The sequence below is a fragment of the Mchenga conophoros genome, linkage group LG15 (assembly GCF_057382185.1).
Source record: "Mchenga conophoros isolate Kocher_MC1m ecotype Shallow Benthic linkage group LG15, M_conophoros_male_GT1.1, whole genome shotgun sequence".
NCBI classification, from domain to species: Eukaryota; Metazoa; Chordata; class Actinopteri; order Cichliformes; family Cichlidae; genus Mchenga; species Mchenga conophoros.
In genome coordinates, this window is record NC_140540.1 from 2,479,779 (window position 1) to 2,551,462 (window position 71,684).

The 71,684-nt window shown below is 42.8% G+C and overlaps 3 protein-coding genes across 4 annotated transcripts; all 3 read right to left on the reverse strand.

Annotated features, from left to right (window-relative positions):
• Positions 1–6,901: 6,901 nt before the first annotated feature.
• Positions 6,902–19,300, reverse strand: LOC146557482 (calmodulin-1). Of its 2 annotated transcripts, XM_085248090.1 has the most exons (6): positions 19,158–19,300; positions 14,478–14,508; positions 13,592–13,735; positions 9,739–9,845; positions 8,716–8,851; positions 6,902–7,999 (listed from the first exon to the last, which is right to left on the reverse strand). In XM_085248090.1, the coding sequence occupies exons 1-6, from the start codon at positions 19,158–19,160 to the stop codon at positions 7,971–7,973; spliced, it is 450 nt and encodes a 149-aa protein (XP_085104216.1). In that variant the 5' UTR covers positions 19,161–19,300; the 3' UTR covers positions 6,902–7,970. The 2 variants fall into 2 exon arrangements, with proteins under 2 accessions (XP_085104216.1, XP_085104217.1); XM_085248091.1 differs by lacking the exon at positions 19,158–19,300.
• Positions 19,301–22,950: 3,650 nt separating this feature from the next.
• On the reverse strand, positions 22,951–33,693 carry LOC146557483 (26S proteasome regulatory subunit 4). Its single transcript, XM_085246279.1, has 11 exons — positions 33,611–33,693; positions 33,043–33,096; positions 32,339–32,435; positions 31,922–32,046; positions 31,303–31,488; positions 29,408–29,536; positions 29,215–29,311; positions 26,334–26,523; positions 25,330–25,481; positions 24,733–24,887; positions 22,951–23,277 (listed from the first exon to the last, which is right to left on the reverse strand). Exons 1-11 carry the CDS (start codon positions 33,611–33,613, stop codon positions 23,143–23,145), a joined length of 1,323 nt encoding a protein of 440 aa, XP_085102405.1. The 5' UTR covers positions 33,614–33,693; the 3' UTR covers positions 22,951–23,142.
• Positions 33,694–37,946: 4,253 nt separating this feature from the next.
• Positions 37,947–49,775, reverse strand: LOC146557484 (potassium channel, subfamily K, member 13-like). The gene is made up of 3 exons (XM_085246843.1): positions 49,149–49,775; positions 44,123–44,889; positions 37,947–40,099 (listed from the first exon to the last, which is right to left on the reverse strand). Exons 1-3 carry the CDS (start codon positions 49,483–49,485, stop codon positions 39,944–39,946), a joined length of 1,260 nt encoding a protein of 419 aa, XP_085102969.1. The 5' UTR covers positions 49,486–49,775; the 3' UTR covers positions 37,947–39,943.
• Positions 49,776–71,684: the final 21,909 nt, after the last annotated feature.

Here is a 71,684-nt window from a genome sequence, read left to right on the forward strand (position 1 = left end):
TGTGTCGAGGTACATTTGAGCTGTTTGTGTTTTGCTCAGACTGAGCGTATATTGGTAATGAATAATTGAAGAGTCGGGCATGAGTACGTGGATCGTTATTAGAGCGCACGTACGAGTTGATGAATGTTTAAGCGTGCACTGGGAGGGGGGAGGGCTGGAATTTGGATTTGATGCCGTGTCAAACAAATCTGGCGTCTGGGATGGAGGGGACAATGTCTGGCTGCTCTCGCTTTCGTCTGCGTCTGCTGTCACGCGTTTCCATTGCGTACTAGTATGTAATTCACAAAGTATATGTATCAAGGTCAAGGGTGCATTGCAAAGATCATTGCTAGCACTGGCGGGGCCTTCAGCAGCAGCAGACGTCTCTTGGACGCCCTTGCCCCGTCTCATCTGCAGTGCCTCCCCCCAGCACCACTGCATTATGTTGCATTTGCATCGTATTGCCTCTGCATTGCCTCTGCAAGACTGGCCCCCTTTTCATTCTCTCATCTCCCCTTGCCCTTTTTATGTCTCCTTTTCTTTCCCTCCAACCCCTCACCATCATTAACATCATCATCACTGTCTCCAGCGTCGGGGTAGTGCCTGTCTGCAGAGACTTGGCAGTGAGTTGCTCTGCATACAGGCCGGGTATTGCTGGGAATAAGCAGCAAACTTCAGAAAAATTACGGCAGGAAAAAAGGGGGGAAAACAAAAAGGACAAGGTCTGGGTGGGGGTACATCAGAGGAAGGAAATCCCTGGCTGGAGGATTCCAGCTCAGCGCTTTCTCCCTGACACCTCTCTCCTCCTCCCTCCATTTTTCTGCATCATTTTCCCTTCCCTCCCATCTTTTCCTTATTCCCGCTGGTGCGTCTCTTTGCTGCGTGCTTGGATAGGTGCCTCTGCATTGATCTGCGCATTTGGGACAAGGAACGAGGAACGAGGGTTATCCCTGCTGTTGACGCAATGCACTGCCACTAAGCCAACCCCTCCCTTTTGATCATACACTTAACGTGTGTGTGTGTGTGTGTGTGTGTGTGTGTGTGTGTGTGTGTGTGTGTGTGTGACACTGTTAGAACTGCTGTCGCCATCGACCTCGTATTTAATTGAAGATAGTAAAATGTTGACACAGACAATTTACTGCATGTTGAATTTGATGCCTGCAGCATGTTGAAACAAAATTGGGGTAGTGCAGAAAAAGGACAGGAAAAGTTGTCCAGTGCTAAAAAACATAGACACTGGTAGAACATCACACCTGAAGCTGAATCCTAATGCAAGTGGGAATAAAGGGAGCGACTCTGCGAGGCTTTCAGGGAAGTGGATCACCGCTCAGTGGACGTCTGCATGGGCCAGTGATTTCACTGTTTGAGAAGATTTCTCAGTGTCAAACTGCAGAAAACGAGTTGATGTGCCAAATTTCTTTGACATGATCGTGAAAAACAGCCACCGTCTCTGTTCCAGGGCTCGTTTAGGACGTACTGAGGCGGAGTGGAAAACTATCTTGTGGTCACAATTTGAAATTCATTCACTGACCAACACCACTGATACTGAACAATATGTAAATATAGTTTCTGGAACGACATGTGCGTCCATCGTTTGATAAAACAGACATCTTGATGCTACCAGATCTCGTTTTGTGGCGCCATCCAATAAATAAACAGATTATTTATTTCTACGTAATAAATAACTCTTACTTATTAAGTATATTTCTGTAATAAATAAGCAAAATGCGGTCTGGCATATTTGAAGTAATGCTGAACCCCGTACTACACAATTCTACACAACACAAGGATACACGCTCCAGGCCTGTCACTCCTTCACATTTTTCAGTCATGTGACCGGCGTGATACACCTGCAGGATCTTGAAATGCCGTTCCAACACACCGACTGTGATCTTATCATCTCGTTTCAAGCCCCAAATACTTGTAAAGGAAAAACAGAGATATCCTGAAAGACTGAAGCTCTTGGACACTTGTATGCTGTGTGTAGCTGCAGTACTACAGAAAAAATCCTTTCTGCAGCGCCACTTTGGCAAGGTCTATCTGTCTCCTTTATACTGCTGCTCGGATTAAAGTTTAAAAAAGTAACGAGTTTTATTTCAGCTTGATGTGCTGCAGCGCTGCCGCTCTGGAGGCGAAGGATGAGATATTTTTTGTTGGTGAAGCAAAGGTGAGAGTTAATCAGCTGGTTAGTTTCAGAGTGGCTAGAGTTCTGGCGCAGTAGTGTTGAGTCGGTAACACAGTATGTAATGGCGTTGATCTAAGTTTGAAATCACTCTCCATCGACAGCCTGAGTTGCTATGGAGATTTAGGAGCAGGTGGACTGGTGCAATTTAGCGTGACAGGGTTAGAAAAGTGGATCAACATGCAGGCTTTACTTTAGGCTTTGCTGGAGTGGAGCGTCCCAAACAAACTGCAGATCATTACAAGCTCTCCTCTAACGATCTGAGAAACATGGAGGAATATTTTAATATGACAAGTAGCTACATATGTTTCTTTTTTATATACATGTTAAACAGTATTTTGCATGCATTTGTTCTAGATATGTCCATGGTACTAATGAAGTGGGGTTTTTAGAGCAAACGGGTGCTGGGTGCTGGTGCCTCCACCCTAGGGGCCTAGCACTGATATACAGGGTCTCTCACTCTGTCTCTGTGTCTCAGACAACTCCTGAGCTCAACAGGGAGCCTGCTGTTCTGCCGGGCCGTTATTAAAGGGCTGTTTGTATTGCCTGCTGTTTTTTTCATTAGCAGGAATCTTATATCATCGCCTCTGAATATTGCATGAGGTTCGGGGAGGCTTGGTTGTCGTGACACCGCCATAATATTTCACAACAATCAAAGATGGATGAGCCTATTCTTCTAGGTAAATAGAGGGAGGCCTGGCACCAATGAGGAGGAACCCAGAGATGGTGACGGTGACACTGACGTGCTATAAAGTGGGGTGGGGGTGGGTGGGGAGCTTGGAAGAGGAAGGGACCAGAAAAAATGCTAGAAGAGTGATTGAGTCCATAAAAATACACTGTAAGACAAATGGAGCAGGCAGAGATGAGGGAGCAAGGTAAATGAGGGGGAAAGAGGGAGGGAGAGGACAAGAGAGGGAGACAGTAAGAAAAGACAAGACGTGAGAAGGCGGAGGATTAAAAAAATGAGAGTGATGGAGCTATTAGACGTTGAGAGAAAGAGTTAGAGTTGGAGAGACGGAGACCGACGCTGGCCCAGTAATTGAAAAGGCAGCGGGACTGATTTACAGAGGAAGCTTAGCTGGGTTTGGTGGGATGGTGCTGGTGGAGAGCTCGCTGCATTGCAGAGTCCAGGACACAAGAACAGCCGAACCCCCCCTCACTCTTTGCTCCGGCACCTCTGTAGTCGTCATTAGTGCAGCACGGTGAAAATGACCCTCAAATAAGCAGTGAGGCTGCAATAGCATCATTTTACTCTCTTTCCTTTTTACCATGAATACAGCAAAAGGAAGTGAAATAAGTAAAGACGGCTCTAAAGGCAAAACATAAAACACAGCTGGGGAAGGTCCTTGTGTTGCTGCAGGTAACGTCTCCACACAAAACACAAGTTTCCAAGTGATTAGCGTGTTCGCGTGTGTGTACGTACACAGCGTGAGCGCGAGGGGTAAAGATCAAACCGCTCTGAAAGGTCGTGCCTGCCTTTCTTTATTACAGTCCTCGTGGCTTTGTGCCGTTCACTCTGGAGACAGGTGGGCCTTTAAAACGTTGCCACCTTTCCAGCCACCACAAAGGCAAATATGCTTGTTTAGGTCGATATAGCAAAGTCCGAAGCACGTTACGCTGGTGCAAATGGACCTGTGTTACTGTGTGTGTGCGCGTGTGTACTTGTTTAAATGTCTTTGTGAGGACTGTACTCGTGGAATTTTGAGGCTCAAAATGTGGTTTCAGGGAAGGCCTGATTAAGATGTGAAAACGTGTGTGTGTGTGTGTGTGTGTGTGTGTGTGTGTGTGTGTGTGTGTGTGTGTGTGTGTGTGTAGGGGTACTTATAGAAAGTACTAGAAGCTTTCTCATGTTGATTGCACGTCTCCGTCAGCTCCACTCATCCACTTCCTTGACTTGCTACTACAGCTGGACGTTACACCAACCAGCAGAGCTCCATGCCCTGCCCTCCAACACACACACACACACACACACACACACACACACACACACACACACACACACACACACATTACTAAATACAGGATACACACTCATCCTGTATGTCATAGGTCTGTCTTAAAAGCGTGCCCGTTCTTTCCAGCAGCATTGATACTTGATATCCGTGCCCGGTCAGTCCCTCTCACATTACCGCCTCTGCAGTGAGCTGCTTCATTTACACGTGAAATATTGATGTTCTTAATTTAACCCCCGGGGTGCTCAGGTGTCCCTTCCTCTCCCAAAGAGCCGGGGGAGAGGCCTTTTCCAGAGAACCTGCAGCCTCCACACTGAAACCACACCCCTGTTCTTCTGGGATTGGTTGAGAGGATGTGCTTGCTTTTTCTTTATTGGTTGGTTAGTGCTTACAGGCAAACAAGCCAGTGTGGCTGTTTGTTGTCAGTCTGCTAGCGTTTAAGTGTTGATTGATGCTGGGGGGGGAACAGGCACCTGCAGGCACACCTTTACAGCTTACAGTCACCAAGCTACTGGCTCCAAGACTGTGTTACTTCCTAGTATTCACTATTTTTAAGAAAATAAATCTATTATACACTCACCAACCACTTCATTGGGTACGCCTTGCTACTATCATTCAACAGAGATTTTGGGCCATACTGACATGGTAGTATCACAGTTGCTGCAGATTTGTCAGCTGCACATCCAGGATGTGACTTTCCCTTTCCACCACGTCCCAAAGGTGCTGTGTTGGATTGAGAGCTGGTGACTGTGTAGGCCATTAGGCCCAGTCGGTGATGAGGGGCTCCAAAGTGTGCCAAGAAAAGATCCCCCACACATTACACCCCCAGCAGTAGCCCAAACCGTTCCATGTTAGTAAACAACATGAAAGCAGGGTGGCTCTGCTCTTTCATGTTGTTGACACTAAACTCTGATCGCTGCATCTAAATGTCGCAGCAAAAATTGAGACCACGGTTTTCCGTAGAGGCACCTGGTGCGGTCTTCTGCTGCTGTAGCCTGTCTGCTTCAATATTTGCTGTGTTGTGCATTCAGATGTGCCCTTCTGCTCATCTAAGGAGTGGTTATTCCTGTTACAGGAATGGCCTGTCTGGCCATTATCCTCTGACATCAGGCTGATTAAACCAGGTTAACAGGAGCCTGGATTTTTTTTCTGGGCATCAAACTGTAGAGCTCATGTTAGAAGCAGCAGTTATCTGGCTGTATGTTTTTGGCACAAAGAGTCTCCTTAAAGCAGACACAGTAACATAGTTTCAAAATTAGATTTATTTATTTATTAATTCCAGGAGAAAATTATTAGTTTCTCCAAGAACAGTAACTAGACGAAGTTAAATAATACAATATATTTTAAATGTACTAAATGTAACAAAATAGCTCTAATTATAAATATTACACAAAACTGAATATCTATGTATATCTATGTGTGTGTGTATATATATACACATATATATACACACACATATACATGTGTATATAGTTGAAATTGATAATAGTAGCAAACAGGAGCTCCACATCCAAGGATGTCATGTTGAAATAAAAAGACTACGGCTCAGTTAAAGAAAAAAAAAAATTTGTAACAGAAGTGAGACTAATGCTAAAGTTTTAATGTTATAGCAGCAGGATGACTTTCACAAAAGCGCATTGTTTTCATTATTTTATCCCACCATTCATGATTTTATTGGTCTATGGGCTTCATGAAGACCTCTTTTATCTTCCTTTCAAAGTAAAATCACAGATGGAGCATCAGACTAACCGAGGTACGGTCCCAGCTGTCAATCAGCTGAGCAGCAGTTGCTATTAGCTCATCTGATACTGCAGGGAGGGGCAAAGCAGGAAAGCCGAGTTTATGTCTTCTTCCAAATAAAAGATCATGACTGTAATTAGATAGGCTTCCCAGTTCCTGGCAGTAGTCGGGTGGCGCTGTTTCTTGTTACCCACCCTTTCCTTTTTTATCTGATTAACGTGTGCAAGGCAAGTCCACAGAAGCTAAATACCACCTAATTTAGACCAGATCAGCAGAGATAATGATGACGTGAGGTATGCAGAGAATATTCTGTGTTTTGTCTTTTGAAAGCAGATTCCAACCCCTCTGTGTTCTTTCTTCAACGTATATGTCTAAGGCAAGTCTTCACATCAAGCTCGAGCTTGCCAGACATGCATGCTGGTGGGAGGAGAGCGGCCACATCTTTTCCTCTTTCCAAACACGGTGACGTTACAGTCCAAATATAGTAAAACAGTTTAGGTCTGGCTTTACTTTCAGACCTTTAGGTAGCACTGAGGCATGGCAGAGCTTGCTCCCTGTTACGTTGCCTCTGTCCGTGCGTGTTGTGTAAAAAGCTGTGGCCCGGTTTGCCTTACTAGGACAAGCCAACATGGAGTCGTTGGCAGAAAGCAGGAGGGTTTATTCAAACTCCCACTTGCCTTTTCAAAAACCCCCAACATCCCAGTTACAGCATGCTCCTGTTGCCTAGCAACCAGCTGGGTCTCGAGAGGGAAGAGGCGTCACGGATGTGTATGTATATCCACGGCTGAGCGGGAAAGCAAACACATCCTGCTGCCTCTCCCTCCCCTGCGAGCGCTCGCTCTCCGTAAACCTCACCGCCATGTAAAGGAGTATCACACACCACCCGGTCCTTCTCAGCACCACCCAAAGACACGGCACATGGAGAGGATGATCAGAATTATTTATTGTTGACACATTTGTCTACTCGGTAAACAACATACAGACTCATTATGCTGTCTTTATAGATCATTTTCACAATCAAGCATAAGAAAAATGACATAAGACACGATAAAGTTCATGGTCTTTTATTTGAAAAAAAGAAATAAAGACTAGCATGTACAACTTGGAATGAATGTAAACTGAACTCAGAAGAACATCTGCAAAGACCGGTGTGCCGACACTCCTAACAGCATGCGCTGCGAACACAGTACACCCCTCACTATGCTCACGTCTGAGTCGAGAAACAGAAGAAGAAAAGTGAAGGCCAGTGATTCTCTCTTGCAAGAAAAGAGGACAGACACTGCATCTCAGCGAGAAAAAAGAAAGATAAGAAAAAAGAAATGAGAAAGCTCACCGTAAGACTCTTTAAGTCCCCCCTCCTTTCAAAGGGCGGGACGCACAACTACTAAGATGGCCGTCCAAATAACATAACAAAAACAAAAGAACATGCCAAACATTTGAAAATGTTTTTTGTACATTGTGGGGTTTTGTTTTTTCCACTTTTTATCTAGCATACATTAAGTCCCGTTCCACTTTAACGCTTGAGTTAGAACCTGTTATATTCTCTCATCTTAACAGTACAGAGTTCCTCTCCAAATACAAAAAACTGTACCAAACCAACAAGAGGACAGCTCATAGTGGAATCAGCACGCTCTGGTAGCCCGGAGGAGGGGCGGAGGTGAGGGAGGGGTCGGAGGGTTAGGTTAGTGCTCCGGTCTCAAGCTGCATGCATGAAGAACAGAAAACAGAGAGAAAGAAGAGATGGCCAGCCCAGACTTTACCACTAGCAAATGGAACTGGAAGGAGTTCACCAAATGCTGCTGCTTTAGTCTGAAGGGAGTTACAGGGTTTGTCGTTATTATTTTTACTTGTTAAGTACTGATGCTAAACTGATCTCCGGGGGGGAGGGGACAGGATCACTAACCATTTTCATGCAGATATTTTTTGTATGTTTTTATATTTTTCCTGTGTGGACAGAAGGATATTTTATTTCAACATTCAATTATTTTCTATACAGAAACAGTATGAATAAATGAACATTTTTTCCAAGAGGTAAGTAAAACATTTTGATTTTTTTTTTTTTATCCTTTTTTTGTTTGTTTTTCTTCTAAGAGGGGGCAGGACGGGGCAGGCAAGCTTCACTTTGCAGTCATCATCTGTACAAACTCTGCAAACAGAGAGAGAGGGGACAAGAGACAATGAGGACATTGGGTGTGCGGCTTTGGCACAGCCAGTAAGAGCAGTCACCTGCTAAATTGTTCAATGCTTTATTAATTTTTTAATCAACTTGAGCAGGTTCAGAACACACATACTAATTAGTGTCCCCTTTCCAAACAGCTTCCGTGTTCATCTCATTAAACCCGTTTGATTAAAAAGCTCGAGCGTTGTGCTTACAGCTGGGGAGAAATGTGATGGTGAAATTGACAAGAGTGAACAAATAAAAGGAGGTTTTCGTGTATCCGGTCGGAGTGTAGAAGTAGGGCACTTTGCAGCCAGGACTTATGGACTGTTCATAATATATCAACAGCCTTCTAGAAAATGAGCGCAGTCTCTCGTGTAATGTGCCAGGGGACCAACAGTGGGAGGAAGGGAGGACGAGGGAGAAAGAGTGAAAAGGCTCCTGGCGCACTGATGATAATTCAGGAGGATGGCTTTCTCCTATCTCTGTTTCAGCAGGCTCCATCTATACCCCCCATCTAATAACTAATATAATGTGCGGCTGGCTTGTCTTGCGGTCGCCCTCAGAGAAATACAGTTTGGCAAATGAAGCGCTCCGTTCTCCCTGTTTAATAAAAGCTCGCACCCTGGCCTAGAAACTAAAGCTATTTGTGTAGCGTGACATTTTAGCATGCACTTTCCTTCGCGCTCGTCACAGTCCTTTACCTTCGTAGTTGACCTGTCCGTCTCCGTCGATGTCTGCTTCTCTGATCATCTCGTCCACCTCCTCGTCCGTTAGCTTCTCTCCCAGGTTCGTCATGACGTGACGCAGCTCTGCGGCGCTAATGTAGCCATTTCCGTCCTAGAAACGGAGCACGGGAACAATCGCATCAAGCGGTAAAACAAATACCCTGCAGGCTGACAACTGCTCAGGTAAAAATGGAGTAAGTAAGTAAGGAGAAGGTGTTACGCAAGCAGGAAGTAAACAAACAGACGACTTTTCTTTGCATCAGGTCTATTTTCTGTCACATACAGGCTACTGTTACAACGGGAGATGCTCGTCTTCAATTCTTGGATCTTCATGTCAAAGAAATAGGATATTCCCAATATGGTCATCTCAAAAAAGTTTGACCCACCTGCTGTTCAAACTCTGTTTAGGAAGGGCAGCCAATCAGAAGAAGGCTGACATAAAGGAGGAAGAAAGGCAGCTTGTTCCACACAGAGGAGAAACTGAGGGGCTTCACAACGGCCAAGAACGAGACAACTAAGGATTATTGTGTGGATTGTCTAACGCTACTGTAGTAGAGTCCAAAATAAAAACCACTGAGCTGGAAATGAATAGAATAGCTCTGCTTTAATTGAACATTAGCCTGGCCTGCTGTAATAAATTTACATTATCATGCAACTTAATAACCAAGAGGTTAAGGCGCATACCACATGCATCCAAATGCCATTTAGTCCCTGCGTTACCAAAGCATTTGCTGCATTTCTTCCCCCTCTAAAACTAATCTTAAAAAGGCAAAGAAAACAAAAAGCTCTCCCTGCTCTGAATTATCGGGCTTATTTGTTATTATGTGTAAAGTGCTTTGGGGTCCTTAGGGACCAAGTAAAGCGCTATACAAATACAGGCCATTTACCATTTATTTAACAATCCGTCGACCTCTTGTTCCACCAAAACCAAAACTTCAGCTTGGAAAGCACGGACGCTGTGCTGTAATTCCTTAATGATGCTCTTAAAAGCTTATTTACCTTGTCGAATACCCGGAAAGCCTCGCGGATCTCCTCCTCGCTGTCTGTGTCCTTCATTTTTCTGGCCATCATGGTCAGGAACTCTGGGAAGTCAATGGTTCCATTACCTGCAATGGGTGATCAACGGGGCGCGTTTAATCAGCAAAAAACTGCAATTACGTAAAAGCAAACACTGATAAGTAGACATAATACAACGCAGCATTTAGCTGATGAAAAGCACAAAAATACTCATTTATGTCCTTCTGCTGCTGCTGTGTATTACAGAAACATTTATATTAGCATTTAGGCCACGTCTGCTCTTCAAAGATGTTTTTGACAGTGAAGCTTGAGGCTGAACAGTTCAAAAATAATTTATCATACACCTTTACTGCTGTGCTAAACATATCTACTGAAGGCTGGGAGGAGGAGGAGGAGGAGGGGGGTATGTGTGAGGGTGACTCTGTGTATGTATGTGCTTCCTTTTCTTCCTTAGGGGAAGCCCTTGGAAAATGTTGCGTATGTTATAAGCAACGCAGCAGGATTGCAGTGAGGGGACCCATGGGCAGTCATCCATAATGCAGACATTTAGTGTACTGTGCAGCTTTGCCTTCAAGGAGCCTGCATGTATCGAAAGATCTCTTGTGGCCCCACAGTCACAAACTGAGGCTGGAGGGAGAACGAGAAAAGGTCTGGATGCTCCGTCCCTCCTATCCATCTTTGTTGCTCCTGTTCCCTGTAAAATATCTACTATTTTGTTTGCAGAAAAAGTGCAATATCTGGCACACGTGAACCAGCGATGGCTTTCCAGATGGTGCTAATGGTAGCTGCTATGCTAGTGACACATGCATGTGTGTGCAAATCGATCAATATCCATGTAGGTGTTGTCAAGACAGGATTACCAAAGGATCAGACATTCCTGACAGTGCAAGGCTCTATGGGGAGCTTAGTGGCTCACCAATAACACCATAAGAAGGAGGCTGGGAAAGCTGGTGGGGGACGTAACAGATCTCCAGATCTATTACAAGATCTGAAGAATCAGTAAGAACTATGGGAAATGTATTTTCATTAACAAGTGACAAAAAATACCCAGAAATTTATGAGGGAATTGAAATGAAGGTCAGGGACACCAAGGGCAAAGTAACCATGAGGATTAGCCCTGGGGTGGGATTGTGGGCAGATTAACCAATGGCAGAGCATGCCTTAGAGGGAGAGCTAAAGAGTGAACAAGAGGATGGACGTGTATATCAAAAAAGGAATGTCGTAATGTGATGGGGCAGATGGCGATCTCATGGCCTGCGGTAGCAGTCTAAGGACCTGTTATCTAACACAGAGACATCAAGCAGCACCGAAGGGAAAACACATGCTGCCACTGGGGGGTTGGGAGAGATGGATATTGGGGGGGGGACCACAATCCAAGGGGGAAAATAACAAGAGAGGTAGCCCTTGAGCGATATCTGTACAGCTGCACCTCAGGCCAGCTGCAACAGCAAATGAGGAAGAACGGTAGAAGCAGATGGATGAAGATAGGGAGGAAGGCAGATGGGAAGAGGAAGAGAAAAGGGTGGTAAGATAAAGAGAGAGAAAAAAAGAGAGGGAGGGAGTGAGTGGGTGGCAGAGAGGGAGCTGGAGATGAGGGAGATGTGAAGAGGAGAGAATGTAAGGAGTGAACCGAGTGGGAGATGGTGCGATTACACATAAGAGGTGCTGACGCAAACTATAGAAGGCTGAGGCATCTCGACACTTGTGTGTGGTCATTGGATTTTCCTGCATCATAAAGCCAGCGTCCATCCCAGAGCCGGGAAGGAAGGGTCGGGTTGTGTAATGATGACGAGTGATGTGCTGCAGCTAAAGCTTGTATTTTAATTCATAATTACGCTTGTTTTTTATCCTGTCTTAAACATGATGTGATCTTCTTTTAGGCTGAGGAATATAATAGCTCCCGGGTGTTTTACAGCATGTGTGGTTATGCTTTCGTGCTCAACTCTGTGCGGTGGCGAATTAAAAACCAGCATTTCTATCTGATACCACACCGACACAGTGCCGTCTCTAGCTAAAGCCTTCCATCCTGTCTCCATTTGTTGTAATTCTTTACCCCAGCCTCCTTGTTTGGTAAATAAAGCTGATTTTCAATGGGCCAGCTGACATCCCATGGCTGCTGATGTGGGTACTGGATGTGCAAAGCGCAGAGAGGCCTTATGTAACCACTTTTATTTTCCATTACTAGCTTCACTGCTGTCTGACCTAGATTGCATCAGCCAAGGGAGGCAGAGGCAGAACAAGGGGATGTTCGTGTGTGTGTGTGTGTGTGTGTGTGTGTGTGTGTGTGTGTGTGTGTGTTCGTTCTTGGGTGTAAGAGAAGGGGAGGGCATCAAGGATTGTGGGAGGACGTTTCAATAAAGGGGCAGCCAAGCTGCGACGCAATTGATTTCTCCTGATCAATGTGCTCCCATTTACGAAATCCTATAAGCTGACAGAGCAGCACTGAGGTAAAGGCCCCACTGAAAGCTAACATCCTGTGCAGCTCAAGGACGGCCAACTTTTGAGCTACTAGCCAACAACTTGGATTCCTGTCCTCTAACTCAGTTTGCTGTCTCACTATGTCTGTTTCACACTGCAGCGCAGGGACGGATGCACAGGAGAAGAGAATTATGTCAGCCGACGGTGGTTCAACATGGGCTCGGTAACGCTGAGCCTTCGACACACAGCACTCACCAGCACTGAACACTCCTCGTGCACATCCATATGCGTGACACTGACAACTGTGATGGAGCTGAACGCATGGTGACTAAACTGCTGACACAGAGAGGATACGTCATCTAAAGATAAGGCTGGCCGGACAGTTGGCTTGGACAGTTGGTTGACAGTTGGCAGAAAAGGGAGGGACGTGGGCAACAGCACCGCTGATGTGTTTCGAGAAAGGGCCGTAATGGATGGTCGAACTAATCCCTCGTCCATTTGTAACAGAGGTTTTATCGCTAAAGTCACGCAATGAAATGTTAACTAGAAATTAAAGTCCCACCCACCCCATTAGACCATCCAATCAAATTAACAGACAAATCTCCAAACAGTTAGTCCTCTTTTCCCTAGCTGGGACCACATCCTCATTTAGGTTTGATAGTGTTTCTAGTACAGAATGGCAGATGGCGTGAACATGAATTGAGGCTGCAGTCTGGGGACTGGATGCAGATCCCCATGTACTGACAAGAAGTGAATGAATTGAAAAACAGAGGGTGGGTGTGTGGGTGGGCCACCAAAACAACAACGAACAGCGTGCAGCGTGGGGGTGGGGTCCACATATAGACAGAACCAGAAGGGGTCTGCATGGAGGTGAAGTCCCACTCCTGAAAATCAGTTAAATTATGTCCAACTGTATTTAGGCAAATGAGTCGCAGTTGTGTAATTTTTGCTGCTTCTCTGTTGGGAATGACAGCTACCGGTCATTTTGTTGATTAAAAGTGGGGCCGTTACAGGAAAGGATCATATTAACCCAAATGTTCAAACCCATCTCCCTGGTTTAGAACGTAAGTCTTGTTTTTGTAGCCTGGACGCACCGTACCACAAATAACATCCACGTGCATCCCTCATTCTAGTCGCCTATATTGTTTTTGGATTTGGAAAACGTTATTGTTCAATTATCACATCAAACACAAACTCTTCACCTTATGGCACAAAGACGGGGTTAAAAAAATGTTCTCAATAAAAGTGATAATCGTCAACATAAAGTTAGGGTAGTACTTTTTCAACCAATCAAGAAAACTTCACTGCCTTATATGGCACCTAGGCATGTACTGAACTGACAAATCATAATTGTAATGAGTAACTTTACACAGTTTTGTTAGTCTAATGCCAAGAAATGAAGCGTGAGTATACTGACCATCAGCATCCACCTCGTTGATCATGTCCTGCAGCTCAGCCTCTGTGGGGTTCTGGCCCAGCGACCTCATGACGGTGCCGAGCTCTTTGGTGGTGATGGTGCCGTCACCATCCTTGTCAAATAAGGAGAAAGCCTCCTTGAACTCTGTGGGGGTTGGAGGTGAGAGCGCCAGTTAGATTGCTGTTGCTGTGCAGTTAGAGAATAGGTTGTGTTGGGACGCTGCGGTCAGGTCTAGAAAGGTCAACTGATTCTCAACTAACCTGCAAAGCTAATGCACACGTGTGCCGAGCTCTGACTGCACAAAGAAGTCTTATAAGACTCAGAAGACTGGAAGTGGGAAAAAGCCAGCGTGTCTGTTTTTATCTTTTGAACGAGCAGGCTTCTTAACTACAGGCCATAAAAACCCATCCAGAGATTGAAAATAGGCAATAGTGAGCATCAGCCTTGAGGCTTAACACAAGCTAATTAGCCACAGAGGGGCTTTGAGTGAGAAGAAACTGTGCAGCTTTCACTTTTTTCCCATCATTTATTATTAAGAATATCAAGGTGCCTCAGTGATTGAGACTGTTCCTAAGCTTGGCTTTAAAACCGTCTATGTGCTGCACGGGTTTCAGCCTTGACTTATGATTGCTGCAAATAGTTCTTCCCCTTATGTCCTGTTCATTTTGAAATGATAATGATCTGCTGAGGGAGGGCGGGTGCCGAATCTTTCAATGTTCTTTCACTTCATGTTCCCTATAAGCAACATGGAAACTGCCAGAACAGCTAATGGGAGACATTTCCTTACTCAGTTCTGGAACTTTACAGCATGTAAGTGATCCACTAGTACACAGGGGACATCGCACCAAGAGAAAAGGGGAAGTAGGGAAAACCTGCTTGTTCTTACCTGCAATCTGCTCCTCTGTTAGCTGGTCAGCCTGTGTGGTTGGGGGGGGGGGGGGAGAATGGATTGTTATTGTCACAAACAAACAAGTCTTAGTCACAGGGCAAAGATTGCAAATCCCAAGTAGTTTTGTCATTACATTCCTCATCATCCCCACCGTGCAACCACCACACAGCTAAACACTGGCCACAGTGTTCTGGGGTTGGCTGGCTTCAGCTAGGAGCTCCTGTTGGGGCTGCCAAAACCTACCCACAACAATACTCCAAATGGGTTTCCTTATATTTCTTATCAAAATAGTGTTTTGTTCTCTCATATAATAGTTAACTGCCAATTACATGGCAGTAAGTCTCAAATGTAATGCTATAAAATTGACGCTAAAAGCTAGTAATCAGGTTTTGCTCACAGTGAGAGCGGAGGCTTACCGTCATACCGTCAAGGTTGTATTTGTAAGACTGGCACAGAGCTAACACATAAAAGCACTACATGAAGGTGATGTATGAAATGTAATTTCCAGCCGAAGAGTGGCTCCCTAAGACTGACGTCCTCGTGTATAAAAGTAGGCTACACCATAGCAGTGCTCACAAGGAGGACTGCTGGGTAACAAGATACTGCAATAAATTTGATTAAGTGCTGCCTCCAGACCAGGAGTCAAAGTTTAGGCGGGGTTGTTTCAGGACATATCAGTGCCGGCGTGTTTTCCATAACCGTAGTAACAAGAATAATGGCCTGGCGGGTTGGCCCGGCTTGGTTGCCCTCCCAGCCCTGCTCGCTGTGCCAGCTGGAGCTGTCTTAATAGCTCAGAGTGACTCACACATACTTTAAATGGCTTGAAACCGAGCATCCACCACCACGCCTTTTACATAGATTTATTAAGCTTGCTTGTAAAAAGAGCCAGCGATTTCAAACAAACCCCTTCAGCTGTAAAAGTGTGAATACAAAGCTACTGGTGCAGATAACTCCCACCGGTACACTCCAATCTCTGCCTTATAAAACATGATTTTGGGTTTTTTATTAGTATTGTTAACAGAACGCTCTGACATCATTGTGCTTGGCAGCAAGGAAGGAACACACACAGACAAACATGGAAGAGTAAGCTAGGGCGCACACATACACAGAGTCCCTTTTAATAGCATTCTTCCTCAACACCAATACTTTCCACCCCCATGTTTCCTGTGAATTAGTCAGAGTAGCCGGTTATGCCTCAAAGCGAATTCCTGCAGCCCATCAGTGTGTTTATGTGTTTGCACATGTAATTTTGCATTGGGTACAGACAAACACGCCCTCCAGGTCGTACCTATACGCCGTAGCTATGGCGATTTGACCCTTGTGAAGTTCACATTTGGGAGTGAGAGTATCTTGTTTTTCTCAGTTAAACCAGTAAATCAAATTTGCTTCATACATTTGCTCTGACTGGATACGATTTAGCAGATCACCACACAATGTGCTGCCAGATGACCTTTAACTTTTCACCAAAGAAAGAAGCCTCACGGCTTGAGCAGTAGCAGCAGGCTGGGGATGGATCGATTCAGTCAGCAAGGGGTTCACGAAGAACCTCGCGAGCACTCGTACAATTAGCTGACCTGACTCAATAACCTGCTCTGAACACGTTTCTTTCTTTCTTTCTTTCTGCTTTTTTCCTCCCTGCCTCTGCCCTCCTCCTGTCTCCACTTCCATCTGATGGAATAGGAAATGTCAAGAGACAAAAGCAACCTCCCCGACGCTGACGTGCCACTTGGGTCGACCGATATTCTCAGTCTCATCTTTGTATTTGAGTTCTGCTGCTGCTCTCTTCCTCTTTACATTTTTCGTCCCTTATTAACCCCTGTGTGAATTTCTCACTGTGTTCATGACTCCACCTTCCAGTCCTCCCTTAGTCACCCTCTTTGTCAAGCTGTGTTGCTTGTGCTGTCTCTTGCTGTCTCTCTAAGCGGACAGGGTGTGGGCACTGGTGACTCAGTACTATGGAACCTCTCCTGGCTTAGGCCCAAGCTGTCGGGGCCTTATGGTGCCGCAGCACCACTGGGCTCACTACTGACCCATCTCTTCCTGTCCTTCCTCCTCTCCCTGGCACTTGTACCTCTGCCAATATTTCCTCCTTCAGACCTTTTCTCCTCTGTGTGTCCCTTCTTCTCTCTCCATATGTGGCATACTGTTGAGAGGAAACTCCCAATGATTCACCATCCTCACTGTCTTATGGACAGCCATGTTTGCTGCCAGGCTTCCGGTGTTAAAAATGGCTTGTTTGGGGATGGGGTGTGCTCTGCTGGCAATAATTCACTGGCACGAGTGGGTCAACCACTCCCACTGTTGCCTGGGCAGTCAGCCCTAGCTATGCACTCCAAACAGGACTGCGGGAGGCAGGAGACAGTTCCCTGGGCCAGCGTAAAATAGCTTTTAGCTCTCACTTTCTTCCATATCAGGCTTGTACAAACACTGCATTCGCCTATGTTCATACTTGATTTAATTAGATAGGGGATGCAAAATAGCGCAAGAGAACACCATCAACTATCATCTTCTTCTTTAACAGCCTGTTATCAATGTTTAATGTGCATTTTTTTTTCTCTGCTGCTGCTCATCTGTCACCGAGGTGCCCTAACAATTCCTGAGCTAGCATCTCTGCATTCACCAAGTGAAAGGTGCAGAACCAGCTGTCAGTCTGACAGATGGGTATGACACACACACACACACACACACACACACGGTCCTGTTCTATACTAGCACTGAGCTCCACAGCGCATTTAACACCTCTTCTCTTTGAGGCTGGACAAAAAAAAGAAGAGAAAAAGAACAGCGAGGCCTCAGGGCCGAGCTGTGTCTAATGGGAGTGAGGATGGTGTAAACAACACCAGGCTCCCAACATCCTGCAATGGGGGCGCCCGTTCACCATATGGCTGGTGGTGGCAGGTGACCGGGTACTCCATTGTACTTCATTTCCGCCAAACACTGGGAACACGGGACCTGGCTAGGTGTTGTCGGCAAGCGTATAAATTATTCACTGCACTGGATAGGATGTCAACTGAGTTACTAAACATGCATCAGCAAGCAAGCGCGTAACAGGAACAGGATAGGGCCTTAGCCCGGTCCCGCTACATATTCGATATGTCCACCTCAATGGGGGAGTCTGTTTCCACTTCAGCGCATGTATTGATGCAGACAAGGGGGCTTACGGCCGTGGATTAAACTTTTCAGAGCGGCTGATACACGGGGACAACTATTCCCCTTTACACTCCAATTACTGCACTGCGCTGCAACATGAAACTGCATCACAGCTTGTTACCATATATGGGGTATTTGATTGCAGCAAAGGGGCTGGAGGAGGTCTACAGCTTCTTGACCTCCTTGAGCCATTAATGAGCTATCAAGCCCGATAATCAATGGATTAAGCTCGAAGGCCTCTTTTCCACATCCAGATCATTTCCACTTGTTAACTTCTCCTCACAGCCAGCAGAGAGGCTCTGCCTCGTTAGCTGGTTGCAGATGTCAAGAGTGTGTGTGGCTTCAGGGATCTGGTGAAAATTGTTAGTTGCCCCCCCCTCACAGAATTCAGGTTACTGCATTCTGTAGTGCAAGCCTGCCACTTCCCATAATTCGCAACATCTGGTTTTGGAAAAAGTCGACTGAACTCTCCAGCTGCTGATGCCTTTTTTTCTTTTTTTTTTTGCGGTGACCAAGCGCCACAAAGAGCTTCTTGGACAACTCACACAGGCACCACATTTGCATAACATCGAGAAAAATTTGCAAAGAGCCAAGCAAATCAGCCACCATAACACAAATAGATAACCCCGCTTACGATAAACCACCAGTAAAGGCTGCATGCATTAAAGGTGGAATTGCGTCTATTAGTGGTTGTTTACAGGCCGGGATGACACGTATAATGTAGCCATAACCTTGCAATTACATAAATATGGTCAGTTTCCGTTGCGGAACACTGACGAGATACAACAACCGTTCCCCATCATGACACGGCTCGGCTCGACCAACAAGGTGGTGCAACCTAAAAAAAAGAAAGAAAGAAAGAAAAATGGAGGGAGGGAGAAGCAAACGCAGCCGGTTCGTTTTCCTTCTAATTACCAGTGCTGCGTTCACGTTGCGAAATTTACCGCGCTTCTCTGTTCAAACACGCTTCTCCCGGCTGGGGAAACAGCGCTTTATGGCTCGGCTACGTTTCTCCGAACGATAGGTGTGCTTCTCGGTAAGGTGTGCTCCTCAGGCGGATTGTAAAAACGCACCCTAACTCACCCGTGGCTCCAGAATTATGCCGTAATAACCCAGAATAGCTTGCTAGTTACACCGTTAAACTAGTCCAAGAATTAATTCGATATGCACCGTGCAGCGGCTACTTGACCCCGTATAGCCGAATAGCCAATAATGCTGTGTGAATTGCGCAGTTATGAAGCATAAAGCAAACCCATTTGGAAGTGGACAGTATTTCCATTTAGAAAGTCACTAAAACGGACAGACAAAACACATAATAGTGTACTTCATATTGCCCCATGCACTAGCTTAAAAAATGCGCCTGGCGGGCGTTTTCCGCCTCCTCCGCGCAAACCGGATAGCTGATAAGAGGAATCAATGACTAAACAGTAAACATACACGTATGGTAGGTTTGCGCTTCTAATAAGCAGGCTTTCCCTACGTTTAAAACACATTTCCCTACTAAACGGAATGAATGACAATACATACCATGTTGGATGGGTTGTGTGCTTGTTGGTCTGTGGAGGCAGACTAGGAGTGTAGTCGTTCCTTAGATGGAGTTCCACTGGCGGGTTAGGAGTGAGTGTATTGGCCGTGGTTAGAATGGGGATTGCCTCGTGTATCCCTCCGCCACACTAGCACTGATCACTCACTTCCTTATTTTCAATTCAGGGCTGTTGCAGCAGCAACAGCGACGCGGGCCTCCAGCAGTGGACACGTCAATCACTGGGGCCAAAACGCCTGCAGTACATGGAGAGAGCGTCCCTGCACTCGTGTCAAACTACACAACTTGGGATGTGGCAGACATGCAGTTATTTTACACATTATTCTACGTTTTGTGTTGTTGTTTTTCTTTTTGATGCAGACAAACACCGCTGCCCATGTTGTTGAAATTCTGAGCCTGCTAGTAAACATGATCTGAATAAATATTTCTAGATGTTACTTTTTATTCACTTGGATGTTTGCTGACTAATGCAGACTAATATTGCTTATAGATTTACATGGTTAGTTCCCCTTGGGAGCTTTTAGGCAATAACTGAATGAAGCAGCAGTAAAGCAGCACATTAAAGTTAAGCCCAACTATTTATGGAGCCATTAAGATGCATATAAAGACCATAATTAACTTTAAGTAGAAAAGAAGGAGTGTGAAGCAAACCATTAACACCTTCATCTTTATCAAGAATAAGATGAGGCCACATTTCAGAGGATAGCATGCACTAGTAAATTGTTTGACCGAACTCCAGTGATTAATACTTATCTGGAAACACTGTAAAAACCTTTCCTACAGTTTGATAATTAGCGTTAGCCAAAAGTTTATTTTATTATTGGTAACAAGTTTAGCATTCAATGTTCAAAACTCACGATGTGGTGGTAAAAAACATACTGTGTCTTTAAATTAAAAAGAGATCGGAACAGTTGAAGTCTGGCAACTTCACTGGGTTTATAAAATGACGAGTTGTAAAGTAAAAATTACAAGAAATTTTGACGCTACCAGCTATAGCTCAGGATTTACATTGTTATTATTATTCTAGGGGCAGGTATGTTTTACTAATATGGGTACTAGTTTGCAGTCGCGGAAGGATACCGCCAGTGTAGGAAGCCCGGTTGACGCCGGAGATTTGCTGTGCCGGTGTGTGAGGTCGCTTCTGATTGGCCGCTGCAGACCTGCAATATTATACTCCATGTGTCGGCACCATCGATTGGCTACACGGGACCTGCATTGCACCAGGCAGTGGCACTTGATGGAAACAGAATAAGTACAAATACATAAAACTTAAAAACAACGCGCCTTTCAGAGCCTCGCTTTCGCTGTTTGAGGAGTTTAAGCAATTATTTATTTTGTATAATAATAAATTTGACTGGGGCGAGAGGAGAAGCGACGGCTTTTCATTGGCGAGGGGTAAACATTTAATAGGTTCGATATAGGAAGTGCGCACATTTGCTATTGGCTGCCACAAAGGTTTGGAAGGCCTGCGCGAAATTAACAGTAAAGCACGGCGGGGTTGCTAGCTGCTTGTTTTCGGTCGCAGACGAGAAAAGGGGAGTGGGTTTAAAAATGAGCCGTCCTGTGTTATTACTCTTAGTAATAACAGTGGCTGACTCCTGGGTATAACACTGTGACTTGGGCAGGTGGGAATGACGGTGCAGAATTTGGCAGAGCAGACGGCATCGCAGTGCTGTCACAAGAGTCCGCACACACACCACCAAGACCCCCGCCACAGAGTGTGAAGCGTGCCCGACAACAAAGCACCACCCAGCGGACAAAGTGGAGAAATTTTGGACGCTTGTTTACAGCAGCCAGGCGGGTAACAGGAGGACGCCACACACTTCATAAGGACAAAAAATGCCTCGTATGAAGGGTATGAATCCTTCATAAACCATTTCTAACAGTGAGATGACAGCGTGTGGGTTGCTGAAATGTTTCATCAGTCGCAGCTTTGTTTCTCAACCTTGATCTTAGAGAGAAGACCTTTGGTATCCTGAGACTAAACTGATACAAGGCCCCAAAATGTTTTAAATCACAGTCAAAGCTATTTTAACAGCAGAACTTTGAACATTACGACTCTTCTCCATACAACCCCCCCCCCCCCCAAAAAAAAATAAAAAAACATATGATGCAACAGTCATTATGACTGTATTTATAATTAGATATGATTAATATATCTACAGTTACAGAGTAGCAGTGGAACTGGTCACCAAGACAGATCATCCTTTAAATATCTTCTTAAATATCTTAGTGGAAGCTTTAGCCCGGCATAGTGCGTCTATGTGTTCCAGCCGGGCTCCTCGCAGCCCTCTCGGGTCGAGTAACTAACTCAAGTTGAGCCGTTTCATTTGTTAATCTGCTGGAACTAATCGTGACCTCTTACTGAATTTGTTCAGTGTTTCGCCCTGTTTAACGGGAGAAATGGCCATTACATAAGCAGATATACATTTTTCCTGCTATTGCTTTGCATCTCTCCGACTCTCTCACACATTTGTGTCTTTTCTTTAAATTGTTTGCTCTTTGCAGAATCAGAGGCGAAAGCATGAGCTCTGCTGGTTATTTTCCAGCACAAATGGCATATGAAACATAATATTGCTGTTTTGTATGTATGCCTTACGATCCCCTTTTCTCACCTTAAACCTTTATGTTCTTAAAAAAATTAAGGGGGGCAGGGGATATGTGGGGCTTACCTGAGACAGTATCAGAGAATGATTAGTCAGCCATTAGGAAAGACTTTGAGCTGTTTAAAATATACAAATACATTGATACAAGATTTGCAAGGCAAATAAGTATTTAAATATTCCAACCAACACAAAGACAATTAAAGGCATTTCTGATACAGCACTTTGTTCTTTTTTTTCTCTAATACGCGGGAACTTCAGGGGTTTTGTTGTTTTTTTGGGAGAGCGCATTAAATGGAAACTATCAAAGTGTGTCGACACCCAGCTGCATCAGCTCATATTGGTGCGTGTGTGTGCACGCGCTCACGGGGGCTGTTAATACCCAACCCCAGCCTTGAGCTGACAGGGCAAATGTCTCATTATAAAACACGGCACCCATCTGCCGGCACCCAAACGCGCTGCGCTTGATTTAAATGTTTTTCTTTTTTTACCCCCTTCAATTCTTCCATTTGCTGAATGAGCTGCAGTTGAAATGCGTGACTGATTTAATAAGGCGAGAGAGCTTGCGAGGAGGGGGCTGCAGAACAGCAGCAGCAGCTCGGTCCTCACTGGAGCCCGGTGAGTGGTTTGATGCCCGTGCTGCATGGGGCCACTTTCTGCTGAGCAGCGAGTTGCACATGGCTCCACATCAAGAGGAATTAAATCAACGCTGCCGCTCTCCGTGTGTCACACTGCAGCAAGGGCAGCTTAGCTGGATTTACTTAACTTGGAGGCTGATTTAAATAGGGGAGGGGGTTGTGCGCACAAACATAAACATGTACCAAAACCCACTCTGCATTCTCTAAACACTTAAAAAGTTGGGCATTAGTGCAGTGACATTATGCAGCTCCTGGAGGTGACGGCTGAGTGAAACATCACAATCAGGGCGTTTCATCCCAAACATTCTGAGAATCTCTAAATAGCCAGTGTGCTGTGCTGCGTACGGGGAACACACAAAACAAGACTTTGTGTATTAACAGGACTATTTATGACACTCGGGTCAACGGGAGAAGTCTCATAATTCATGTGAATATCTCAAAATGTTGTAGCCAACCAATGAAGACTACAGGAAGTGAAAAGGAAGCAGATGCTGCTGCAGCAAAGTGAAAGAAAAAGTGATGAGAACACGCAGTGATTAGATATTATATTTTGTCATTTATTGTTTTAACACGTAACGGTTAAAGGAGAGCGGGATAAGCCAGACATGACATGCACAAAATATATCAAACTCTCTGAGGAGGCGACTCAGCTGCTGCCTCCTCTCTTTCACACAGCGATAGATAGTGATGGGGTGGGGAGGATGAGAGAAAACAAAAATGTTTCAAGGTTAGAGGTAAAGCCCCTCTGGCGTGCCCTCCTGCTTCTTGTACAGAACGTTCTCCTTGGACTTTTTGAAGTCTTCGTTGGTGACTTTCATTCGGCGCTCTCGCAAAGCCATGAGGCCTGCTTCTGTGCAGATGGCCTGGAGGATGAAAGGAGGAAACACAGGGAGAGCAACAAGAGTCAAACTGGAGGAAAAACAAGCACGTTACACAGTCTAAAAATAACGTAGACTGGTTGTGATAACAGCTCTGATTTGTGCTGTTATTTAGATTCTTAAGTTTATCTTCCTGGATAAATGCTTCATTGAATAATCTCAGGCAAAACCTACGAACATCTAAATAGAACGTGAAAACTGCTTACTTGAAGGAATTCGATACAAATATGTGACAAAGCGGTACGAGCTATAATAAATAAACAGCCGGTTGTTTGTGGCTTGACTTGATGTCAAACTGACCATGAACAGTCATGTCAGTCAGAGTCAGACAGAGCCTTAATGTTTAATGTTTGTCTGAGGAAAGAAAGGACATCCCTAATATTCAAACTCATTGTTTGCTTCCCAAACATTTCCATTTAAATGTCATCCAAGAAATCTCCATGTGTCATTCTGCCACGCTCCACACGAGGGCAGCAAAGCTGTGTGAGTGATCCGAACACTTTGGGCCAGGTCTTTTTTTAACAGGGAGCTTAATAAAGTTAATTAAGTGTTGATGTGAAAATCATTTAGAAAATCAACCCCCGCTTGCTTTCCTTCAAGCAGCCTTTTCTGCTCATTTTATTCCCCGTTTTGCTGAGCCACAGTGTGAACTGGCTCGCCGCCAAGCCCTCACACAATCAATAGATGGCTGCAGCATCAGAGCGAGGCCGGAGCAAATGAAGAAAGCAGGACACAGCTCCTCTGCTAGGATGCAAAGAGGCTGGACATGCTTCGTATTTCACTCATGTTTTAAACAGTCCAGCAGAGATCCCTACGCCAATTCAGATTACAGGTTGAGCATCTTTATCGATTTCTATTTTTCACACAAATGCACAAAAAAATTTAATGGGGTGAAACATTTAAAAACCATCTAAATGCTTTGGCAGACAATTTGAGCTTGGTGTTAGCTAATGCTAAAGCAGTAAAGTGGTTAATAGACTGGTAGCTAAAACTGTCAGGTCTACAAGTACAGCCACAGTTTCAGCTTTTGGAAGTGAACAGCAAACTTTGTGGGGTAATTTCTTAACACTGAACAAGTCATTTCATGGTAGTTTTATTTGTTTACTAATTTTTAAAGTTTAAAAAAATAGTTTTAATGTGAAAAATTATTTTCCCTGTGAATTAAAAATGGATTTCCTGTTCGGCAGAGTCTGCATGGAAGGGAAAAAATGAGCAAACTGAAGTTTGCATTGAGCAGAAAATTCAATACAGTTCGAGTTCAGCCTCACAGCATTCACTTGGTCAAACCATCACAGCTGGAGGACTGGGAGGGAAAAACTTGTGCTGAGCTAGAATGTGTCAGTTTCTGTCTTCAGTTATTGTTTTTTGTGCTTCTTTGTACTCTGAAGAAAAAGGTGTGAGTGCCAAAGAGAGAGAAAAAAGCCTGTAGTCTTCTCTTACCTTGATGTCTGCTCCCGACAGGTCATCCTTTGCCAGGATGAGGTCATCGAGGGTGACATCATCTGCTACTGTCATACGGCTGGTGTGGATCTGGAAGATCCTTCTTTTGGTCTTCTCATCGGGAAGGGGAAACTCAATCTTACGGTCGATTCTCCCTGAGGAGTACGACAGAAAACAAAACATCACAAGCTGACTGTGACTCTGTTCTGCCACGAGTCTGTTAGTCTTCAGCAGATCAATGAGTCTCACTCAAAAACCGTCTTGTTAATCAAACTCAGGTGATCAATCATACATTAATAATGCAGGGAAGATATTTATGGAGCTACTTTTCTCATGACACTCCCAACACTGTTCGTAAGCAGGACTTGGAGCAGTGTTTGCTAAAGCTTAGACAGCACTGAGTCTTTTCTGGAAAAACACTGAGGAAGAACATTTTACTGCTCGTGGCTGATTAGAACAAAATATGAACAGTCACTTCCAAAAGCAGCGCTGCAGTGACTCAACAAAATGCAGCCATGTCCTGAATGTCAGTCTAGTTTACAGTACTGTGGATGTGAATAAAGATGGAAGGCCGGTGACAGTCACACTGGTACTGACCGGGTCTGATGAGAGCTGGATCGAGCGTTTCTATCCGGTTGGTGGCCATGATAACTTTAACGTCTCCCCGCGAGTCGAAGCCGTCCAGCTGGTTGAGCAGCTCCAGCATGGTCCTCTGGATCTCCCTCTCACCGCCGGAGTTAGAGTCGTACCTACACAACACAGGCAGTGAACACACCACGTGAAAATCAAAGGCATCCCCTACATTGTCTCCCGTCATGGGCTTGCTTATGGTCCTCCATCAAACAGGCTTCATTTGTGTGGCACCTTTTATTCAGCTTAAAGTGAAGGCTGAGAATTAATCAAGATAAAAACTGGAGAATGTGCTGGACAAAATGTAGACCTTCATCGAGGAGAAAAGGAGGAGGAGGTGCACTGACTGTCGAAATCATAGTGCAGCCTAGTAACCTGCAGTCTGAGGTTCATACAACAAAGTCTGTTTGTTGCAGTGATCTCACAGCGCTCAACAAGAGCAGCACATGCAGCAAGCAAAGAAAAAGAAAACAGTTACAATAGACACATGGGCAGAGGATGGGAACAGTGACACACACTGCTCAGAATTGTTTTATCCTTTAAAGTTTTTACAAACAAATCAGGGAACTGAGCAGCTTTTAATGTCAAGTAGTGCCATATTTTCCTAGCAGCACTACACTGTGCAGCCACCACTTTGTGCAAGCTGCCTGTGGCCACAGAAACACATTTCCTATTGCAAAGACTACACCCTGAACTATTACAACCTGCAGCAGGGTGAGAGGCGAAATGAAGTGTAAAACGTGTAAGAAAGGACTGTGCAGTGTAACTGATAAACTCAGCATCCTGTACTTGAGATGACGAAAACCCTGCAGCAGCACATCACCTTGCACTGTTAATGTGCTGTGAAAGTATATAAAAAAAAACGCCGCCATTTATCACACATACTAATCAACACCTTGGCGTCCCCTTCCAGCTCCTCAGCAGCACAGGTAAAGCATCACTGTGCCGATGCTTTCAGAGCTTCTTTTTACCTCTTTGTGCCGATGGCGTCAATCTCATCGATGAAGACAATTGAAGGGGCGTGCTCCTCTGCTACCCTGAAGAGTTCTCGCACCAGCTTGGGCCCATCTCCCAGATACTTCTGGATCAGCTCTGAGCCCACCACACGCAGGAAGGTGGCTGATGTCTGATTGGCTACAGCCTTGGCAAGTAGTGTCTTACCTGGTACATGCATAACAGAGGAAAGCGTAAAACATACCTGCCACACGTCTATATAACTCCCTAAAAGAGTATAGTTTAATCCAAGTGAAACCGAGTCCAGCGTAGGACTGGACTCTGTTTCACTTGAACCTTAATCTTTCATTTCAATGCAACATGAAGAACAGTTAGTCTGTGACCATGAGCCTGCATTCAATTGCGGACATTTCCAGTAAAAATGGCGTCACAAAGAGCTCATTACACAAATGTCATTTCCTGTGGCTGCTGACAGAAAGATCACCAGCTACAGTTTCTAAGAAGGCTTAACCCTTTACCCCTATGGAAGCCTCCTAAAAGTAATGCTTTAAGCTTTGTGCAGTTTGTGTCATATTTCAGGCCTGCTTACAGAACACAACGACTGGCTTTGCATCAGAAGTTAGTGAGGGTGATCTCTGCCGACGCAGCTACCCTTGAAAAATTTTTTTTTGTAAATTTTCTATTCTAATTGTCCTCAAAGTTTTTATTGATTTATACTGAGGCGTCAGAACCCATCATTACGGGTAGACGGGAGATCATCAGATGGAATCTTTATAGGGGAAAGAGTTACACAGCTTTCCATAACATAATCACAGCTAACTCGCTTGTATTACTCACTTAGCTTTATCGCTTTCCATGCATTATGTATTTAACATTACTGGAAATGTTTTATTAGACGTTAAAAGGATTTTATGAACTCTGAAGATAAAATATTAAACACTGAGCAGCTAAATTAGGAACTCAATCATCTGCACAGTTCACAGACACGATGGCCTTCACACAAAAATACCTTCACTGAAAGAAAGTCAACTTTCTGCAGTCGCCGTACTATTATTTTTCTGTTTAAGATATTTCTCAAAATCCCCTCAAGACAACCATTTTTAGAGTGAAATTGTGAAACTATGTTGCTATGTTTGTTTGGACGCCCTTGAAAATTACAGAATAAATAGCCAAACATATGAAGTGTACCAAAATACATAGCTTTGTGTAGGGCTGGGCTATATCATACCGTTCACGGGAATACCAGTATAATTTTGGGCAATGATAGAAAAATGAAATATCGCGATAGAATATGGGTAAAACGCGCATGCGCACACGTCGGAAAAAGCATGGCGGTGAAAGCAGATCGTTAAATGAAACATGAACCAGAACTGGTTTGTAAAAATGCTGCAGCTTCACTGGTGTGGAACTGGTTCAGCTTTCGTCCGTCAGATACACAACAAAGCACTATTTCTGGTAGCGCATGCTAGCAGGCCGTCGTTATTACCGTGTTTTTGGAAAATACGGCACACTTAAAATCAATCCTTTGATTTTTCTGAAAATCGACAGAGCCCCTTATAATCCCGTGCGCCTTATGTATGAACTCTGGTTGTGTTTACTGACCTCGAAACGATTTTATGTGCACGGCGCTCGAAAATCTGTTAAAGGTTTCAGTACGACTTTGCTAAGCTACGAAGCCGCACCGCTTGATGGATTGTCGGAGCGTTACGGCTATTGTAGGCGGAGCCTCGCGGAGTGATACGTACTGTGCTTCAACATAATATTACTGTATTGTGTGTGTATAACCTCTTTTTAAGTTTTGTGGATGTTATACATGGTTATGCTGAGGATATGTCGGCCAGTTTCCACTGGAAATGTTTTTTGGTTAAACTGTCAGCGAGGAATTTGCACTGTTACATTTTTATATAACTTAAATGCACATAAAAAACAGCTGCTTGTTTAAGTGCAAATACATTGATGGGGTTTTTTTTTTTGCACTAATAAAGTTGCGGAGTTGTAAAGTATTTTGTCTAGTGTCAATTATATCGTCAATTATATCGTTATCGCAAATTTTCAAATGTATATCGTGATAAATATTTTTGGTCACATCGCCCTGCTCTAGCTTTGTGTTTTTCAACATCTCTGGTTCAATTCTAGCAGGAGAGACAAAGCCCCACTGGGGAGGTGTCAGGAGGAGCATCTGGCGTATAACTCTCCCAGATCAAATATGCAGAGCTGTCTGCTGTGGCGACCCCTCGTGGCAGGAAAGCAGCCCAAAGCATCTTTCTACGTGAAACGGCAATGACATGCAGCGCCTCATAAAAAACACCAGCGAGCTCCAGACACGACAGTGAAATTTACAGCTAAGTCAAAGCACAATGCATGTCCCAGTCATTGTGCTGGGACATGCTGCTGACATCGTCTTCAGTCAAGAACAGATTTTATGTAAACTCATAAAATGAGATATTCAAACAGTGTCGTGTGATTTCTGAGCAGACATTAAGCGATTAAAATATTATAAACACTTGTGGTGGAGTTCACTGTACAACCAATCACCACCACAACAACAACAGTAAACAGGACTATCACTTCTTTTTAAAGGCAGAAACTGATCTTTGGACACTTTATTAAAAAGAACTGATGGCAGAGTTTTTCTTTCTTTCACACTGAATATCATATTATAGTGCCTTATAGTGGAGTTTGAAAATTACAGAAAAGTATTAATATTTAAAGGTTAGATCTGAAAAGGATCTTAAAACTTCTAAGAAGTAGGATGAATGGAGAGATGACACAAAACCACTAAAATGATTTCATAGGTTATTATTTCCCTACAGCATGACTAATATCAGTGTGGACACTAATGTTTGTTGGCAGGAGAAAAAAATTTTAAGAGCCTAAACCCACAGTTCAGAGACTTACCTGTGCCAGGTGGTCCATATAAGATGACTCCTTTGGGAGGCTTAATGCCCATCTCTTCATAATACTCTGGATGTGTAAGAGGCAGCTCCACTGACTCCTGTTAGAAATTTGTTTAAAAATGCAGTTAATCTCTAAAAAGAAGCACTTCACTATAAGACGTCAGTTTGGCTTCTGGCTTCTTGTCATAGTGTACCTTAATCTCCTGGATCTGATTGTCCAGTCCTCCGATGTCAGCATAGGTTTCTTGTGGGGCTTTTTCCACCTTCATCACCGTCACCAAGGGGTCAGTGTCATCCATCAGTACCCCAATCACAGCATGAACCTACAATAATATACAAACACAAGACAACTAGTGTGAATTTTTGAGGTCAGCTAAATTCAGTTTTGGGGAATTGATTAATACTCACTGACCCAAGGTCAATGAGTATTAAGTTAGGTGGTGGAGTTGGGTCAAAAACACTGCTGGGAAGTTCATTAACACTTTTTTTTTTTGGTCTTCACTGGTCCTCTAAACAGGAGGACAAAGGAGGGGGGAACAACTAAGCTGTAGTGCCTCTTCACCTCACTGTGCAATACCTTTTGTGCAATACTTTTGTAAATAGTCAACGGTGCAATAGACTCAATACTTGAAATGTGCAATTCACTTGTATTTTTATTCCTATTTATTCTATTTATCCCCTTCGTATATTTTATTTATATTGTCTCTGTATTTATATATATATATATATATATATATATATATATATATATGTATGTATGTATGTGTGTGTGTGTGTGTGTGTGTGTGTGTGTGTATATATATATATATAATATTCTGTAACTCTGTAACTTCTGTCGGTGCTGTGCTTTTTTGGAAATCGAATTTCCCAGAGGAACCCACCCGAGGGATTAATAAAGTTCTATCTAGGGCTGCTCAATTAATCGAATTTTAATCACGATTACGATCTGGGCTTTCAACGATCATTAAAAATGACTGAGCCGATTATTAGCCCCTCCCTCATTTATCCGCGACACCTTAAAGGCCGGTCCGTGAAAATATTGTCGGGCATAAACCGTCCGTGGCGCAAAAAAGGGTGGAGACCGCTGATTAAGAGGACCCGAGGGAAGCTCGGAAAGCTAAGCAGAAGTTATTTGGAGAGTGACTGCCGTTGGTTGAAAAGAGAGTTTAAAAAAAAACTTCAGTGGTGTTGCACACTATTTTATATTATTTTTTTTAAGTCATTGTTAACCCTTTAAAGCCGGTCAGAGCAGCACGCTTCGTTTTGCGTAACTATTTTTAAATCCCTGTAGAATCTGAACCGTGTAAGCTAGCGCAATAATTTGTTTTGCATATGAAACCGGAGGAGTTGTACTTACATCTGATGCCATCAGCTTGTCCTCGGTCACGGTTTCGTTCCACATATAGCTTTGCAAAAATTGCATAAAAAGCGCTTGCAGGAACAAAAACATAATATTCCAGAAACACGCTTTGCCGATCCGATCAGCTGTTCGTAACACTTCCCACAGTGAAATGATGCACATGCTGTTTTCTTTGCAAATTTGCATCATAGGATTGTTTTGTTTTTCCTGCAGTGTATAAAAATTGCTGTATCTCCAAAATAAAACTATGAAGACACTCAAAATAAATTTCCTGTGGTGGGAAACTATTTTTTTGCAACTTTATTGTATTTAAAGTTTTGAGGGATAAACCTCTTAAATTTCTCCAAGTAGAAATATATGTAAACAAAACAAAAGCGATTTTCAATTTTTTTTGTAGTTTATTGCACTTTTTTGCAATTTATGTAATTACTATGGACTTAATGCATACATATTATTAAAATATGGGCTATAACAGTTGTATTGATGTATAGCAACTTGAAATGCTCCCACAAATGGCACTACAGCATGTAAAAAAAATAATAATATAAGCTCTGGTGGACTTGGTTCTATGGTAGGTCTTAAAGGGTTAAATAAATATCGTCAAATAATCGTGATCTCAATTTCAGTGAAAATAATCGTGATTATCATTTTTGCCATAATCGAGCAGCCCTAGTTCTATCTAATCTAATCTAATCTAATCTAATCCAAATAAGAAAATATTAATATTACCTTGTGGTTGAGCAGGACAGAGCAGCCTGGCTCCAGAAGATCCTTATCCACAAAGGACAGGATACTAACGTAGTGCTCTGATCCCACTGAGGTGGACACAATGGCATGGTTGTCATCTATGATTTCTTCCAGAGTGCCTACAGACATGGGGGTCCCCCGCAGGTCATCTACCTTTGACCTTTCCTCCTGTAAACACAAACAGCACTGGAATAACTTCATTTGATCCAGACATGGAGCACAAAATGAAGTCAGGTACAAATACTGTCAAGATGATCCCACGCTGCTTTAATTATGCTGAGGTATCTGGGTTACAAAAACAAGCCAGACCTCAGCATAATTAAAGCTCCACTGTGTGTTTTTAACCCAGATATGCTTTTACTGCACAGCAATGTGTTTGGGATCATTGTCATTTTGAAAAAGGAAGTCATTGGAAGTCAGATGCTATTCAGGTGGTACTGCATGATGAATTTGAATTCTGAGGTCATAATTAATTAAATTAGTTAAATTAATAATTAATTTTGACAAGATCCCCAACACTACTGTTTTGTTTTTGGTAACTTCATTTCACCCAGACCTGCAACACAGAAAGAAGTGTGGTATTTGAGGTGCAAATGCTGACCTCCTGTTTCTCTTCCAGGGGCTTCATCTGCTCCTGGTTCCTGATAAACTCTTCCTCCATAAGCAGGTAGTCTTTGATCCGTTCCTGCTTCAGCAGCTTCAGGCGGCACTGAGTGTGAGGTGTAACTGAAAGCAAACAAGCAGAACGTCAAAAAGATGCACAGCATATAACCCAGTTGATACAACCACAAATATTATGTCACACAAAGGAAAAGATTTCAACTTTAGAAACTGCCAATTATCCATGATATCTTGAGTAAAAACAAAGTGTCCAGGGATGCATCCAATGAATTCACACAGAATATCGAATAAAAGCATGGAATAAAATGTCATTATGAATGTCAATTTTCTGATCTACAGGAAAACAAGCTGGCAGCAGAGATTTTTGTTCCCAGTGCAAAGCTTTTCACTCCTTTACCCAATGGTAGTTTGCTTGCAGCATCTGGTCCCTTGGTCTTCTTCTTTTTCTTGCCAACTCTGGTGGGTATTGGAGGCTCATACTTCTTTTTCTTATCCTTCATTTAGCAGAAAAAGAACAAATTAACAGTGGGAAACATTATATACAGTTTCAAAGCTCAAACTACTTATGTAACAACATAAACACATCCTATCAGCCTATTATGTAGGACCTTTGAATACATACCAATACATACAATCCATTTCCTCAAACCATGACGCCAGCAAAATGCAACCCACTATGTAAGGAAGCCACCAGATCCCCTCACTTTAGAGGTAAGAATTCAGTTTCATGTCTTTCATTTGGCACTCGTCTGTTGTACAGTCATGGAGAAAAATGCACATATTTTTTCTGTTCTTTCAAGATTATCCCACAGAGTTTAAATAATATTTTAAGTCCAGGCTCTGTGGAGGCCAATCCTTGACTGATGGTGTTCCATTGCGTAATATTCTATCCACAAATGCTTTTACTGTGTTGGTTGTGTTGGGTTCATTACCATGCCACATTAAAAAAACAAGTCTGGCTCATTAGAAGTAAAATGTGGCATGAAAACCTTTGCACAGTATTGGAAATAAAAAATAGTGACAAGAAGGTACGAGGTACTTGTTCAGACGTCACTGTAAAGATAAACCTTTGCTACCAAAACAATCAGCTGGCATTCTCACCTTGTCATCCTTCTTGCCTCCTCCTGGACCGTGGCCTCCACTCTGGCTTTGTCCCTAGAAGAAAAACACACTTGTGTTAACACAGTAGAAATTAAAGAACGAGTTCACTTTGTCTCTTACAGACGATTATATCTGTAAGCCAAAATCACCAGTTAGCTCAGCGATATATTTAGCGCCTCACAGGCAACTGGAAAGTGCTAGCCCTTTATTTTACACCACGGGAAAAACAAACTTTAACAGAGAACCCGTTGTGCTTTTTAAAACATTACTAACATTAGAAAAATAGATGAAATCATCGATCGAAAATATGAATGGCTTAGATGGCTGAGAGCTTCGACAACGGCACCCGAGGAAAAAAGCAAATGTCGCTAGCCTTTCCTTTCGCTAGCAGACTGATGTTTATGTTTAATTCCATTTTTACTCCACATGTTATACATAAAATAGTCTGAAAGAACGTGGCAGCGCGTATACTGGAGTTTAAAATTAGAAGAATAAAGTTTAAGTAGCAAATAATAGGTTTCAATATTTTAATTTTAAGAGCCGTAGAGAAAATTGCTTGCTCACTTACCATTGTTGCTCGTCGCTATCGAGTGACGTCACAGTACGGCAACACTCCAGGACAAAAATGTGTCAGCCGGAAGAGTTTCACTGCGTGGAGAAGTGAGTTGGCAAAAACCTCTGTTTTATTTAACGTTCTGTGTAAGGTTATCGACCAAAGCCGTGAACGAATTCTACGTGATATTAAACATTATTATGTAGTTACTGTGGAATAAAACAAAAAACAACTGGTCCTTCTTTTATTGATTAGCATGGAAATACTTAAAGTGAATACTTAGCAGTTGATAAGTAGAGAAAGTAAGTCACCAATTTAGTACATTTTAATAAGGACACAGATATTTTTTGTTCACAATTCATTTTAGGGATAGAGATGTTTGCAGACTCCAGTCCAAATTTTGAACATCTTTGCCAAACACATCATCTAATTTAAGTGGTATTACATACAGTGGATCTGGTAAGAATTCACAGTGCTTCACTTCTTCCACATTTTGTTCAAAACCACTTTAAAAAAACAAGTCCCACGTGTCATTTGCTCAATACTTTGTTGAAGAATTTTTTGCAGCAATTACAGTCCATTTTTGAGTATGACGCTAAAAGTTTTGGGGCAGTTTCTTCCATTTTTCTTTGCAGAACAAGTCAAGCTCCATCAGGCTGGATGGGAGCTGTGCAGCCCTTTTCAGATCTCTCCAGAGATCTTGAATCAGTTTTAAGTCTGGGATTTTGCTGGACCACTCAAGAACATTCACAGAGTGGTAGCAAAGTCACTGCTTTGTTATCTTGGCTGTGTGCTTTGGGTCATTGCCCTTTAGAAGATGAACCTTTGCTCCATCTGAGTTCCAGAGTGCTCTGGAGTAAGTTATGATCAAGGACATCTCCGTACATTGATGCATTCATCTTTTTCTCAACCCTGACTCGTCTCCCAGTTCCTGCTGCACAAAAACATCCCCACAGCATGATACATGCCACCACCATGCTTTACTGTAGGGATGGTACTGGCCAGGTGATGAGTGGTGCCTGGTTTCTTCCAGACATGAGGCCTGGCATTCAGGCCAACGATGCCAATCTTTGTTTCATCAGAGCAGAGATTTTGTTTCTAATGGTCTGAGAGTCCTTCAGGTGACTTTTGGCAAACTCCATGCAATTTTGACTGTCATGGCTGTGAATACTGTACATGTTATATTTTTGTATTTTATTTTTAATTTTTATTTGTGTATTTTGTGTAGAGTATTGAGGTGAAAAATTAATTTAATTCATTTTGAAATAATGCTGTAACATGACAAATGTGGAAGAAGTGAAGTATGTGGAATTGTAAATATAGTGCTTTTCTACTCTACCTGACTACTCAAAATGTTTTGCACCACTTGACTCACCAGTTCACACAAGCAGTTCTTCTCTATGTAAGTGCTTTTTATCTAACATTCAAACACACTCACACCCCATCAGAGAGCAAAGTGGGGTTAGTACCTTGCCTGAAGTAGCCAGGGATTGAACCACCAACCTTCTGATTTAGTAGCTGACCTGCTGGACCTCCTGACAACACTTACCACCAGAAAGTGTTATGAATACCTCCAAGTGTATTATAATTATAGGGAAACGAATTGTGGTTTTTACAAACATACTTTCTTTATGGTAATCTTTCTAGCATAAACATGTTCAGTTTTATTGTTTTTGTTGTTGTGCAAGGTATTTTGTTCACATTAATTTCTAAAAGCAATAATCAGTAAGGCAAATAAGTCTCTAAAGCATGGAGGGTCAAGGCTCACTGATGCACATAGAGAATGAAAGCTGGCTTGTGTGGTCCGATCCAACACTTGAGCTACTGTAGTTTAAATTGTTCACAAAGTTAACACTAGTTCTGATACCAAAACTGTGCTAGAATACACCGAGCAGCGCAGTTTCTTGTGTGTGTGGCTGCAGAGCCTGAGACCAGTCAGAGTGCCCATCCTGACTCCAGTCCACTGCTGAAAGCACCAACAATGGCTACCTGATCATCAGAGTGGACCATGGAGCAATGGAAGTAATTAGTCTGCTCTGAGGAATCACGGTTTGTTGTACATCATGTGTTTGTTTGTTCTCCAGGTGCATGTGCATACCTGGAGAACACCTGGCACAAGGATGAACTATGGGAAGAAAACCAGCAGGTGTGATGCTTTTGGAAATGTTCTGCTGTGAAACCTTGGGTCTTACTTTGACGTGTACCACCTACCAAAACATTGTTGCTGACCATGTACACCCTTTCATGGAAACAGTATTCCCTCGTGGCTGAGGTCTCTTTCAGCAGCAGAAATCGCACTTCTACAAAGCAAAAGTGGTTCAGGAATGGTTTGAGGAGCACAACAACGAGTTTGAGGTGTTGATTTGGCCTCCAAATTCCCCAGACCTCAATGCAATCAAGCATCTGTGGGATGTGCCTGAAAAACAAGTCCCATCCATGGAGGCCCCACATCACCACTCATTATGCTGATTATGCTCTGGACTATACCAGAGCACAATCAGCGGTCTAATGGAGTCCATGGGACAAACTCAGTATGAGGCAGGTGGTTATCATATTATACCTGATCTGTGTATATGTATATGTAACTCCATATGACTCTTTGACCATTAGTTGACTTTAAACAGCAGCACAAACCTCTAATTATTAAACATCTTACTGTTAAATCTGTAATTATTAGCATTACTTTGACTTTCTGCTGGTTACTGACTGCACTCTGCTGTAATATATTCATTTAATGAAGTGTCACTTTTGTTTATTAAATTAACTTTAATGAACATCACATGTCGTGTGCTTCCAAGGTTTAACCGCACATTACTGCGTAGAGTGGCTGATTATTAATCTTGTGAGCCACGTAAATAGACAAGAGAGTGAGTAGAGTCCCGTGTTTGCAGAAAGACAAAAAGTCAATTTATTGGTTGATGTACAAAGAACACAAACAGAAAGTAGACTTTGATGTATGTACGGCATTAAGAGAAGCATTAACGTCCTTGCAGTCAACTGGAGGGAGCTGCAGAGATTTTGCTCTTTCTAAGGTGCTGCTTGTGAACATCCAGCGTTCACTCTGCATATGTTTAGGTAGCACCAGCTGAATCTCACAGCCTCGGTGTTCACAGACACTATTTAATTGGCTGATTTGCTGTTTACTCTCCCCTGACACACTCAGGCACATGACGTATGAAGAGTTATGTGCACACTGACGATGCATATGCTTTAAAAAGTTTATTAAAAAGTTTAAGGTAATTAGCTGTACTGTTTTGCTAATCCCTGTAGTCAAACATGTGCAAAGTCACCGCGTGGCAGCTGCTGTCCTTTACAGTACCTGTATAACGCTGAGGCTTTATTGACTTTCTTTAGTATCATTTGCATTTTCTGTAGTCTGATAACTACAGCCACTTTCAGTTATTCCCACATGATGGTTTTTTTTACCCTGGTACACAACGTTTTATCACCTGTTGCAAGCATAATAATAAAATAGCCACCTATTAGGTTTATTCTCAGTGAAGCATGAAAGGTGGAGCACACTGAGGCCACCCGTGCAGCAGTGTGGAATCAACTATATTGTCACATCCCACGTGGCTCCTCCATTAGAGTGCGTATCAAACAGAGTGGATATGACAGTGGTATCAGTCACTCTCTGGGTGGTGTCGTGACTTGTTTAAAAAAAAAGAGCTTTGACAAAGAGTCTTTGTGTGTCTACATCTGCCCGTGGCTCTGCTGTCTCACTCATAATGTATCTGTGCACTCTGAGACACACAAACAGGAACACACATTTCTTCAAAGCTGTTATTATCCATGTAGGCATATTGACATATTCATAATTCTTCTCCGTTTGAATAGTTTGTGTGTGTTGCAGTTTGTGATTGCGTTTGTGTGTCCGTAGCAAAGAATCAGTCTAAATGTGTATTTTCAGGTTAGTTTACTTGATGAAAATATAGAAATGTCCTTGTTTGTTCTACAGCGAAAAGTTTTCCAGGCTTCGTCCATGAAACACCCGGGCATTCTGTCAGCCCATAATGAACGTGCAGTAGCAGAGCCAGCTGACTTTGACAACGAGCCAACTTTCTAAAGGATCAACCTGCCATTTTTTGCAAACTTTGATTGTGTTTCTAAAAAAAAAGTGTGTGCTCCCAGTTTTACCATTTTAAATTTTTTGCACCCCCCCCCCCCCCCCCCCCCACACTTCTCTGTGCTTTCACTCAGTCTGTGGTGAAGCTAAAATCAGGTGGCATTCAGTGGGGAAATTCAGCACAGTGGTCTGCTGTCAGGACCACAGCTTTTCTTTGAAGCAACCAGTGACACCCAAAAACCAACATGTACAATGGTAGATGCACCATATTAAATTTGGGGTATTTTCTTTATTTCAAAGAGAAGTAGACAGAAAAAAAACTACAATTGGCAGTTTGTGTTGTACTAATACTACATGCAGGGATCTTACTTCCCTGGCAGGTTTGCATGGCTGTCATCTCATCAAGACAAAACTCAAGAGTATTCTCTCTCTGCTCTTCATCTTCGGTCATGAGACGCACTTAAAGCTGGGGCAGACAAAAACATCCATAATAACCTTTCAGCATATTGTAATTCAAGTGGTCTGAGAGTGAACTGCACTCCTGCACCCCTTCTCGGCTCTGTCGTCAAGCTGCAGAAAGTCTGTGAAAAAATACAGGTCTTTTCAGAACAAATCAGATGAGCTGTATAAAGAAGCATGAAGAGAAAAAAATAACTCCGTAGATGCAACGTGTACAGGACGTCTCCCTGGAGAGACTGAGATTTGAACCCCATGTGAAGTAGTGGGGAGAGCTGCAGGGAAAGCCATGCCTATTTTAAAATACTGACATTTAAATGAATTCGTGTCATCAACATTTCTGATGAGCCTCTTCTACACGCTTTAAGTCACATGTACAGCAGGTACTATCAGAGGTGGAGCCCGGAGGATAACAACCCTGTAATTTCAGTGCAGAAAGCCAGACCATTATTGTAATACATGTTGAAGGGGAAAATATCTTAATATGGTCAAAATATGAACTGCTAAAAAAAATTAAAGGAGCACTTTGAAAGCTCATCAGATCTCAATGGGGAAAATATCCCAGATATAATTCCATGCTGTATGCTTGGCTACATTTTGGATCCATAATATTCTCCTTAGAACCCAAACCTCTGACAACAGATCTGACAATGCTCACTCTGTGCCTGAGGCCGAGTCAGAAGTATTTACCTCAGTTATTTTCCTCTGCTGAGGATACAGAGTCTGTCGTCTGTCAGCCGGGTTAGACAAAAACTATCAGGCCGAATTTCATGAAACCTGGCGAGGAGGTAAAACATTGGAGGTAAAACACTTTGGAGTTGCTGCAGATCACTTTTGGTTTTAAATTTGCAACACAAGGATTGGCTTTGGCTCCTCGAATATTCTTCTAATTGTTTACTGCACTTGTCGTGTGGATCCAGACTAACAGAAAAAAGAAACAGCAAGCAGCACTGAGCCAAAATGTAATAATGAGCCCTGGAACTACATGTTTTTACCTCATTTGTATCAGTACCAAACACCAGCAGGCCTGTGTCACAACAAAATATGAAAATGCCATAATTTCTGTATTTGTGCTTGACTAATGTGAAACAAACTCGGAGTAAACAGAAATCCTACATAATGGGGATCAGTGCAGGCTCTCTGATTCTGCAGAGGGCAGGGCTGCTCAGGGTTGTAATGAGGGAGATTCTGTCTTTGTTGTTGCTATTTGTTGTTTTAATGAATGGATGCGAGCCACTGAATAGTGTAACAACATGGCTGTGAAACATTTACCACAAATGCTGTGAGCGTAGAACTAAAATCTTTTTAGTTAGTCATGTTTTCCCGTCTTTTTTAACTTTCCAAACATGACACAGGGCTTTGTGCAATGACTGCTGTGAGACTTTATTAAAGCTACTTCTCTGACAATAATACCTTTCATGGACCGGGCAGAGTCGTAGTAAGTGTTGTGAAGTGCTGTGAATGAGTGAAAGTTGCAGGTCTATGTGAAGCAGCACGTAGTGCATCAGGCTTTAAAGCTTAGATACAGGCTTTAGGCAGGCTTTTATTTATCACCATGGAAACTGGATTCCTCACAAGGGAACATTCCAGCACGCCTGGTCCAGATGTGGAAATCCAGCACGCTATCGTGCATCTTTCATCTTGCCAAGTTCTTGGCAAGAAGCTGGGCTGAGATGGTTTCCGTCTAAGCAGTAGCTGCTGGGGTCAGCCTTCCTCCTCCAACATCAAAGCTTCTTCTTCCTCGGGGAGGCGGCGCTCAGTGTAAGTGTCATACGCTTTCTCGTGTGTCTTTTGTTTCCTTTAAAAGGATCTCGCGCTGTTTCTCCCTATCTGTCCACACTAGTCTCTGCCAGGCGGTTGTTCATGATGCCCAGTGCACCCACCCCTCCCGAGAAGCCGTTCTGACGTGAACTGGAGCTGGACTGGCGCTGGTTCCCGACTGCCATCTCCGAAAGCTGCTTTTGCATAATGGCCAAGTTCACCTAGAGGAAGAGATTAAAAAAAATCATCACAAGAGGAAACGGAAACTGCAGAAAACTGGGGAAAGTGAAGTGGTACATTCAAGCTATAAAGTCTTGGCAAACAAACACAGATCGAACGGCAGCATCTGATTTCACAGGTGCATTAAAAAGCTGCCAGATGGTATTTCTTCTTTAGTGGGCTGCTTTAAGCAAACAAAGGTGAAAAGTATTGACGCGAGTGTCAGTGATTTAACTTTTGCCACTCAGCAACTTTTACCTTTGATTTTTTTTCTGCACAACAAAGAGCAGAAAATGCAACAGGCTTGTTTTGTATATAATCGGGTGTAAATGTATCCACTGTCAGGTCAGGACTTTATGGTTTTAAGGACTTTGCTTTCTCCATTCCCAGCTGCTTTATTTTACCTGTGGCCATGGAAGTGATTGGAACACCTGAATTCAATGAATTGGATGAGTGAGTGAATACAGTGTATCTGCTGACTTTGGCAAACCTGGCACACGGTTCACCTCCATACTGTTTTGGGTGAATAAGTGCACCACAAACACTTGAAACACCACACACCTCTGATGCCCGTTGCTTGCCATTTTGGCTTTATAGCAGAAATCAAGAGGCCAATCAAAGGATACATTTTTCAGCCAGCAGAAAGAGGATATATTGTGAGTGCGTAAGCTAGCGCGGAGGTTAGAAAGCTGCAAATGTTTACAAAAATGTGGCCGCTCCTGCAGATGATCCAAATTGAGGCACAATTTTTAGACTGTTTTGTTTGTTTTGGCACATCATGGTTTATTATGAGGAGAATGAGAGGATGGAGAAGATGTGTACTGGTACCAGTTTACAAGAACAAGGATGATGGGAAGAGCTGCAGTAACTACAGAGGGATAAAACCGATCAGACACACCATGAAGACGTGTGAAATAGTTGTTGAAGCTACACTGAGAAGGGAGGTGACAATCAGTGAGCTGCAGTATTGCTTTAATCTGAGAAAGAGCAGATGCAATGTTTGCTTTGAGAGTGTTGATGGAGAAGTATAGAGGTCAGTAAAAACTTCACTCTGCCTCTATGGAACTAGAGAAACTATACGATAGGTACCAAAAGAGGAACTGTGGCATTGTATGAGGAAGTCAGGAGGTGCAGAGAAGTATGTGAGGGTGGTGCAGGACAAGAAAGTGGTGAGGTAGGAGTAACAAGTGGATTCCATCAGCACCTTGTTGTTTGCAGTAGTGATGTCTTTATCCTGTCTTCCTTCTCTCACCCCAACCGGTCGCAGCAGATGGCCCCGCCCCTCCCTGAGCCTGGTTCTGCCGGAGGTTTCTTCCTGTTAAAAGGGAGTTTTTCCTTCCCACTGTTGCCAAAGTGCTTGCTCATAGGGGGTCATATGATTGTTGGGTTTTTCTCTGTATCTATGAAGCGCCTTGAGGCGACTTTTGTTGTGATTTGGCGCTATATAAATTGAATTGAATTGAATTGAAAATTGATGGACAGACTGACAGATGAGGCCAGGCAGACGTGGACTATAATGTTTGCAGATAACACTTTGATCTGTAGAGTAGGGAGCAGGTGGACGAGAGTATGGCGAGGTGGAGGTATGCTCCGGAGAAAAGAGGAATGAAGGGCAGTAGAGGCAAGACAGAATACAAGACTGTGGATTAGAGGGAGACAGGTGGAAAGTTGAACATGGAGGGAGTAGAGATAGTGAAGGTAGATGTGTTTAAATGCCTGAGATCAACCATGGAAAGCAAGAGAGCACAGGTAGGGTGGAGTGGGTGGAGACGAGTGTAGTGAGGCCTGCTGTCATGTATGGTTCACAGATGGTGGACGGTGTTCGTTCCTTGAAATATTCACCCCAAAGCAAAAGCTCGTTTGTGTTACCAACTACAAGTTACATCAGCCACCTCCTAACCTGGATACAAAGTCGTCCTTTGAAATTTGGAAAAATGTTGCAAATGTACATATTTCTAGCTGAATTTCCAAGCCTCAACCTCCCTTCTTGTTCCTTTGCTGTTAGTGAAAGCAACGCTTTGATGTGGAACGGACAGACTTACATTAACATGCCTTAGACACACACACACACACACCCCCTTCGCTGCTGTCTCAGAGACCTCACAGTTTTTAAACGCCCAGTTGTATCAGGTTAATAAGTACAGAGCTTTTGTAACTTAATGAGCTCGTGGAAGTCACGCCACCAGAGCTTTTGAACCCTCTAAACCATCAGATCTTTCTCCATGAATGAATACCCATCTGGGGTACAGCCTTATTAAACCATCACTCGCTCACTTCACCTTGTTTACCTCGACTCTTTCTCTTTTATCTCGTAGACTTTTCACAGCTACTCCAACTGCTCCAGCATCCACCGTTTTAGCTAGCTGGGGAAAGCTACAGATAGACACCAGGGAACACAAACGCACTGTCCTCTTCCTGTTTTGGTTTCACAATTAAGCCTTTGCTTTCCCCTGAGACGGGCACACAGTGGTAGACGGACTGTCATATATATATATATATATATTATATTTGTCTCTGTATTTATATATATATGTGTGTGTGTGTGTGTGTGTGTGTGTGTGTGTGTGTGTGTGTGTGTGTGTGTGTGTGTGTGTGTGTGTATATATATATATATATATATAACAATTCTGTAACTGTAACTTCGGTCATTGCTGTGCTTTTTGGAAGTCGAATTTCCCAGAGGAACCCACCCGAGGGATTAATAAAGTTCTATCTTATCTTATCTTATCTTATAATGAAAGCAGAGCTTACAGGGAACCGGCCGAAAAGCAAACTCTGCCCATTATTCTGCTGCAGGTTTATCGTGCAAACAGCATTTCCACCTTAATAAAAAGTTAAAGCCTTTGGTAGTGCTAAGTTATTTTAACTGTGCAGTGGAGATTACTATAAAGTGTTTGTACTTGTAAAGAAGGTTATAAGTTTTGTTATAAGTTGCTGATTTCTGTGATATATCCCCCCCGCCCCTTTTCTCTCTGTTATTGTTGTATTAGCAGTACATAACATTCAAAGGTGGTCTCTCAGATTTAACAGGTGCTCCAGTGAAATTCCAGGCTCACATTTTCAGAGTGAAATCGATTACCATCAATTACCCATAAATTATTATGTTTTACGTAAAAAAGAAGCGCAAATGAACATGTGGTGCTTCAGAGGTTAGAAACCGTGCTTCACTCTAACAGGGAAATATCATAATTTGCAATAAATTTTACCATCAACCAACACACAAAGACATGAGTTCCTACAGCTTGATAAAAAGTATTCACACAGGTTTCTGATGTCATCAGCTTGTTCTAAGGCTGAATCAGACGATTAAACTCAGTTTCCTGAACTGTACAAAATTTCATTCATCTTATATTTCACTAACAATCCTAACACAACACAAGACAGTTAACTTATTCTTGGTTGTGTCAGTTCAGCAGAATTAAACCATTCGGCCTTCTAATTTTCTCAGTCAGGACTTCCAGGACCTGTAAAGAAAGATCTAAGAAGGATTTCTGATCCAGTGCAGAAGGGCGCGCACTTTTGACATTTAATTGTAGCTCACACTGCTCATTAGTCTTGTCTACATGGTGGAGTAGTAGATATGGAAATGTATGGACAACTGACACTCCTGAGGGGCCACAAGAGCTGCTGAATAAGCAGTGCCGGTGGTTGCTTAGCTGTTGATATTCAAAGAACTTTGACGCTGCATATGCATGCAGCCCAGCAGTTCAGCAGCCAAACATAAGACACTGAATATGAAGCATAAGCTTGTATCAAAATAGGAATTCTCCCCCGTATTTTTTCACACATATGTACAGCGAATACAAATATTTTGATCAGTTTTAATAAGAACATATATGCACCGGTAATCACGTGGAGGTTATGGCTCATAAAGAGACATCTGACAGCAGCAGGACAAAGGAGTTTTCCCTCCACTACTCGCGTCAGTCATCAGATTACTCTAAGAATGAACTGCTTGCTTGTAAAGACAGGTGTGATTTCATTCATCAGGTGCAGAGTCACACGAGTGGTCAGTCTACTCTCACCTTGTTGGCTGCTAAGAAGTCCCTCATGGAAATCATTTCCCCAGACAACCTGCGTCCAGTGTCGGTCTCGCTCTCGTTAATGGCGTCTGTCTCGATGGATGGGTCTCTGCGGGCACGGAGGTGGCCCGGGGCCACCACATTCCGACGGGGATGCCGGTGCGGGTGGTGACCCCTCCTGGGGAAACAGCAGCGACAGGGGGCCTCCAGCCTCCTCAGCAGCCAGTTGAGTACCTGCTTGATGACGATGGAGATGACATTGAAGAGGGAGTAGATGCAGCAGACGCCGGTCAGGATGAAGAAGAAGTTGCCCAGCCTGTACGCAACCGTAGCGTGGCCTTCGTAGGCGACTCGCTGACTGCTAACCATATCTCCAAACCCAATGGTGCTGAAGGCTACAAAGCAGAAGTAAAGCGAGTCCAGGTAGCCCCAACCCTCCGCTGCGGAGTACATCAGCGAGGCGCAGCAAGACACCAAAACGGCTGCCGCTCCTAAAATGAGCATAACGCAGTAGACTGAGGGCTTCCAGCCTGCAAGTTCCTCCCCGGCTCCACTTGCTCTGTTTCCCTCAGAGACTTGACGTCCGTTTTGTGGCAGCACAGCCTTGTTATGACGTCTTTCGTAGCACGACTTAAGGACAAAGGCAATGACGGTGATGACACGCTCCAGGAAGAGGTTGAAGAACAGGATGGTAGCCGCACAGCCGAGCAGGCCATAAAACATCAGGAAGACTTTTCCTCCAATGGTGGCCGGGGTTGTCATCCCAAACCCTGACGTTCACACACAGAGAAATAGATCACGTAGTGAGAGTAAATTTACACAGTGTTACTGCTATCATTATAAGATGACAATAGCAGTGGAAGCTCACATTTATTGGTCTTTACCCTCTCTAGTACTACAACCGAACACTCTCAGTGTTGTGATGTGAGCTTTGTAGCTACACTGACAAAGATTGTAGCGGTAGAAGTCTGCCTTCAGTGCTTTTTAGCAGAAAGACCTTCTGACAAAAGCCTTTTAAAATAGACTAACAGAAGCCAGAGGTCATATAAAGACCAACAGAGTCTGATCTAGCTTTTCACCTAATGTCCTCCAGGATAGTCTCCCCCACTGCCTTAAGGTGAAGGTTGATGGATGTTACACTATTGTTACTTTTAGACACCAAATCTGTTTGAAGACGTTTAGGAAAAGATAATGGTTTGATGTGATAAGATTACTTTATGGTCACTCTTAGAGGAAAATCATCCTCATCATCATCAGCAACTAAAATCAAGACAGAAACCTTAAAAAATTTGGTTTGATGCACATTTTCACAAACATCAAGCTTCTTTTTTTTCTTTTTACCAAAGGCGTTGATGACTGAGCTGTGGCTTGTCGCATCTGTGGACTCTCGATTTTACTTGCCATGTCTGCAACGATGCTAGGAGCTAAGCTCGCCAACTCTGCTGGCGCCCAGTTTGAAGTCTGCCACCTGACTGGGGAGCATGTGTAGTTGGGGTATTGTAATCTAAACTCTGTGTGGTCAGACCTGTGAGGTCATGCACACAGACCCTGACACTCTCCATCTGATAACAACATTTGGACCGAAGCGAAATCACGGACACGGAAAGTGTAACTGAGACTAAACAGGAAGGACTGCTTTGCTGTCAGGCTGCTGGCTGTGTTAGCAGAGTATAACCAAGGCTGCATACCACACGTCTACTTCATGAAACTAGTTTAAAACTGTATGAGGCTATTTTGTTTCCTTCCTTACACTCTCAAAGCAGCATCATGCTGTCGCTACACTGTGCTACATGTAAAAAAGGACAAAGTCAGAGGAAAAATGATTAATGAGAGAACTTTAAATCCTCAGCTTGTACGGATCATCTTTGAATGAAAGGACAGACTAAAAGAGTTCTCGTACGTTAAAACGTCACCTTCACTTGAAAATGCGAGTCCTGCCCATAACTTCTGGGTTTTTTCTTACACACAAGCAAACTAGAGAAAAGTGGCTACCAACCTGCAGCTGCTTTATCTTTTAAATCAAGCTCTCTTCCTATCTGCCATCAACAAAGACGGCCAATTACAACTCTCTACTCCTACTAAGTGAAAAACGTGCTCATGCGACTGCTTTCCTCCACAGGGTTGCCATTGGGTTGCCATCGCTTTGTCTCTCTGTGCAGCAACACTCAGTTTGAGAGCCGAGGTGTTCCAGTCTCACATTTCACTGTATTTTTTTCCACACTATTTTGGCAAATGAAAGACGCAGTGGAGACACCCCACGCCTCAGGTGTAGCTTTTTTTTCTCCAGATTTTTAAAGGTCAAACAGATTTTGCAGATTTTTATTCCAACGGGATCTGAAGATGTTTTTCTGTGACTGACTTTGTCTCTTCTGAACTGGCAGATGAAGAAAATGGGAGTCAGAACATGAGGTCTTTCAGCTGCACCACTCTCACTGATGTCTTTTCATCCCTCATTTAACACTAAAGCTCATGAAGTGCCGTCTGTCTCTCTGCTGCTCTTCTTCTTCTTCTTGACCAATTGTTGAAAAATCGAACTCTGGCTTTTATTTTAGAGTGGAAACGTCATAGTTATACACGCTCGTGCGACAAATTATTGTTTAACAATATGATTGTCCTTTTTACTAAAAACAAAGTTAAACATGACTGTATCCACTCAGGAAAAACACACGGTGCAGCGTGACTAGCTGCCTCCATGCCAGAGGCAGGCGTCTTGTGGAGGGTTTGATTGCCTTCACATTCAGAAAGGCTCTCAAGGTGCTAATTGAAACAGAGATTTCATCCAAATGCAACAATAAAGCCAAATGGCCTGGATTTTATAGATGTGTATTTCTTTCCACTTGTTTTGTAAATTTGATGTTGATGAGTCCTGTGAACAAGATATGCGGCGCTTCAAAGAAAAAAGGTAAAATTTCAGCGCCATTACAGCGCTCTCAGGACACAGTCGGGGTTATTTGGGGTTGCACAGCTAAAGTTTGTCTTTTTTGGGTGATTATTTGCTTCTTGATCAATAATAATCATTAAATAATAACTCGATTGTGTCTTTACAGGATGTACGCAGCATGAAACAACCCTTTAGCGTAGTTGGCAAGTTTTTTTTTACAAATAGAAAAACAGAAATGTAAAAATAGGATCTTTATGAATGTGTTTTAGTGATTATACCAGTGTTACTGCAGAGGATATAAAATATGACAAAGTCTTACAGTGAAGCCACTAATTTGTGGGAGTCCTGCCACAGTGGAGTCCAACATCACATCACTTCTTCTACATTTGTAAATTCGACTCAGGATTCAAATTTAAACTGCGATTGGATGTTTGCTACATTATTAAGCCTGCAGTTACTCAGCTGTAACGGCCTCCTTTCTGGATACACTTGTTTTTTCTTACCCAGTTTTTAATGTGTTGTGCTCATAAATTGTTCATAATGTTTATGCTCTTTTTTACCTTTTTTTTTTACAGTTCCCCCTGACAGTCTAAAGCACCTCATAAGTTTGTTTAATATAGATTTGAAACTGTCATCTAGTTTTCCATCAAATAATAGATCCGCTGTCTTAAACGTCGCAGTGATGCTTTAAATTTGACAGTTAACCAGTCAACAGACGACATTATTACATATCTGTAATAAAAATACTCAAATACTCAGAAGAAACTGAAGAGAAGGGATTTTTTTCACCAGTCTACTCGGTGAAGTTGACCTCTAAACATAATGAATTATACTTGGTTTCCTCAGCACACATACGAGATGCCTTTGAAATAGACTTCTTGTGCCTACGCATACACTCGGGCTGCTGTTCTTTGATAATCGAGACACATTCATCCAAGCTGTGATACACACAGTGCTCTCAGAGAAGATGCAAAATGATGATGTGTTCCTAACGGGGCTTTCCCTGGCAAACACTGAGAGGTGATTGTTGGAAATAAAGATGAGGAGGGACTGATGAAACTGGGGAAGAATTAAATATTATAACAATTTACATATGATTGTTTTGAAGTGGCTGGACACAGCGATTAATATACCATCAAATTACTTTAAGGTCATTTGTAAGATCAGAGATCGTCTCTTGTTACTTATAACATGATCAAAGGTGCTGTTTCCCCCTGCGCTTGTATCATGAATAACTGTGAAGTCATACCTCAAAAAGACAATCCTGTTTTGTTTTTTTAATCCTTAGAAGCTAAACTAAGGTGGGATTAAATGTCTGTTTAAATAAAGCTGTTGTGCACTGTCAGAGGGAAAAGTGCACAACGGCTGACACTCGAGCAGAGGAAAGTGTGGTTTCAGGTCTGTTTTTGAGGCACTTTCACTTGAAAACCCAAAGAATTAAGCTGTATAAGGAGAGTACTTCTATATAAAATATGTTCAGCTAGTCCACTCATTTAAACTGCCACGGGCAAGCCAGTTACAGTCATTACAAACAAATTAACTCCAATCAAGTTGTTATAATGGCTGCAAACATGACCTGTCCACAACATGAAAAAATCTGAAAAGACTTAAAAAGCACAAATCAGAGGAGCAGTTTTGACAAAAAAAAAAAGGATCAGCTGCAGAACAGTGAGTGATGGCTGTGTTTTTGTCTGCCTCACTGACACTAAAGACTTGAATGCTCTCAAACGGGCAGCCAGTCCTGAAATGGAGAAATAACAGTCAAGGACAAATCTCTGAAGTAGGCATTAAAAGGTTTGTGTGTGAGAGAGGGTGTGTAGTTCTGTTGAACCCACTGAACCACACTGTAAGCACTGAGTCAACTCTCTAAACTGATGCTGAAGTGGATCTGCCTACTTTTCAGTAAAGACTGCTACTGCGTTTCATATGGCCTGTATAAAAGTTTGATCAAACTGAACCTGGCCAGTCTTTACATTCCCGGGAGAAAGGAATATAAAGTGATGAAGAGACGCATTGATGTGGGAGTTTGCTATTTGCATCCACCAAAAGCACAGAGTCACGAAACAAAAAGCCAGAAACTGATTATGTAAAAGAACGAAAAAGTGATGTATCTGACTGAGTTTGCAGAGGCCAGCATCTTCATCTCACCGATGGTTGACACCACAGTTCCTACGAAGTAAAAAGCGCCCGTGAAGTCCCATCGAGGTCTGATTGCGTCCACGCGGATCCCCGCCACGTTCGCCTCCTCGTAGTTCCTCAGGAAGTTATTCAGCTCTTTCTTACTCAGGTTGTACTTCTGGCTGAAATGTTCGAACCTCTGCGCCCAGCGCTCCTTCGCTTCTCTCTCCTTTGGGTGTTCCAGCGCAGAGAAGACGGCGGCCCCGCACAGGAGATAGACAACGATGAACAGCGCCAGCAGCAGGAACCGCGCGTTATCCTCGTTTATCGGACCGGAGCCGCAGCAGCAGCCGCTCCTGCATGCCATTATGCCGCCGTTGTCTCCGTGGTGCCGCTGCAGTGAGGGACCCGTAGCATGGTGCTCTCGAACACAACGCGCAGTCCTCGGAGGAGACGCTCACATGACAACCGGTTAAATCAGAAAGATGCGTTTTTAAATTGATGAATCAGGTCTTGCAGTTCTTCCTGGGTTTGGCATCGTGCTCGCGAGCTTCTGTTTGCAGCCCGGGTCCGGAGTGCTCAGCCCGGCGCGTGCTCAAATGACTTCATGTCCTGTGACTGCACTCTGCAGCGGGTTGCTAAGATGTTCAGAGAAGAGGAGAGATGCAACCTGTGGATGCAGAGAGTCGTGCTGTTGCGCTCTCTACCGCTGCCTCTCCAGAGAAAGTCTCCACCCCGGAGCGCACCTTTTACGCATCACGGATCGGCCACTTACATGTGCGTAAACTTAAAACAGCTGTCCGTTCAGTTTGCATGTCGAGAGCAAACACTCACAACGAGCCCCGATGTCACCTGTCATGTTCCACCCGATCCGTAACTTTGGAGGTTTGATCCTGACAATATAGAGCGTGTTTGCATAGTGAAATCAATCACTTGACATTTCCGAATTCTGACGGGGGATTCACGCTCCCGCACATGCTTACCCGGGGACGATGTGAGCAAATGTCACAGCGGAAAGACGGTCTGAAATAAATAATTCAGGATCACAGGGACAACAAAGGAGCTATTTCTGTAAAATTGGGAATTCAACAAAATGAGGACGAGTCGAGGCCGTTTCAGAACCACGGACAGAGCAGCATCGCTCCCTAAATGCCTCGATCTTAACTTTTAACATGCGCAGCAACTAAGAGCTGCTTCGAATTAATATTAATGTTTGTTTAAATATTTTTTTTAAATATTCGAAAACATTCTAGAGACACCTGAAATAAAACAAACAGAACTGAATATTATGTACTTGAATCTTTACGTGTACATGCACGACTCACAGCATCATTACGCGCTGTTAGTTTTGAATCCATAACACACAGCAAATTATTGATGTTTCACAGGCAATTATTTGGAGATTAGTGTTGACAAGAGGTTCTTCACTCATAGAAGCTGACATGGATCTGAAATCGACAAGTGATAAATAAGCACTTAGGTCACTGAGACAAAATACGAATTGCAATTCTTCACACTCAGGGTTGAAACACCGTGTTTTCTATTGACAAATACTTTACCATCCATCTGTTTTTTTTTTGTTTGTAACCACTTATCCAGTAGCATCCTAAGGCACCTGGAACCTATCACAGCTATTACTGGATGAGGGGTACACCTCAGACTGATCGCTGGTCCATCACAGGGATGACACGGAGAGACTGACAACCATTTACACCCACAAATTAACCTAGCATGCATGACTGTGGGAGAGAACCCACACAGCACAGGTAACATGCAGACTCCACACAGAAAGTCTACACTATACTGCGCTACACTAAAGTATAGTCGGGCATATTATACTATACAGCACTAACGCTGCCCGCATCAGTAAAGGTAAATGTTAAGGTCAGTGCTTTGACATCAGTAGCAACAAGCACACATACAGAGATTCATTTCTTTAGTAGTTACATCAAACTACTAAAGACAGGACAACTGATACAAGGTCGAGACACTTAAAGAAAGCTGAGCTAAAATCTGTGGGAGAATGCAACAGCAGCAGAGATTGTGTTAGAAGTATAAATTCCAGCGAGGCAACATCAGCAAAACCTTTAAGTTTTAAAAACAGATTTCGAAGATAACAGCAACAACAACACAAGCACCTGTGGGAGTTTCAAGGTGGCTGCCAAGTGATAACACTTACTCTTATGAAGAGGACTGCTTTGTGGATAATATAATTGATCAAATCTGCGATAAATAAAGTAAATCTTATGCATTCGTGTGAGTCAGATCTTCTAGTTCCCTGGCAGATGTTTCTGTGACATCCTCTGGAAGCTTCCAACCATTAAATGCTACAACACACCTGATCACATTATCACATGACAGGATTAGTTTGACTCCAGCCAGTCATTCCAACAGGGAACAGACAGCAAATGAAAACACCAATCATCCGAAAAACTTCAGTTTTGTGCTTTTCATATTCATGTATCCAGCACGACACCTGCCAAGTCTGAAGTAAGCAGGATAAACAGATGTTGAGACTGGTGAGAAAGATGAGAGCACACACAAACATTCCTCAATTTATTAATGATTAAACTAGACTACATCCCCTATGTATAAATAGAAAATTTTATTACAGTCTACTATTCACTATGCTAAACCATGCTGCACTGAACTGACAACCTAAAATTAAACTTTAATACTGATCAACTCTGTTTGCATATGTTTGGTTCTGATTTAATGAAATCTGTGTCGTATCTTGTTTCTCACAGTGAAATATAACAGCTGAAGCTCCCTTCACACTAAAGTGCGTGCTGTTAATTATTCTATGACTTTGCACCCCAGGGACCGGGATAATAAATATGATTTATTACCCCTAAACATTTATGTTTTACATAACTTGCTGCAGGAGCTGTCAGGAGCTGTGCTTCTCCACGTCTTCCTCTGAATCAAAGCAAAGTCTGCTTTTGCAAAAGTAGCCGTAGTTCCTTGCAGAGACGGCAAACTGACTGTCTCGCTCCAGTAATTTGCCAAGTGCTAAAAAAGCAGAAAATGAAGGCTATCTAGTAACAATTCAAAGCTGTACAATTTAGATGAAAATCTGAAAAATGCTCTCAGCTGCAATTTCCTTTGCTCCTCGCCCACATTTATGCTTGTGCAACTCAAATCTTGTTCTTCCAGAACACTTTCATTTCCTTTTAAATACTTTTTAGTGACTCTGATTTTGCAGCACTAACAGACAGCTGCTGCATAAATAAAATTAGATTCATTTAACCATTCTGGTCTTGTTTCATGAAGCATGGAAGAATAGCAGAGCGATGGTGGATTAATGAATAATATAAATCACAGTAGAGTCCAGTGAACCAACATCACATTTGAAAATCTTCCCCTTAATTCTGGGTTCAGACAGGAGTCGCTGCATATTAGATCAAGCAGTAAATGTTTCATTAGCACTCCATTACTGGAAGAGGCATGATCAGCCACCCTTCTCCCCACTGTAAATGAAATGTAAATGTTATAATGTAGATTTTCCAAACAGCAGCTTTACTAACAGGACTTTGCATCTATATTCTCCTGTTTGTGCTTTTATGGCCTCGATTAGAGGCGGTCATTTGTGACCTAGCCTGGTCTAGCACGTTATGGATGTGCATTTGATATTTTTAAATGCAAAGACCTGACCGCCTTGTAAGACTCTGACCGTGTCACTGTCACAGTCAATATTTACTTAAAAAATAGCCCCATGTGTAGAAAAGACCATCATTTTTTGTGTGTTTTGTTTTGGAAGCTTATGATCAGTCGGTCTATGTCCCCAACCTTAACCATGGATGCTAGCTTTGGGTTGTGACTGAAAGACACAAATGAGCTGGCCTCTCAATCAGGGATAAAGTGAAGAGTACAGTCATTCGAGACAGGCTCAGAGTACAGAGCCGCTGCTCCTCAACACTGAGAGGAGCCAGTTGAGATGGTTTGGCATTAGATGATTGGATGGATTGCTTGGACCACTCTTTTGACATTTAGTACCATGTCATTAAGACTCAAGCTTTAAGGGTCGCAATTCTGCTACTTGCGTGAATACTGTCTTACTTTTAACAGGTAGAGCAGCGCTGACACAAGCAGCTGGCACTTTTACAGCAGCTTTTCAGCATTTTAGAAAATTTGCCAACTGCTTTTAATGCTTAGCAGGAGCAAAAAGTCTTTTATTCAGGCTAGCAGATAGAAAGACCGAACCTGCGTCTGTGTAAATTGTGCAAAATACCAAACTATGTGAGCTCTGTAGGTCGTGATATGCTTGCTTCGTATCTCTGGGGTGAGCACAGGAGCTCCATTAAGAGGAATGATGCAACCAGTCCTGTTGCAAGACATTTAAATTAAAAGCAACATCACATTTCATCTCTGTTTTTATAGGAACAGAAGCAATTAGACCAGCCAAAGCGATGGGAAGAAGAATTTTCTCAGGGAAAAGAGAAAAGGTTTAATTTCCAGTTGGACTGAATGACGACTTCTCAATAAAGTTTTTTTAAATAATGCTCCCTAAATGTCTTTCAAGCATCTTGTGTTGCCGTTTAGACAATTAATTTTTTATGGGTTTTTCTGTGATGTGTTTTTTTTTTGGTGTCTGTCATACTCTTTCATTAAAAAGTCAGTTTGTTATGAATTTATATATTTATCATGTGAGTGTAATTAAACTCGCATATTCTACATCAGTGGGCATGATGGGACTTTCAGGACAAAACTTAAACACTGTTGTGCGCTTGTGACTGAAAGACGGCATAATATGTTGTCACAAAGCTCCAAATGTTGTGAATTGAATTAAAACATGGCTCTAAAACAGGGGTGGGCAACTCCAGGCCTCGAGGGCCGGTGTCCCTGCAGGTTTTAGATGTGTCCTTGAACCAACACAGCTGATTTAAATGGCTAAATTAGCTCCTGCAGTTCTCCAGAGGCCTGGTAACGAACTCATCATGTGATTCAGGTGTGTTGACCCAAGGTGCAGGACACCGGCCCTCGGGGCCTGGAATTGCCCACCCCTGCTCTAAAACATGGCACATCTGAGATAGATCTGATACAGTACATATATGACTCTCTATGATATGTGATGTATTCATTTATATGACTATATGTAACTCTGTATGATCTACATGATATATCACATATCATGTAGATTTACATCAGATATCACGTACATCACATTTATGTAACTATATGTGACTTTGAACTGGACAACTGGAAGATGAGATTGATGGATGGAGGCTAACTGGTCCAAGTACTGTGTAGCCTTTTGTTTTAACATGTGTTTGGTTAGTTTTAGCCAACAAATCTACTTGGTTAGCTTAAAGCAAGCATTACAATATGCGGAAAAATTGATCCTTTGACAGGACATGCTACAAAGCTGCACATGTGGTAGTGAGCTAGGATACCACTTTATTTATTATTTTCTGGAAAGTCTGAAAAATCGAGCTTTATGTAGTCATGGGAAAAACAAAGTCACTGCAAAAATGTAACTGTTTCCAAGATCGCAAATCTTTAATGTAGCCTGTTCTAAACTGTGAGAAAATACGTTACTTTATATTTACAGAAACACTTTATAAAGTATTTGAGTTTTTAGTTAGTGTAACTTAGTTTATTAGATTTCTTTTGCACACTTTGAGTTTGTGAAAAACAAATTATTGAAAATTTAAAACAAAATCTGCTGTATTTCCGTCATGTTTCATCAGGTCCTCTACCCGCTGAGATTTGGCTTGCAGTGAATGAACCTGCTGTTTATCTCGATGCACTCAAATCCTGATATTCCTTCATAGCAAGTGAACATGAAGAGAAATTAATTTGTATTTTCCTTGGCCAATTTTCAGGAATCATTTGAGTATAAACTTGGCTACTGAAGCATCAAAACCTGTTTTACATTCAGCACGAAGACGGACGAACGACTCAAATGATAGTTTTAGACACACAGCAGAATAATTTAGACATAATGGTTTCATTCATATGAGATATATTTTGAATATAATTTTTTTTAAATTTCTGATGTCGTTGTTATGGCCGTGTGTGTGTATGTATAAATTCAGAAGAAGAAGGAGAAGAAGAATTAACCTGCGAGATGTGTTTGTGGGCTTTATTAATTTATATAATTAACATATCCACAAGCATGCAATTACTTCATGTAATTTACTGTTGTTGTTATTTTGTGGTAGGAATGAGATCTGTTTCCATGGAAATTGGGAATATTCAAACTGGTTATTCATGAGCGTTACGACATTTTGTAACCACAGCAACAGACCTGCTCCATCCTAATAACAACCTTCTTTGTCATTTTTTTAATCACAAAACATTTGTTTAAAGTGTAAAAGTGCACGAGTCCAGGTTTTCCTTTTTTGTTGTTGTTTTTGTTTTTTACAAGTTGACACGATGACACCCTTGAAGCTTTACTTTGACTCCAACATGAGCAACGCTGTAATTTGGCAAGGTCAGAGCCATTTGTCATCATCTCTCGAGCTCTAAGTGGCCACTTCGCCTTATTTCGCCCCAGTTTAAAAGCAGCATCATTAGGCTAGTGTGCTAATAACTGCTACACAAACACACACAGCTCTAATTTAAGCTCCTGTGGGTCCACACTCATTTGCATCGTTGAAATATCTCTGAGCGAAGATCTAAACATTTCGAGCTGCTCCAGGGTAGCTGCTCTTATTTAGCTGATCCTGACCTTTGACCTCACTGTGTAGCAAAATAAGAGTGAAAAAATCAGGTTAGCAAGAAGCTGAACTACTGAGGATTTAGTCACACAGGCATAGAGACCAGTTAACAACCCCCCTGGCAACCTCACATTACCAGGAAAAAATATGCATTATCTTTCTGGCTGGAGAATAGTTGCTCGAGATTGCTGGTGGATGAAATCAGTGCCATACGTAAAGGCTGCTGCACCAAAATACCCGTGTGGTTGCTTTGGCTGCAAGCAGATTATTGCAGTCAGTGGTAGTTTGCATGAAAGACACCAATTTGTCTGCAAACACTTGTTAATAAACCCTTAAGTGATAATAGAATTAGTCTGATGCAAACAGAAAACAGAGAATAAATAAATAAATAAATAAATAAATAAATAAATATATGTGTGTGTGTGTATATATATAAAAAAAAAAAAAAAACACCCAGCACGCCCCTGCGGGCGGTTTATCCTTCAAGCTCGGGTCCTCTACCAGAGGCCTGGGAGCTTGAGGGTCCTGCGCAGTATCTTAGCTGTTCCCAGGACTGCGCTCTTCTGGACAGAGATCTCCGATGTTGTTCCCGGGATCTGCTGGAGCCACTCGCCTAGCTTGGGAGTCACCGCACCTAGTGCTCCGATTACCACGGGGACAACTGTTACCTTCACCCTCCACATCCTCTCGAGCTCTTCTCTGAGCCCTTGGTATTTCTCCAGCTTCTCGTGTTCCTTCTTCCTGATATTGCTGTCATTGGGAACCGCTACATTGATCACTACGGCCGTCTTCTTCTGTTTGTCTACCACCACTATGTCCGGTTGGTTAGCCACCACCATTTTGTCCGTCTGTATCTGGAAGTCCCACAGGATCTTAGCTCGGTCATTCTCCACCACCCTTGGGGGCCTCTCCCATTTTGACCTCGGGACTTCCAGGTTATACTCGGCACAGATGTTCCTGTACACTATGCCGGCCACTTGGTTATGGCGTTCCATGTATGCCTTGCCTGCTAGCATCTTGCACCCTGCTGTTATGTGCTGGATTGTCTCTGGGGCATCTTTACACAGCCTGCACCTGGGGTCTTGCCTGGTGTGATAGACCCCAGCCTCTATGGATCTTGTACTTAGAGCTTGTTCTTGTGCTGCCATGATTAGTGCCTCTGTGCTGTCTTTCAGTCCAGCTTTGTCCAGCCACTGGTAGGATTTCTGGATATCAGCCACCTCCTCTATCTGCCGGTGGTACATACCGTGCAGGGGCCTGTCCTTCCATGATGGTTCCTCGTCTCCCTCCTCTTTCTTGGGTTTCTGCTGCCTGAGGTATTCACTGAGCACTCGGTCAGTTGGGGCCATCTTCCCAATGTATTCTTGGATGTTCCTTGTCTCATCCTGGACTGTGGTGCTGACACTCACCAGTCCCCGGCCCCCTTCCTTCCGCTTAGCGTACAGCCTCAGGGTGCTGGACTTGGGGTGAAACCCTCCATGCATGGTAAGGAGCTTTCTTGTCTTTATGTCAGTGGCTTCTATCTCCTCCTTTGGCCAGCCTATTACCCCAGCAGGGTACCTGATCACGGGCAGGGCATAGGTGTTGATGGCCCGGATCTTGTTCTTACCATTCAGCTGACTCCTCAGGACTTGCCTGACCCTCTGCAGGTACTTGGTGGTTGCAGCTTTTCTAGCGGCCTCTTCATGGTTCCCATTCGCCTGCTGGATCCCCAGGTACTTGTAACTGTCCTCTATGTCTGCAATGTTGCCTTCTGGTAGTTCAATCCCCTCAGTTCTGACTACCTTCCCTCTCTTTGTTACCATCCGACTACACTTCTCCAGTCCGAACGACATCCCGATGTCATCGCTGTATAGCCTGGTAGTGTGGATCAGTGAATCGATGTCTCGTTCACTCTTGGCATACAGCTTGATGTCATCCATGTACAGGAGGTGGCTGACAACTGCTCCGTTCCGTAGTCGGTATCCGTAGCCAGTCTTGTTAATGATCTCACTGAGGGGGTTCAGGCCTATGCAGAACAGCAGTGGGGACAGAGCATCTCCTTGGTAGATCCCGCACTTGATGGTAACTTGTGCTATGGGCTTGGAGTTGGCCTCTAGTGTTGTACGCCACATCCCCATTGAGTTCCTGATGAAGGCTCTTAGGGTCCCATTGATCTTGTACAATTCTAGGCATTCCAGTATCCAGCTGTGGGGCATTGAGTCATAGGCCTTCTTGTAATCAATCCAGGCAGTGCACAGGTTGGTCAGTCTGGTCTTGCAGTCTCGGCTGACTGTTCTGTCTACCAGTAGCTGGTGTTTTGCGCCTCTGGTATTCTTGCCAATTCCTTTCTGTGTCCCGCTCATGTATTGACCCATGTGCCTGTTCATCTTAGCCGATATGATGCCTGACAGGAGCTTCCATGTAGTACTGAGGCAGGTTATTGGTCGGTAGTTGGAGGGGACCGGTCCCTTCTTGGGGTCCTTGGGGATATATATATATACATATATATATATACATATATATATATATACATATATATATATACATATATATATATACATATATATATATACATATATATATATATATATATATATATATATATATATATATATATATATATATATATATATATATATATATATATATATATATATATATATATATATATACATATATATATATAAATATAACAATCATTTTCTTCTTTAGAGTCCTCAGCACATAAAATCTGTTTATAATTTAATCATAGAAATAATCATAAAATCACTTTTAGCTGGATATTGAGTACTACTTGCAGAGCTTTAACATCTGCATTTGAATAATTATGTCTCTGGACTTAAGCCAGTGACAACACGGCAAATGAACAATCTTTATTCCGTTTTGGCTAAATTACTAAATTAAGGTGAAATTTGCTGAGCACAGACACAAACCAACTCCCTCTCTCTCTCTCTCTCTCTTTCACTCGATCGCTCTGGAGTGAGACATCTATGCACTGAGCATGAGGTAACCATAGTAACCAGAAACTAGGTTATAAAGTACAGTATATAAACAACAGTAGAGTGCACAGGAGCGTAGAGCGCACTGCCTCACATCAGTCAATAGAAATCTTTGTCAGGATGTGTGTCTGGCTTTGTCTTTATTCACCGTCTGACTCACTTTCACATATTACAGCATCTCTGGCTGCAAAGCTTTTTAAAGAAACATGAGGCAGTCTGCCTGTACAGAAGCTACAGTAAATACTGTATGGAAATCACCAGGGTGAGCGCTTTGTAGATTAAATCTAATCTGCAAAAACTCAGACACTGAAGGCAGCTTTTGTGAGACGGCTGATCTGAACATCTTTTACAACCAAATCAAATGTATTTAAAATCCAGACGCACAGAAAACACGTTTACATTTTATATAGAAATACATTTTCTGTTTCAAAGATAATCTGATTTTGACCTTGACTGCTGTGTATCACCTAGATGCTTTTTAGACTTTTAATCAAGGGAAAATTACTCAGTGAGAAATTGGTTACATTGTAGTCGTTATAACGGCCCGAAAACACCACTTTTCATCTTTCAAATTTAGATGTAAAATGGATGTGACTGACTAACCAGATTAAGCCCAGGAAACAATATTCAGTGACTTCCTGGTGCTGGGTGGGGGAGTGCTGGTCAACCAATAAACAAGTTGATACATCATCAGGAATATGATTTAAAAACGTCCAATATAAAAAGTGACATTTTTGATTTGAATTCATAGTTCATCATTTTCAGGAAAATGATGCATTGTGTGATTTAATCTTTAGTCCTTTAGTTTGTTCAAATTTTTGAGACAGACAGATCTATCTATCCTCTCCACAGATAGATGACCATCTCTATTGTCAGTTTTGTTTGTTTTCAAACTGCAACAAACAGCTTGTTTCAGATAGTGAAGAAGAAGAAGAAGAAGAAGAAGAAGAAGAAGAAGAAGAAGCTGCACTTGCAGGTGCTTTGGTTGCTGGCAGATTTCCACAATCATCTATAGTTTGCATAAACTATATTGACCTATCTGCACAGACTTGCTGTTTAGTCTCAAAGCTGAAATGTTTGTCTGCAAAAGTAAAAGCTGTATCTTACCGTCACATTTTAAACAGCACAACTTTTACTTTGAAGACGAATCTTCTCTGCTTTCATTATTTGTAGTTTGTGAGTCACTGCACACAAGTTGATGTCGTCCATGCAAACTACAGGTGACTACAACAACCTGTTATTGAACAAAACAATTGCATGGAGGTTTTCACTGCAGCACTGTATGTCTGTTTGTGACCAATTTCATGCTAGCAGCTACCAGCAATTACTTAAAGCCGATTGGGGAACACTCTTTTTTTTCCTTAGCGACAGGCCTGTGGGAACTGGGCCGCACTTCATCATTTTCAGTTCTTCTTCAACTTTAATAAGCACCAAATCACAACAACAGCACTCAAGGCACTTTATATTGCTGCAACCAGTTGGGGATGATCTAATCTTAAAAGTAGAGAGGGTGTCTGTTAAACTGGGAAGGCCAAACTGGGAGCTGGTCGCACAGGAGAGGGGCATGAAAGCTGAAGGCTCTGCCTCCCATTCTACCTCTAAACACTCCAGGAAACACAAGAAAAGCAGCAGAGTGAAGGAAAAGTGCTTTTGTGGAGGGATACAATACTATGACCCTTTTAAACTGCTTAATTTGAAACATGTCTTTACACTCAGTAATATGTTTCTTCATTCAGCATGAAGGGTGTCAATCAATGTAGTTTTCCATAGTGTAACCATGTCTCTCTCTGTCTTTATTGTCTGCGTGATGTTTGCTCACAGTCTCTTCATAAAAGAATAAACAAAACAAAACTGAATGATTAAAGATTTACTCTGTTGAAGGAATCAATGTATCAAAGGCCATCAAACCCAGCTGGTTTTAGTCTTTTCATCTTTTGGACTGACAGAAACAAAATGTTGCCAGACTCATTTGTTACGCCTCAGATCCTCTAAGAAGTGCTAAAGCTTTGTTTTTAAAAATAATTAAATAAATCTGCATTCATCTAAAAACCAGCTGCACTCACACGCGCACAAAGTTCACATAAAAAGAAATAACTAGGTTTATTAAATTTTCACCTTTGCTCGTGTAAATGCCTGAATGTGTTGTTCTTCAGGGTTGCATCCCTGTTTCCTGGCCTGCTCACTTCATGTTCTTACTGCACAGGAGTTGTATCAGCAGCCACGCAGAGCTGGGATTAGTTGTCGAGCCAATTAGTTTGTGTATCCATGAGACGTTTTCTTTGAGGGAGTCTGTGTGACTGTGTGCAACTCTGGGTATTAGTGTAAAAGGCCTTCATCTCCAATGCCTTTGATGCTCACAGCTTTTTGCTCTCTTTTGTAAGGGGGGGGGGGGTTCACACTGTGGCACGTGACAATCAGCAGCCAGTAGAGTCCGCGGCTTCACAAGCCCGGCGTAACTGCTCGGGCACGGATAATGAACTTGCTCAATTTGCGGAGGTATCGCCGGCCACAGAAAAAGGGAAACTTTGACTGACTCGCAGAGAGCTGCCCTTCAAACTGGTTCTTTGATATAACCAGTGTCAATGAAATGATTCATCATTCATGAGCGAGAAAGGTGATGGCAGCTTATTAGTGGTCTGTAATAGCGATGAAACCTCTCCCACCTGTATTGCCTTTTTTTTTTGCCCTGTTGCCTTTTCTTCTTTTCATTTCTAAAGCAAAGAGCGCACGTGTGCATTATGAGCTGGTAATTATCACAAACACAGACAGTATATAGCAGCAACTGCAATATTGCTAGAGCTATTCATCAGCTTTAGGCTACTCATGTGGGAATTGAATACGGCTGTTTGACAAACTACCAGCGTGGGTCTGTGCACGACAACGTGTCAGCAGTGATTTTAGAGATTGCTCCACTTTTCTTTGAATGTCATCAAATTTTTGATGTTTTTTTAAAATTGTGTATTTCTCACAGAATCAGTCTTGTTAGAGGTCAGAGGTTAGTCTGAGTGTAGCAGTAAGAGCTGATCTACTGGGACTTTCCCACACAACCATCCATGGAGTTCACAGAGAATGGTCTGAAAAAGTGAACATCCAGGTGAAAATACCTTCTTGATTGAAAATGAACACCTGTTCTGAGCTGGTAGAAGGGCAACAGTATGTCAGATAACCACCCGTTACAACCAACGTATGCAGAAGTGCTTCTGTGAATGCACAACACATCAAACCTGAAGCAGATGGACTGCTGCAGCAGACACAACACCAGGTATCAACTATGAACGGGAACATTTACTGACCTTTTTGCCTTTGTTGGATAGTTACAGATAAGGCAGATGGGAACGTGCCACCACACTTAAAATAAACCTTGAACCCGCCCTGCATCATAGGTCAGTAAAGGATGTAAAAACCTACCTTTAAGGGTAACCCTGCCTCCTGCGAGCTCTACGCTGGCAGCAGCCTCGCCTACACCAATCACAGTTTTCCTGTAGTGAGAGCGCCTGTAAAGCAGAGTATCTGCTGCTATTCACTACGACAGATTAAGAGTTCATATGAGGAAACAGTTATTTAACCACCTGTCAAGATGCTCAAAACGTGCCTCTGTGGTTTTTCTACAGCAGGATCCCAATTTGCCAAGATGGCAAAAAAGCAGCAGCCACAGATCAGTGTTGCACTGCTGCTAGGTTGATTCGTTTTTGCCCCTCTGGGATTTTACTGTAGCTGCTGGTCAGCAAAGATCCAAACACATCGGAGATGTTTGCTCAACACGTGGCGGGCTCATTTTTTAACATTTGGGGCAACGTGCACGAGTCATTATGTGGCGATAAGCACATAATGAGGCAATTACACTGTATAAATTAATGGCTCAGCGATGTTCGGAGGCCTGCGTGAATGCTGACAGGCAATCGTATTCAGAGCAACTGAAAAAATACAATAGAAATCTGGCATTCCTTGATCCGTGTCATAATGACTTCACTACTTCGGACTGACTTTGTAGTCGGAATCTGAATTTTACCAATAGCCAACCCTCAAGTGTGAGATGTCCTTGTTAGCTTGAAGTTTTCCAGTTTCTTAAAAAACTCAGTTAGTAGTTATCGCTCACTCAACTTCATAAAAAGAGTGAAGCCAATCGATTTCTAACATCTGCCTTGACCTTGAACATTATTCTGCTGTCCTCTCGGTGATTAACGCAGCCACAGCATTTCTGATTTGCACATTTGTGCAGCAGTCCTTTTTCTGCAGACACTATTTTTTTGCCGTTTCACGAAAGATTCTCTTTATTCTGCTGTTATGTGCATTCAGCTCTATCAGTGCGATTTGAAAATACTAGTACTGGCTGTGAGAACTGTGTTTGTTACCTGAAGACTGTGACAGAAACTGCTAGACTGAAGTATCTTTACTGATGCACATTTTTGCACAGATAAAGCGGATCATGTTTCAGCAGGGCTGCGTATTTATTACCTGCCGTCCATTTGATCAAATGATCTTGCAAATTCAAAGGGACACATATCAAATACTTTCTTCTTCTTTCTTATCTTTCCTCTGTTCCAGTGAATCAGATGTAGCAGGAGAAAAATCCGAAAGGCCACGCACGGTGTTTTTGCCCTCTGTGGGGATGTCATGGTGAGGCACACTGGTTGTCATGGCTATTTCCAGTAACGGGCCCTTTGATGTATCATTGCAGCTTTTCCTACCCGTGCTGTACCACCCTGCCCTGTGACTCCAACACAGGTTCTTATCGATATGGCAGCGATGCACCTTTTAAACCACTTTCATGCACATGTGTGTTTAGTTAAGCAAACTAGAAGACAAGTTGCCTCCCAAATAGAACAGTAGGAAGTAGGAAGTCAGGCCTTGCTTAGCCTCTGTTCAACCTTTCACATCCGTGTTGCAGGTAGAACTGTGTTTAAGTGAAGATGAATGAATAGTTGTGTTCAGATTAAGAGAGGAAAACTAAGTATCAAAAGAAATAGAAAGTACTAGATTAGCAGCATTTATGCCACTGTAGTCTAACACTTCACCCAGCATCCTAATAATAAATACCATCACCATGGTTTCAAGCTGAAGCTCATGCACAGTAGGAGGTGTTGAAAAGTTGCTGTTTTTCAGAGGAAGTGTTAAAAAACAGATGCTCTTCGTTTTCTGATGATTTAGAGGTAGCAGATGGTTCTTTTTCCACTAAGCAGCGTGGAAATCAGACACTTTATTAGAGCAGCCCACCAGTGTGTGTGCACATTGCATTCTTGTATGTGTGTGCGTCTATGGATCTGATATGCATATGTCATGCATATGTTAGTGACATATGCATCACATTTATCAGTGCAATTTTTATTATTACACAAATTAATATAATTTGTTTACTTATACTTCGTGTTTGATTGATCCACCAGTTTAAGCAACAACTACATGGTGGGATACACAGTGGGTGGATGTGATAACGTCACCCCGGAGGGCAAATGGTGATGTGATTTCTACATGCAACACACCAAAAGGTATATCCTTTAAATGATGACAGATGTGGACACAAACGTTTGTACCAATAATAATGGCTCATTGGGTAAATCATTGCATAGCAGACTGCATCGAAATCACTGGTATATAATAGAGCTTTTCTAGTCTTAGAGACTGATCAGCAACCCCCTGCCAACCACCACTTGTCAACTTGATCAGCTGACAACTGATTGCTGAATTCATTTGCAAAGAGCTTCACCAAAAAACCTTTTTGGGATAAGTTTGGTTGCAGCCAGATTGACATACCCGATGACTGGTTTCCGCTAACTGGCTTCTGAGCATGTGTGACTGGGGCCAAACTACATGAACCACTTTTTGCATGTACATTCATAACCTTTCTGGTAGGGTCATGATTTCAGGCTGCACAAGCTGATGCGCGATCTTTATAGTGTATTTCCCACATTCAAGCACGTAGCCACGGCGACAGCGTCAGGTGATAATAAACCATCTCTTACTGAAAGTTGAAAAATAGCCAAATTCTTTCATCTTTAATAAAATGGTCAGTGCTGCTGCTTTCCCAGGTGTTACAATAAAGTTTTATACCCAGGCATCCATGAAAAAGAGGATTTATGAAGTTTAACAGAATTTGAAGGTAGCAGGAGGTTAGCTTGTGCTAGTTCCCACCTAATGATGTTAAACCATGTTGGATTTATAAAAAGCCAAAACACAGACATGAATCAAATAAAAAACTAAACAGCAGCGATGTTTGGAGGTTATTAAAGTTGGGCTAACTGACATATAGTGATGTCTAGCTAAAGAGCAAATGGTTAGAATATTGTAAACACGTTAGCATAACTTTAAGTCAGTGTGACAGAAATAAGTGCAATCACATGGCAGTGAAATGATGCTGAAAACCTTGTAGGCTTAAGTCAAGAGAACACGTGAGATGATTCATCCACAGCATGAGGTAAGTTTGGATGACTTGCTATGAAAAATTCCTGACCCTCATCTTCATGTGTCCTTGGAAATCTTAGTTTACATCAGAGTGATCCTTTTTCTAAAGCTTTCCAAAATTTCGTTGTCTGGAAAAATGTGAGCACATAGGCTGGAGGGACATCACAAGGTTTTAAAAACTGACCTTAAAGAGGCGATGCACATGAAGGAAGCCGAAAATGACCACTGATATTTTTAAGGGTTTGATTATGTTAAATAAAACCAGATACAAAGCATTACAACACATGAGAAAAAGAAATAACAGCCTCAGTGAACACAGTTGGAGCTCCTGTAATCCAAAGGGAACCTGTCCTCCATTCTTCAGTCTCTTTGCATTTCTATGTGAACACTACATGCTGGGTTTTTTCTTCTTAGGGTCCAGACTCTGCACGTTACTTTCCTGTGGTGTTTGTTGTCAGGCTGTGTGATGTTTCCTATCTTTTTATACTCACTCTGGTCTTTCTCCACCCTTACCCCCTCCCCTTGGCCTGTCCTGGGTCTGGTTCTGCTCAAGTTTGTTTCCCCCCCAGTTAACGGGGAGCCCTTTCTCTCTATTGTCACCAACTACTTGCTCAAATGGGATTTCTGGATAAAATCCGCTAATGCTCCACAAGGGCCATTTTTTTAAATAACCCAGCCCACTCCTTTCTGCTCTCTTTTCAAAGCACAGTGATAAAAAAGACTTGATATACTTTCCCAGACTGCCAGGAATCAGCAGGTCAGCATAATAGCCTTGCGGTCATCTCCTACAGACTGGATGAGGTGAAAGTGCTCAGAGTCCACAAAGATGTGCGTTTGATGTCAAACACAAATACGCTAATGGTTTGAATGGTATGTGCCCTGCTTTCATATTGCAAAGCAAGTCATAACTGAACAGAAAGCAGAAAAACAAGCTTTGTTTGAAATAGAACATCCATGCATGTTAAATGAGATTGCCTGAAAACACTGTACTGGTAATGACCTATTAGCCGAAGCAGCAGCGCTCACAGCGGATTGGCTCTGCTTCAGACGGCATCTTTCTGAATGATAAACAACTAATTAACGAACAACAAATCAATTACACTGCCAAGCTGTATTATTAACTTTACACACGCTAACTAACCAACCAACCATCATCACCCCATCCAGCTGGTAAAGAAGCAATCCGTGCCCCCCCAGCCTCAGTGATTATGCTGTCACTGCAACAGCTGTAAATTAACACTTTTCCCTTCCTCATTCAGCCTCTCAGCAGTTAGCCAGCAGCACCGCACTCTAATAAACCTTGTCAGGGACCTGGGGATCTAAAGCTATTGGACTGATATTGAAAAGAGGGGTGGGGAGGCTGTGTAGTCATGACAATTTGCGTCTTTTGCTTTTATTGCCACCGTGTCACCTCTTTCACAGTTACATTTGGACATGTTTGTGCAGTGGAAACGACTGAAACAAAAGATCTACTTTTTTGAGTGGGTGTGGGGGGGTGTTTAGTGTCTTTACATCTGAAAAACGTAACTTCCACAATGTGACATCACAGGTTACTTATATAGTATTTCATGGATGTAATCGTCCAGCTGCTATTAGTGATTTCTGTGACACTTGGGAAATATTCTACTCCCTATTGTTGCAGACAGTTTGATAGGAGGGTGAATGCACTGTCATCCCAATATAGTTATAAGCGATTAAGCTGTAAATGTCCTCACTCTATTACACTTTATCTCATTTATTTAACACGTGAAAATAAATTGTGTTTTTCAGGGTCGAGTTACATGTTGGGAACTTCCAGGAGTCTGATAGTCTGGTAGCCTGGCAACCAGCAGCAGAGACTTTGTGTACTGATGCAACAAACAAGATATAACATGTCAGTTAGGGAGCCTTGGGGGATTGTGTTGAACTTTGGGCAGAGCCAAACTACCTGCTTCCCCTTGTTTTAAGTCTGTGTCTCTTGGTTGTCGATTCAGCGTGCTCATCCTTTTTGCTTAGGAACTTGAACAGTAAGGCACATCGAATGTTTCATGGATAAGCCTTATGCAAACAGAGAGGTGAGTGCTGCTGTTTCAGTTTTTAGTCACGTTCCTAACATTTTTGGAGATGCTGTGAGCTCTTCTTTTCCAGTAGAACCTCCTCCTTCCATTCACACAGATCTCTACCGTTTTCCACTTACCTCACAAAAAGAATTACGGTATAATACTGTTAGCATGTAAACCAGCAGGACGCCTTAAAACATGCAAGTTTATAAATGTAATTCAGCTCTTTAGGAAATTTTGTGGCACTTTAGTCACCATCTTATTCTTTGGTGATGATTTCTTGCCACCGTTGTTCACTGGCAAAAATTTCCAAAGACCAGTTGGATGCTTCATCTCAGTGTGATTGTTCCAACTCAGTTGCCAGTCCAGCTGATATTCTGACTTTGCTTCTGGGCAGAATTTGCATTAAAAGGAGGGATTTCTGCCAGGATTTCTTTGTTCAAATGTTCATATGGACTTGGCTTCAGCACTAAGACTGGTAGTCGTGCCGTTGCTGTCTGAACTGCCACGGACACCATTTATGCTCACAAGCTGTGCTTCATAATGAATTGCACAGGGTCGCCATTCATTAGCTGTGAACTCTGTTAGTTTAGTTAACCAATCACTGAGAGCATGAGTATGTTCAACAAGCATTCTGTTTCTAACACATTCAAGCACGTGTTAGCCAACAGAAGCCCTGGCACTTATCCAGTAAACACCAAGCATTCGTTTACCTGCATCTAGAGTCGGACTTGGAAATATTTCCTCACTCTTTGCTTTGCTTTGCTCTCCATCTGGTGTTGAGGAAAACATCTGATTGCAGCGATACCAAATGACAGCAACATCAGGAAGAAGGAACACGAGAAGCTTGAGAAGTACCAAGGCCTCAGAGAAGAGCTCAAGAAGATTTGAAGGGTGAAGGTAACAGCGGTCCCAGTAGTAATCGGAGAACTAGGTCTAGTGACTCCCAAACTAGGCGAGTGGCTCCAGCAGATCCCAGGAACAACATCAGAGATCTCTGTCCAGAGGAGCGCAATCCTAGGAACAGCTAAGATACTGCGCAAGACCTTGAAGCTCCCAGGCCTTAAAGACCCTAGCTTGAAGGATAAAGACCGCAGGGGCAAGAGGAGAATTCTTTTAATAGGATTCGTAGGCTTAAAAGACATAATACTGGGGTGCCTGGATGAGCCCATATGCCTTATAGCCAAAATACAGTGGCGGGTTTGAGGCTGACCTGTGGCTCTTCGCTGTGTGTTTTCCCCTGCTCCTTCTTTCTTGTCTACTCTTCACTGCTGAACTGTTAATATACTGCAAATAACTAAAAAAAATAACAGAGATTAATACTTGATACAAATACACAAAGGGGGATCAACTTCGGCCCTGCAGGCGGACTTATACACAGAAACCCTTAAATGAACTGGGGTGGATAGTAATGATGCATGAAGTGAACCATCCTGCATAGCAAAATTTGTATGGCCCGGATTGGGCCCACACAATGTGCTTACACGTAGCCCACATACCGCAAAGAATGACGGCCCTTTGGTGGCCCAGACCTGGTTTGCCAGAGGTGGCCCACACATGGGCCAGCACAAGGGCATTTGCAGACATACTGCTGGCCCTGTGCTGGCCCAGAACAGTTTCAGCACTGGCCCCAGATATCAGCCTATGCACATTTCAAATGCAGTCAAACCTGTATAGTATAGTATAGTATTGCAACATGACATTTGGGTCTTCTAACTAAAATAGGAAAATAGGAACATAAACAGTGCCATCATTGCCAGACCTGGCCCACATCTGGTGGACATACACCCTGCCATGACATCGGTCAGTCAGAAGTGCCAGCTTGATGCCACATCCGGGCCAGACCTGTTTTCTATGAGCCTGGGCCACATAAACCAAACAATAATCGGGCCAGATATGCCATGCCATCACATAGACAGTGCCATCTATACCGGGCCTGGCCCATATCTGGACGACATACCACTTACCATGCCAGAAGTCAGCAAGCAGTGCTGGATTGACACCAGATCTGGGCCACACCTGTCTGCTATGTGGGATATCATCCAAGGTCATGATGGAAAGCTTTGTAAAAAAAAAAAAATATTGCCTGTATATTTAAATAGTGCTCAGCAAGGACTGTTTTCAGACAGGTCACTTCTGCTGACTTCACATAAACAAGACTATTTATACTTTCATAGTTTTTTCTCTTTTTTTTTAATCTGACGCAGCCAATACACCAAGTGACTCATTAACTCCATTCTCTTCAGTAGAGCATGAATATGTACAAAGAGAAACATTAGTGTCTGTAGTGGTGCATAGAACAAAACAAAAAGGGGGAACAAAGACATGCGAGAGCAGCATTTGTAACAGTCTAATTGGGCTCAAACAGCGTCGGCCTGCCAAGAGGGACAGTTAGAAGATCAAAAAGAAAAGTAGCGTAAAGAGTAGCATTCTAATCTTCCCCTACCCCACACATCTTCCTCCATCCACTGCTCCACTCGTCCATGCATCCACCCACTATGCAAATTCAAGGGGACACCGTTCCCTGGCAACCTTGGGGTAGAAGGTTCGGCAGCCACGGAGGGGCCGAAGATGGGGTCGAGCTGAGGTGAAGACGCATCTGTGTGTAAGTAGGAGTGATATCGTGGCCAGCGGCTTTTAGGGTAAAGCCAGGTGAGCAGGAAAGTGCCAAGAATGTGAAAGAATATTAAATTGAATCCCAGCTCCACAGTTAAGTAATACCTTTAGTTCAGAAAAAAAGCTTATGCCTGCCACTCCCGCTGCCATCAATTTGCCTCAGTGAGACATAAATTGGCTCTTTGGCAATATCCATCAGCTGGCTTGTTACCTTCAACAGTTCGGTAAGTTGCGGAGCACTACGGGACTCAAAGTGGAAATTTAGCAACGAGCTGAGAAGAAACAGAACTGATAACAAGATGAAGAGAAACCAATTTCAAAAGATGACAAGTGATCGTTATGAGAGAGTGAGAGCTTAGAGGCTGGCACAAATGACTCCCATACAGGAGAAATGAGTCTGCCCCTCAAGGACCAAAAATTGCAGATGGAAATATGTGTGTGTGTGTGAGTGAGAGAGAGTGATTGCACTGTTTAAAGCAGCTCACATTCCAGCCACAAGTGCAATTTAGCTCTTCTTCCCCCCCTAGAAGCCTGTATTTCTATTCCTGAAGGAGTTCAGCACATTTTGTCAGCGGTGTCACCATGCCAGTGCTATTTTTAGGCATCCATCTCAACCGCCTGCCTCATTAACATCTTCTTGTCACATTGTGGGAGAAAAACAAGGCTTATGATTGGCTCGCAGGGTCTGAAGTGTCTCCACAGATCTTTGAAGATACTCAAATAACGGGCAGTGGTGACTGATTGTATTCTGTCTTTAACGCCTTTGTTCGGCGAGTGAGCGTGACCGTGTGGATTAGGTGTGTCTAAAAGGTTGCAAATTGAAATCTTCGTACCAACTGTAACAAATCTCGATCTAAAAGTTACACTAATCTGGATAAATTTGAAAACGATGTTTTCGTCTAAAAACACTTCACATCCACACTATCGTTTTCAGTCGTTTTCATCCACACTGAAAACACTTGCGTGAAGCGTAAGACGATTTGACCTGCGTCATTTCCATCTGCCATTTATTTACTTTCTTAGAAACATCGCGGCAAAACGTTGAGGAAAAGCACCAAGTTTTTTAAATGGACTGACAATGTTGTTGCTGCAAGAGTACAAACTGATATTAATCTTTAATAGGGCTGTCAGAATTGAGAGCAAACAAAACAACAGCTGTGCAATGCCATCCGCCATCTTAGTTGAATTGGTCACGTGACTGCATCATATGATTAAAATGTGTCATTGTTTTGGCAAGCCTCCATTTTTTAAGAAAGAGGATTGGGCACGTCTTTTTTTTCTTCTTTTTTTTCTTCTGAGAAAAAAGTCAGAATTCCCGTTTCCAACAATGTCGACCGCTACTAAGTTTTAATATTACTCTTATTAATCTTTCTGGGTCACAAAATAAACTTTTAACATATTTCCAGATGAGAAAGTAGCTGTGTAAACTTCAAATATCTGCTTGGTTTATCAAGACATCGCATATTTGCAAAAGTGCTCCGAAGTTTTCGGAGACGTCTGTTACCCACCAGCTCGATAGTTAGCCGGGGGGTTCAATGGTCACTCGAGCCGGCGAGAGCAGCGGACTCCCGGCTTCATCATTTTCAGAGCCCCGCTGTCTTTCGCTACTCAGGTTAAACATGATATATAAGTCATGTAATTATTTGGCTTTTTTCTGTGTTTTACTTATTCCGGAGTAAATCGGTTTGGCTGAGATCAAAGTTATTATATTATTAGATTAAATAAAACTTTATTAATCCATCGGGTGGGTTCCTCCGGGATTTTTACGTAGACCGCGAAGGCCAGGTCCTCCGAAGGATGCAGCCGACGTTTTGGGACACAGCTTGTGTCAGCTTCTGTGTATTGATTAGCTTCAACAAAGACTGATGT

What these genes read in the sequence shown, in the direction of transcription:
- LOC146557482 (XM_085248090.1), bottom strand. An exon ending in CTTTCCGGGTATTCGACAAG is followed by an intron (nt 8,852 to 9,738) that starts GTAAATAAGCTT and finishes CTCCGTTTCTAG; the next exon opens with GACGGAAATGGCTACATTAG. An exon ending in CGGACAGGTCAACTACGAAG is followed by an intron (nt 8,000 to 8,715) that starts GTAAAGGACTGT and finishes CTCTGTTTGCAG; the next exon opens with AGTTTGTACAGATGATGACT.
- LOC146557483 (XM_085246279.1), bottom strand. An exon ending in ATATGGACCACCTGGCACAG is followed by an intron (nt 26,524 to 29,214) that starts GTAAGTCTCTGA and finishes TGCATGTACCAG; the next exon opens with GTAAGACACTACTTGCCAAG. An exon ending in TCCAGCTCTCATCAGACCCG is followed by an intron (nt 24,888 to 25,329) that starts GTCAGTACCAGT and finishes CGTACTCCTCAG; the next exon opens with GGAGAATCGACCGTAAGATT.
- LOC146557484 (XM_085246843.1), bottom strand. Translation starts at nt 49,485, where the DNA reads ATGGCATGCAGGAGCGGCTGCTGCTGCGGCTCCGGTCCGATAAACGAG. An exon ending in AACTGTGGTGTCAACCATCG is followed by an intron (nt 44,890 to 49,148) that starts GTGAGATGAAGA and finishes TGTGAACGTCAG; the next exon opens with GGTTTGGGATGACAACCCCG. An exon ending in ACTTCTTAGCAGCCAACAAG is followed by an intron (nt 40,100 to 44,122) that starts GTGAGAGTAGAC and finishes CTCTTCCTCTAG; the next exon opens with GTGAACTTGGCCATTATGCA.